The sequence below is a fragment of the Gossypium arboreum genome, chromosome 11, assembly GCF_025698485.1.
Source record: "Gossypium arboreum isolate Shixiya-1 chromosome 11, ASM2569848v2, whole genome shotgun sequence".
Lineage (NCBI taxonomy): Eukaryota > Viridiplantae > Streptophyta > Magnoliopsida > Malvales > Malvaceae > Gossypium > Gossypium arboreum.
Genome location: NC_069080.1, coordinates 8,972,815 through 9,024,901, shown reverse-complemented (window position 1 = coordinate 9,024,901; position 52,087 = coordinate 8,972,815). Strand labels below are relative to the sequence as shown.

Sequence of the window (52,087 nt, the reverse complement as noted above, 5' to 3'; positions counted from 1 at the left end):
TTAGATGATAGCCCAAGGGTAAGGTTAAGCTAACGATGCATTAACATAAAAAAATAATATAAGTGATCCTGCAACTAATTGACTAAGAACTAATATGGAGAGTTGGATGGATAAAAAGTGTCACGAGATGGATCTGGAAGAAGAAAATAACAGAGAAAGGAGAAGAGAAGAGATAGAATTCGAGAGAGAAAATGAAGAAGAAGATACTGAAAATTTCATAATGATTTTTTTGTCTATCTATTGGTACTTAAGGAAACCAAAAAACGGACTTGGACAACTGGCACTAACACACGCTCAAATCACATCGTTTCATTAAACGATGGTTCCATCAAAACGAATCATTTAAACGGGTGCTAATTCCCTTAACTAAAATGTACCATACAACCACAACAAAAATAGGAAATAATACGCAACATTTACAAACAAAAGAAATAACAACAACAGTAACAAAAATATCAATATATAGAAGTGTCGTTAAATCAAAACCCTTTGTTCATAACTCAACTTATAATAATAAGAGGAAACAACAAGGTTTTGGATTGAGTTTAAAAGTAGTAATTAATAAAATATTTTATATTTGATGATAAATACATTTTCAAACGAGATTTAAAACGATTAATTTTATTTTTAATGACGCAGCGTCATCCGATTTATTAATAATATTAATTCATAAATAAAAGATTAATATAGATATGAATACGTTTTACCATCTTATTACCATCAAATTGATGAATTTTACTTCTTTCGTTTGTTTTTAAGTTGAACACTGATATTTCGAAATAGATGAGGGTGGTTAAACTTAGAAAGGCCTTTATAGCCCAAAAAAGATGCCTGCCAACATGGGTCTCCAATCCATGAAGTGGTAGCTCTAGAAATTTAGAACGCGTTGAGCCGAAAGTGTTCAAACACCTAATCGAATTGAATTCGATTTTTATTTTTATTTTTTTAATTATTAATTAAATTAATTTTTTTAAAAAAATTAATCGAATCGAAATATTTTAATTAATTCGGTTAATTAAACGAATTAATCAAAATTGATATGTTTCTTTTTGTTAAAACAAATATAAAATATATAAAAATTAATAATGTTTATTTGATGAATTAATCGAATTAAAACTACATATAATTTGTATTATTGATTATTAAGTTCTGTTAATTCGATTAATTATCTAATTTCGAACTGAATTAATTGATAATCAAATTTTAAAAAAATCATTAACCAACCTCCTATCGAATTAAATCGATTAATTAACCGACTAACCGAATTAGATTGATTAAATCGATATTGAAGGCGGTAACCAATATCCCAAACCTAATCCTTCCCATTTTTAGGTACATCACATGGGCTAAACCCCTACAGTATCCGGTCCAATACTCGGATTTTTTGTTCCTTAGTTTCAAATTAAACAGGATCAAAGGTATTAGGCAAAAGATCTAGAAATTAGCTATTGAAAGCTGTTTTTTAAACAAATGATTTTATCCGCACATTGATTTCCTTCCTCATAAATGAAATTAGATATGAGTAGAACGGACGACGGATGAGGTTATTTGTTTAGGCTCGAAAGTTTATTTGAAAAGTGAAAAGGTTTGGATAAAAATATAGGTTCGAAAAATAGGTTTAAACAAAAAAAATTATTTTCTAAACGGGTTTAAGTCTGAGGTAGGATTTTTTTCGGGTCCTACCAAAATTAGTTTCAACTTTCTTTTTTTCTGCCATTTTGCTCTTATATTGCTACTATTTTATTGTTATTGTTTGAATATTGTACAACTCTTGTTTTTATTGTTAATTTTGTTGCTATTTAGAGGAATTTACTTGTTAAATTGTAATTATTTTAGTGTTATTTAAATATAAAGAGTTTTTTAAAAAGTATTTTTAATTTGATGGAAAATATTTATTTTAACATTTTTAGTACATATGATATATTATATTTTTAAATTTATTTTTATAAAATAATTAAAAAATAAATACAAACAGATAAGATCAGATCAAATTCAAAATTAACATTTTTAGTGTGGACGAATTAATTTTTTAAACAGATTTAAAATTTTGCATGAAGGGCAACCTACCATCATTACAATAGGTTAGTAGTAATCAATGACGTCACATTCTACTTCTTTATTTCATAATTCAAACCTGTTCTCTTTTTTACATTAAAATCATAAATTCTTTCATAGTTAATTAAATAGAAAGAATCAATGATTGATGGATTTGGGTTTGAATAAGATTCTTGTATGATATTACCATTTATAGTTGCTTAACTCCACACCATTCTAAATATAAATATTAAAGTTTTCTCAAATATGTTTTTATTTTTAGTTTTTTAAAATATATTATTTTTATTTAATATTTAATAAAATATCTATTTCTTTTACTTTCATTATATATTCTGTTAAAATTTTACTATATTTTTAATATTTACATTATAACATAATAATATATTTAATTTTATATGTTATTTAAATTACATAATATATAAATAAAAATATTATAAACTTAAAACTAATTAAATAGAGGTTCAAGCTTTAATTAATAAAACATGTGACAAAGTTAATATTTTTATCTATTTTTTTCGATCTTGTTATGGTATTCATTTCTACCCGATTCTCAAACCGATTCGGTTCCCATACCAACCTATAATTCGGTCAACATGTCCAACTTACTAATATATAGTTCGTTACTGTAACACTCCTAACCCGTATCCGTTGCCGAAACAGGATTACAGAGCATTACCAGAATTTTCAGAACAAACAAACAGATATTTCATATCATATTGCATTTATATCAGAAACCAGTCGTAATCAAGCATAATGTCCCTTATGTGAGCCATCGAGGTTCAAAATACACATTAGAAATAGGTCGGGACTAAATTGGGTACTCAAAGAATTTTTCGAAAAACATTAAAATTTTTTCAAAGGTGCAGGGGACATACGCCCGTGTGGCCAGGCCGTGTGGGCATTCGAAATAGGGACACACAGCCGTGTCCCAGCCCGTGTCCAAACTTATGAGCTCTCTGACTTAGGTCACACGGCCAATCCACACACCAGTGTGCTAGGCCGTGTAAGCATTCTGTTTTGTGCAAATTTAAGATACAGAGGACATACGGCCGTGTCACCTGGCCGTGTGTGACACACAGTTGAGACACATGCCTGTATCTCTACCCGTGTGGACAAAAATAGGCTATTTCCAAGCCACATTTGTCACCCTATTTATCATCAACCTAACACAACACTTTAGGACAATATCAAGCCATAACAAGGCATTCAAATCAAGCTAAAAACAAGTTTTATACATAACATATCACCACATATATCCAAGTATTCAAACTTACCAAATTGACCTAATACACATATGCGCATATTTCTACCAAATGTATATACTATCTCATACCAATTATCAATATGCTTATAAATTATCCCTCATTCAACCACATCAAGCACACATCAAACATGATAAGGCCACAAGTATATAGACATCAAAATATACCAAATACAAGCCATACAAATGGCTAATCTCAATAAAATGTTTACATGCCAACATTGGCCAAATTAGCCTATATGCCATTATAACCAAAATTAATTTACTATTTATACCAAAATGGGCCGCTGGATTGTGTGAATCTGCTCTGACCAGCTTCCAACCAAAATGAGCTTCCGATTTACTATAAAACATGGGAAATAAAACAGAATAAGCATTGAAGCTTAGTAAGTTCGTATAACATGGAAATTAACTTACCATTCAATTGCATTTAAGGTAAGCATACAAAACTTATCCAAATTATTTTGGCCAAAAGCCTAAACACATATTATCAACATGTTAGCCATGTAACACTTTCAATAACCAATAAACATTTATGCACATAATCACTAGGCAAGTTTCACATACATGTATCATCCCTGTCTTGTTTCAATATATCATGTAATATCATTTCCATATACTTTTAAGTATATATAGGTAATAGTTCGTTTCAAATTCATAATGTCTCATATCAGAACTTAGCCCGTTGAACTATTTAAACTATCGTTGGATACACGGGTAGTATACACGAGGTGTACAAACCTGTAATCAGTCAATTCATATATAAGTATGCCCATACGAGCATGTAAATAGGAAGCTCTTTCGAGCCATGTAACGAGAAGCTCAATCGAGCTGTATATCGAGAACCTCATAAGAGCCATAAATCAGAAAGCTCATGTAATCCAATTATTGGGAAGCTCGTAAGAGCCGAATAACGTGATGCTCATAAGAGCTGTGGTGTGTTTGCAACACATGCAAGACCACAACCAATCCAGGAACCCTAATGACATGTCAATTGTATCCATCAAATTTCTAAGGTTCAAACGGGATTCTGTACTTGTCGAATATATGATCAATAATATACATGACATTTTATACAAATCACACACACAAAAATATTCAATTCAAATCATACAAATATACAATTTAGTTATACGAACTTACCTTGACAAGTATACGTAGATTTGTAAGCTACTAATCTGATACTTTTTCTTTACCTTGATCCAAATCCAGATCTATACGAATGAATTTAGCTCAATTTAATAAAATTCATATTCAATTCAATCCAACACACATCTTTGGAAAAATTACTATTTTCCCCCTATACTATTTTCCCCCTATACTTTTAATTAATTATGATTTTGTTCCTAGGCTTAGAAAATGAAATTCATATAATTTAATCCTTATCTCAAGCCTAGCCGATTTTCATACATATCAATAGCAGCCCATATTTTTCACAAAATTTAGAATTTTCCATAATTTTTTTATCTTTTTAATTTAGTCCCTAAATCATAATTTCATCAAAATTCTCTTTACAAAAGTTGTTTATCTAACAACAACCTTTCATTTTCTACCATAAAACTTCAAAATTAAACTATACTCATCCATGGAAAAACCCTAATACTTTAATAATTTTGCAAATTAATCCCCAAAATAGCTAGATTAAGCATTACGATCTCGGAATCATAAAAATCATTAAAAACAGGACAAAAATACTCACCTAATTAAGCAAAATAAGCTTATCTATCTTCAAGCTTCCATGGTTAGGGTTTCCATATTTTATTTTAGGAAAGATGATGAAAATGATATTAATTTAATTATTTATTTCATTTATCATTATTATTTTATCATCTTTCCAAAATTAACCTTAATATTTCTTCAATTTCCAATGATGAATAATCATCCTTATTTACTAACTCCTCTAAATGGTCTATTTCCATATAAGGACATCAAATATTAAATTCCATAGCTATTTAATACCTCTAGCTACTAGATTTCAACTTTTATACTTTATGCAATTTGGTCCCTTTCATCAAATTAGACATGTAAATAATAAAATTTCTTAACGAAATTTTCATACGATATTTCTATAATACTATAGACCATAAAGTAATATTAAAATAAATTTTATTTCGACCTCGGATTTATGATCTCAAAGCTACTGTTTCAATTTCACTGAAAACGGGCTGTTACAGTTACCATGCAATTCGCTTACAGGAGTTCACATCACCATGTAGGCGAACCTCTACTCAGGAAACACATGTTCACTTTATAGTAGGATACGTGTTGACCAACATGGGGACCTATCTAATCCTAGTACATCAAATCATGAAATTGTGCCATATAAATAGGAAATTGACTTCGATGAAGAGGACATACACAAAAACACTCAACAGAACCCAACATTTTCTCTAATATATCTAGTATTGAAGTTAGGAGGAATATATCCCAACTTTATTTTGACAAATAACCAACTTTAGAAAATTGAAAAGGAAATTTGATAAAAATATTGATGAATATTTTTGTACGGTAAAGTAGAAAGAAAATTGAAAAGATGAAAAATTGATAGAGTAGAAAAATAGTATAATAGAAAATATAATTTTTCTTTCTAAATTAGCTTGGTAGGAAAGATGACAAATCAACTTTTTCTTCTTGATTTGAATTTTTTTTAGGGAGAAAAGGTTGAAAATCAGGAGTAAAATTTTGATTTGTTAGGATAGGAATGACGTGGAATTATAGTTTCATACAAATTTTTTCTTTTCAACTAATATACATCAATCTCTCTTTTTCTCTTCTCTTCTCGTTATAATTTAGAATGATTTGGTTTTATGATTTAGGATAGCAAATGATAATTTCTTAATTTCTTTTTCTCAATTTTATTTCTTATTATTACTAAGTGCACTTAAAATTTATTTATTTTCGTAATCTGTGTTTTTTTTTTAATTTTTCCATCAGCCAAAACATATGTATCCTATTAATACCAATTAATTAAATAAGTATATATAATTTAAAACAAATAAGACTATTCAAACAAAAATAATAATATACAAAATTAAACACCTAAACTATTCATATTTGAAGGTAAGTAATGAATAGAATAATTAGAAACGTCATCCCTGGGAATTATTTAGTGTAAACCCCTCATAGATGTAGTTGTGGATGTATCATTATATCTCTTTATCTAAAATCTTGATCAAGATATCAAGTACAAAGGTGAAGGGAAGAAGACAAAAATAATTGTATTTGAAATATAAAGCTAGTTTTTTTTTAGGCAAAATTGAAGGGGGAAAACAATAGAATATTCCAATGGGGTTAGTTATGTGGGTAGCTAAGTGCAGTTTCTCGGCAAACAAATGATGAATATCGATGCCTGCAAGCAAAGAAAAACATATATCATGCATCCATGTATATTATTTGGAATGAAGCAGTAGAAAATACAGAGGAAAGCAAGGGGAGAAAAGAGAAACGGAGCTCCCTTCACCCCAATACCTAAAAAATCAAGGTAATGACGTCTCCTAGTTCATGCAAACCCTTAGCTTGCGCATCCTCGGCCTGGCTTTCGATGTTTAATGCTGGCTAAAGTACGCATCCAGGGGCATCCATGAACTAGCAGCCGTATTTTACCATCCCTTCCTTTTAGGTTCGGAGTTCAGAGAGCCCCGTAATTGGTTCCCACTTTCCAACCCTTCAAACTCAAACCATATATGTTTTATGTTGTAGAGAACTTGTGAAGTTACATGGAAAATGGAATGTCCTTTTATAGGCCAAAACATGAGGATAAATAGAGGAAGGAGAGGAAATTTGGGTAGACGAGTTAGTGATTTAAGAGAATCAACGAAAAAGAATTTTTGTCTGCAAAATTGATTAAGCCAAGATTAGTGGTGATGAAAAAGCATATTTTTTTACCATGAGTAATCATTATTCGCTGAATAACATCTATTATTGTTCTCCATGATTAACAAATTAAAAGTGGGATATCTTTTAATTTCTTAACAATTGTTTAGGCCAACATATTTCTCAGTTTGTGCAGTGATGAAGTAGCTAATGAGGATTTGGTTTCTCTAATTGGGGCCGGGTACCTCCATTGTTGCTGCTTAAACTGTCGTTTTCATTAATACGAAGTGATTAAGATTTGAAAAAGATTCAAGCTTTAATGTGGGTCAATATTATATATTAGCTTGGCCTTCTCCAATGTTGTTCTCTTACATGCACTATTGATTAATTGAATGGCAGTTTAAACTTTTGAAACAACCAATATCCATTGCTCTATATGTTGAAAGAAGTAAAGATTATTCTTTAATAGCTGCTTGCTTTCCAGAGTGGTCCACTATATAAAAGCATACAAATATGTTTAAAATTCATAGCTCCCCCCCCCCCCCCCTTGCTTTTGTTTATTAGTGCCTATAAATTCAATGTTTAATGCCGTTTACGATTGCAACTTTTGGTCGGATTCAGAACTGCTTTTGCGTTGTTTAATGCCTAAAAGAAAGTATACTCTTATTCTCTCATGGTCAAAAGCAACAAATAAAGAACTATCAAATTTCAAAGTTCTGTTTTTTTTTTAAATTGATACTACTCACGATATATATCTTATACAGGCACAGATTATCAAATAAATTTTGAACTCTGTGTTAGAGGATTCTTTTGCTTCAGTGACAGGCATTATAAATTAAAAAATGGAGCATCTTAGAGGATGTAGGGATGCCCGAGAGAAAGATTAGAGTAGAACTTTAAGAACTAGTGTTGTGGTAGGTATAGTGATAAAACTAAAAGCAATATGGGAATGAAGTCTATTAAGGGACCAGCATTCTACTTGATCAATGCTCTCGTGGGATAACATTTAATTTCTCATTACATGTCTAATTCCAAGATTACAGGCCCAAAAAAAGAAGGTTAGTGTACAATCTTTTTTATAAACTAGCACGACAGCCCTCGATCCTGAGTGTCTCAACCAACCACATCTAACATCAAGCCTGGCTTCAGCTCTTTGCAGCTTTTGCACGAGATTGCTGCCCTTCTAGTCTTGCTTCTAGTAGTTTTGCTTTTAAGGTATTCTCCTTAAAGCCAGGAGGCAATTTCAGACAAGAATCCGACTTTTCGAAATCAGGAGATGTCAACTTCGATACCCACTGTCGAACTGGACTAGCTCGACCTTTGGATACACATTGGAATGATTCTTCCCTCAAGCTACACTCAGGATGAACTTTGTCACCTTCCGAGGATAAGGAATGATTTCTCATTAGCCTATCAAGCACATGACTCGAGCTCATTCCGTGGGATCCATTCCATTTGACTTTATTATCATGTACAGGCGCTCCGGTAGCCATTTGTTCATCAAACTGCCCTCGGAAACTATGGAATCTACTGCTCTTGATGGCATCTCGAGACCATGACTTTTTCCTAGATGAAATTCGGTTTCCTAATTCTTCACGATGACTTACCAAAGCATTGTCCCCGTGAAGTTTACAGCTCCCCTTGCTTTGGACTCTGTTGGCAGTTTTGTGCAGTTCATAACACTGTGAGTCGCTGCCACTGGAATATGCTTCATCAGCCGCACCTTGTGGGGCACTAACAGCTTCATTTAATGGAAAGGATTCTAAAGAATGTTGATGTGAGCAATTCCCTTTAAGATCACTTTTCCTTGACCCAGTGGAGCGTTTGGCTTCAAGAAAAGTTTCTATATCGAGGCTTAACTTGTCAACAATCGAATTCTTTTCTGCAAGATCAGTTCGACCTTCAGCAAGCTTCATTTGCATCCGCTCATCGAGCCATGCCTCTGAAATATGGAGAATTAGCCGCTCAGGGTTTTCCCCGTCAATGTGATCAATCTCGTACTTGTGCTTAAGGAACCGCAACTCCTGTTCGTATTCCCTTATTCCTCTAGCAAACTCATCGCACAAGTTCTCCAACAGAATTCGTGCTTTTCTCTCCCTCTCAAGTTCTTTGAAAGCATTAGCAAAAGAAGATCTTACCTCAGAAAGTTCTCGAGCTAGCTTTCGGTGCATACTTTCAGAGCGCTTCCTTAACCTCCTCTCATTTTCCAGCTCATCTCTCACTGGCTGAACAGCAGCTTTGATTCTATCTTGCTCTTTGTTCTTCCTAACAAGTTTATCCTCTGTGACTTGCTTCATGAAATTGTCCATCTCTTGCCTTTCTGTTTGCTTTTCTTGCAACAACTCTTTGATCCGACCCCGAGAATGATCTAGTTCCATTCTCAGGGCATTTACCAATGACATGTTTGATACATGCTGTTCTTCAAGAGCCCAGATTCGGTTGAGTACCTTGAGCAACTCCGTCGATGTCTTAAGGCTATAACCTGATCTTTCAGTCCTTCCCTGAAAATCCAAAGAACTCGATGGTGCGATTGCAGGGTTATAAGGTGCTATCTGCAAAGAACACAGTTAAGAATCCATTAAGTAATAGAGTTGCAGTAAAATGGCTTTATATGCCAATCTGTTACATGAGGAAGCATAACCAAAACAAAGAACTGTAAGGTTGATTGTAAACATCAACTTAATATGATTTTTCATTTTCCGATCTCCATTAAAAAGGTTATCTCTTGATGGAAGATTTGGTCTAGTAGTTGCATCTTGATGTGGCACTATTAACACGGTAGAAGATTTTCACACCCCATGGGGGTCTATGGAGGTTTCATGTACTTGGCAACTCAAGGAATATTGTCTGTTTCTACTGAAAAGAAAAGGTAGTGTCCTTTACGACCGAGGTTAAGGAGATAGCTACTAAGAGACACTCGACATTGCAAATGGTTGTTTTGTTAGTTTGAATTCAAAAACTAATATCAGTTTACCGAAAGCAAAGAAACCAATCTACAGATTACTGTGGATAGATGTTAACCTCCAGTGAGCTTCCACAACTTGCAGGAGATACAGTCTGTGGACCGCGGCCATTTTGTTCAACTGATCGACGGTGTTGCATCAGTGATGCTGCAATGTGCCTCCTCGAGCTACTTGCACTTGCTGGCTGACATTAGATTCAGGGAAAACATTAATTATATATAGAATTAAACAAAGGTGGGCATCTATTTGATTAAACAAGAGATATTTGGGAAACACATACTGTATGGAATAAGATCAACAAGCCAAATTGTAGAGAAGACAAACCAATTTTTAGTTTGCAACTAAAAGGCAAATGAATCTCAAACATAAATACCAAACAATAAAACCAGTAAAAGAACCAGTCAAGCAGCAAAGAAAGCAATTTTCACTGACACAACATTAAACTGTTTAATGATGTTTAAAGCTACACTAGACAGACTTTAACTATTACACAACCTGATACATGAAGAGACAGCATTAATCAAAAGTTATGGCTTTTCAGTTCACACAGGCCATAGATGAGCAGCAATAGAAATGGTGATTAAAGCAACTTGAAGTGAAATTTAAAGAGGAAAAAGAAGAAAAAGCAGGCATGTTATACCCTTAGAGCATATGTGTGCGCCCCACAGAAGCAACAGGAAAACCAGACATGAGACAGCTAAGAATCTCAACCATTAGTGTCAACAAGAGGCAAAAATGTTCAGCATTCACAGCAAAGAACAAGCAGAGTAAAGCAAAAGAAGGGTTATGACAGACAGAGGACAGTAACGAGAAACACAAGACAAGGGACAGCAAAGCAAGCAAACAATTAGAATCTAAAAAAGGCAAAACCTTTTTCTTTCTTTTAACAAAGAACATACATAAACAAATAAAAAATTGAACCCCACTTAAACGACCCAAAGAACCGCCAAAGCATTACACGAAAATTCAAACAAAAGCTCAAAACTTTAAAATTAAAAACATTTCCCTTTTTTTTTGTCTTAATCTTTACAGTTACTTGAAAGAAATCAAGGGAGTACCTGAGGAAGGGGAGTGGCAGGAGGATCAATAGCAGTATCAGAGGCCTTGTCATGGTGTATGCGAAGCTTAGAAGCTCCTTTGCGCGTACTGGGAAGTGGGTAGTGAGGATGAAGTTCCCAAAGGTTGGCACATAGTTTTCTAGCTGAAACAAAAGGTCCAGTGGGAAGTTGAAGGAACTCAGGGTTAGTAGCATTTTGAGAAGGGAACTCGAGTCTCCAAATAGGTGAAGGAGTTGAGGGGCCAGCCCTTTTCCCTACCAGGATCCCGCCTTTCAACTTTTTCACCATGAAATCTTGATTTTCTCCTTCACCCTCCACACCTTTTTCTTTTCTTTCCATCACTGTGTGCGTTCTTCTCACTCTCTCTTTCTCTCTTTTCAAAATTTCAAACAATGGGTTCTTTCTTCACTCATTCTCCTCGGTTTGTCACTCTTTTTAGTAATGGGTTCTAGGGTCATGGTTCTTCTCTTCTTTGCTTTGTCTCTCCTCGCAGTTTTGGTCAGCCTCCCAAGACTCGAATTTTCATCGCTACTTGTGGTTGTGGTCATGTGCGGTTCCCCCTTGCTTTGTTTCTCTCTCTCTCTCTCTCTCTCTCTCTCTCTTTTCTATTATTTTCCCCTTAATTGAATTTGCCCCTAATTGAGGACTTTTTTATTTTTGGCGTGACCTTAATTGAGGACTGACACTTGTAACTATCATTCATTGCCTTTGGATTACATTAATTCTAGGACATTCACCCATCGATATCCATGGGCGTTTTCATAGCTTTTTATTCATCTATGTTATACACTAGCAAAGAGTGGATAATAAAATTAATGTAAATTTTTTAGTTCATATTTAATTTTTGAAAATAATTTTTACCCTTTTTTTATGAAAAAAACGCTGCCAAAAGAAACCAATTATTGAACTCTTTTTGTTAACATGCTATATATAGATACGACACACTCGACAGAATAAAAGGAAACAGCATAACTTGACGTCTAAGTTTTACTTTTATACATTTAAAAGAAAAAAAAAAAGGAAACGCCCACAGTTGAGTTAGAATGCCATTTTCAAAGTCAAAACATAAAAGAGTGATGGATTTTATCTGTCTCCTCTTTATTAATTCATTATTTAAACACACACAGAAAAGGAAATGGTGTAGATAAGAGAAATACACCGTCATTTAATTAAAATTTTCTATAAGTAAAATCTCGTGTTTTAACTAAACTTATTAGTTAGAGTGTTTTGTAATATAGATTCAAGTCTCGGTTGCTGCTACTTGTGTTATTCAACCAAAAAAAATTCTATAAATAAATAGCGAAAATAAGAAGAAACGTAACCATGCCATTTGAGTGAAATGAAGGTAAAATGTGCAGGTGCAATGCAATGATGGCCAGAATACTCATAGGGAAGAATAAAAAGATGGTGAAAAGCCATGCGGCTCACGCACAGACAAAACACAAACATAGCATCATCTACCTAAAGCTATAAGCAAATATTATAGGCATAGATAGGGTCCAATAAACCCTGTGCTTCCTCTTCCTATACTCTGCTGCACACTCAACTGTACTAGATTCCTCTCCCAAACAAAGGGTTTTTTTATTATTAAAAAACAGCTTATCTGAAGCCAGAAACTTTGTTGTACGACCTATAATTGTCTTGCAAGCAATGCATATCTAATACCTGATCCTCCCAAATCCACCAAAATTTGTGGTCCCATATCTTCCTCTCTAACAAAAACTGTGTTTTTTTAACCTTGTACTCATTCATTTTTAATAAAGGGTTCTAATTGTAATAAAAAAATATTATAATGGTCGAGTTTCGACTGTCAAAATCTAATTTCATTAGTTAGGAGACTGAGAGTTTCTGATTTTGCCACCAACAAAAAATCATTTGTCCAACCCTTAGTTTATTCATTGAAGCATATAAAGTACTGTTAGGCGAATATCGAAATAAACGTGACATTACAGAAAACCTGCAAATGCTTGAACCAAGTTAAATGATGATTATGATCAGTCTAGTAAATTAAACAACGTCTTTATTTGTACTTGCTACTGCTAGCTCTGTGCATGTATTATATTCCAAATGGTTTAGAAACCTACATGCCAGAATTCGTTTTTTTACCAGTCAATTAACAAATCGAAGACTATAGTTTAATTTGTGGAATTAGAAGACGACAGCACATGGATTGATATACCAGAGATGGACCACTTAAAAAAAAAAAAAAGTTAGTTCTATCTTTTATCTTAATTGAATGTGGTCCTGATTATAAAGCTCATGCAGTTTTACATTATAATATAAGTTCACCACATTCCAGAATACAATTAATGTCATTCAAATATATATACACACCATTAATGCCCGACATGTAAATGATAAAACATCCCTCACCCTACTAAGTTGATGCCATCATTTATCACATACATAGCCAACCACATATGATGCCATCACGAACCAATGAACGTTCATCTAGTGAGTTAGGGTTTTCTGTTTTCATAGAGTGCATGATTTTTTGTCCTTACATTTATCAGAAGCTAACCCTAATATGATGCCATAAGGCACCATTCTTTCTTTTGTCCTTTACATGCTTAGGGTTGAGCGCAAGACATGCTGAACAAATGTTCATTATTCCCTTGCATGATCTCCATTTGCAACCTAAAACGTGCACACTCAGTTAGGTACAGCAAAATTTACTAAGATTATGGTCCAAGAAACTTGACAGGAGCCCCTCAACTCAAGCTTGCATTTTTGTGTCAGAGGAACCCAATGCAACACCACAAACACGATCTTTATGATAGAATGCTTGTGCTTTCGACTGGAGCTGGACCATTAGCAGTGGGAGAAGGAAAATTTCGCGTCCATTGGCGTCCGGTTGGCTCAGTTGGACTCAGTGTTACAGTTAAGTTGGTTTGGGTTATTGTCAGTTGATCCAAATTTATTTCCATTTGGACCACTTTCCCTTTCCTTGGGCCTTAAATTGTGCCACCTAACTCAACTCACTCAAGGCAAAGCAAAAGCAGTCAAATTAAGATGCGTTTGGTTGCTTTATTTGGCAAAGGCATGCCTGGGGCACGTTTAACAGTGTTGTGTCGAGTTGTTAAACCCTTGTATTATTTTATCTGACAGTCACACAGCCTAAAGCAAAAACCATGACTCTTGCAAAATTTAACCTTTCTTGGTTTCTAAGACCAAATTTTAATTAAAAGACAAAATATGAAACGGTGGGAATTACGGAATACGCTAGACAACAAAGTTGGAAGAAAATTCTCTTTTTTATGTTTTAAGGAAAGAGTACAAACCATCCGTTTGCGATAATAATAATAGTAATCGACGACAGAAGAATCAGAATATATGCAAATGCAAATAGCCAGCTCTGCTTCTGCACAAATCCACAAATCTCTATAATAAAATAATAACGATAATTATGATATGCAGTGGGGTTCCACACAAAAAACCATAACAAGAAAAATGCCTCACAGGGTAACCGATAGATTTCACCTCTTTTCCCTGTGGTTCGATTACCACTTCTTTAATGCAAAGTAAATGAAGGTTCGATGTTCTAATTTAATGGCATTCCCAGCTTAACTTAAACTGTAGGTGTGATGGGAGTGTAATAAAAGAGGCAGCAGCAGCAGGCAAACAGTAAATTCTCTACTCATCAATACTCCAAAAATGAATGAAAAATCCTTGTATCAGAGACAAAGTTATTAATCTGCAGATAAAAGATTTGGCAATGCAAAAGAATTACTAATATCTTCAATTTTCATAAATGACCACCTTTACCCGCTGTGTGATTTTCTTTTGGACAGTGATATAATTCATAATAACTCAAAATAAAAGCCAAAGGGAAAGAACCAAAAAAGGAAAAAGGAATGGTGGGAATTTGGGATGAATTACCCTCAAACCAATCAGAAATCAATTAAGGACCAAATTCGAGTCTAGGTTCAAAGCAAAAACCAGTGAAAAGCTGAAGAGGGAACTTCTTTGATACCGGACACTTCTGCGCCCATTTCCATAGTTTCTGATTCATGTCGAAAACAAGAAGAGCTGGAGCACCATAGCTCTGGATATATATGAGATCATCTGTACCGCTGCTAGCAAAAACATCATCCAATTCACCAAACCCTTGGAAATACTTATGGGGCATGCGAGCAACCTCATTCCAATTCCTCCCCTCAAGAACCCAGATTCCAATCCCCTTGATTATATCAGGCCGGTCTTGCTTCCCCATACCTCCAACCACAACCAGCTTTTCCTTTAGGTTCATCAGACGACCGCAAGTAAGAGGGCCAGGCACAGGAATAAAACTCCTCAACAACGGAGATGATCGACCAGAGAGACTATATGTAACTAGACCATGCCGGTTTTCTGGTGTGCCACCCCCAGTTGAGTATATCAGAAAGTATAAAATCCCATCACAGATCACACTTTCATCTCCACCCCTCCATCCTGTCAAAACCTCAGTCAAGGAGGTTGCCCACATCCTAGTTTCCGAATCATAAATATGAATTGAAAGGTCCCATTGGAAGAAATTCCCAGGAACTTGTTTAGACTTCACAACAGATACAGCATAATTGTGTGACGTCCTGTCCACTGAGATCGACAGCGCACTATAATCAGGGAATTTCAGACCAGGGGGATCCTCGAGCTTCTTGCAATGTTTAGTAACTGGATTGCAGACATGCAACTCGCTTCTACTGTCATTGTCCATGAAACAAACCAAGCCACATGATGAAGCAATAAACCAGTTAGGAGTCTGAATGCAAGGCAGTTCAATGCCGTACCACTTTCGAAGGATCGGGTCATAGGCATAACCAACCGGTTCATCAGAGCTAGTAAACATAAAATACCAAGGCTTTTGCGATAAAACATTCGAAAAGTTCCATAGGAACCTTTTGGAACTGACAATCTCATGCCACCTTCTACAAACAGAACCAGCTCGAAAAATGCTAGCGATGGGGAGAAAAGCCAAGATCCGTTCTAACAAGTCATCAGGTAGGATTAAGTCCACAGAAACCGCAGCTGTTTCTTTGTTACCTTCATCAATAAGTTCCGAAAACGAATCTAAGCCACCAATTTCTTTTGACATGTCATCAAAGCAATGGCTGATCCATGAAGTCTCTCCCTTCATGATGAAGAACAGCTAAAGAAACTTCCTGAGAATTCAACAAAAACAAAAACAAATTTCTTCACAAAATCAAACCAAGCAGGTAAAGAGAAAGTAAATGGAAATCTGTCACCACATAAAGCAAGAAATCATGAAGAACTAATTAAAAATCTTAGGCCATGTCCAAACACAAGGGACCTGAACATATATAACAGATTGATATAAGAAAGGCATGGCAAAAAATTTATTCATGCCTTAGTATGAAGCATACTACAAAATCGACGAGAAAGCAAAAAGTACTGGAAGCACATTGGGCTAATTTTAAAGAGGAAAGGATGAAAAGGACGATTAAAATGTGACATATTGTATGGAAACATGACTGCATAACCGTGTTAAGCTGCCAAGCATAAGAACATGAAAGAACAAAAAAACAAAACCCATAACTTGAAGCTTGAGGAAGGAAACAATTCAATAAAAAAAAAAGAGGGGGGGTTAAAACTATGGGATTACATGCATGCCAATAAAAGGATTTGGCACCAAGTTCACACAGCCAAAAAAACCTCAGATGAAGGGAGAAAAAAAGAAACATAAAAATTTAAGGCATCTAATCATCTGTATCATAGCTAAGACACATACTTAGAAGGAGATACAAACGATTAAGGGAACAAATCAACCAACATATTAAATTAATGTTACCTCAAAAGGAGGACAATGCCAGAATTCTGATCTCTAAGAGGGAGATAATATCAAACACAGGAGAATCAATCTAACTGCATCAATAAATTTTAAAAAAAGACCTTATCATTGGATATATACAGAAGCAAAAACAGAAAAATGTGAATCATTTGTTACTTGAAAAAAGGAGAAAAGCATTTACAGAGAGTAACATCAAAGTTATATAAAAAGGAAACACTTTTTTTAACCAGATTTCTTGCGAGTAAGAGAATTTAATCCAAAACAAATTATGTTCTTTTCAGCTAAATAAACAATCTTTCATGAATTTAGCACCCCCCCCCCAAAAAAAAAAAAAAGAAAAAGAAAAGAACAAAAACGTTTTAAGAATAAATAAATAATGTTAGGTAAAAAGAAAGAAGGATTAGGCCATCCTTACCTATCAATCAAACATCAAAGGTGAAAACCCCACATAACTAAAAGAATCAAGCAGCATCACCAACTAAACCAAAAATCATTAGATTAAAGATAGGGAAACGGATCAATAAAAAAAAGTGAAAATTTTTCTCCCAGAAAACATGCTCACGAACCTGTAGTGGAGCTGATTCCGGGATAACTGAAGAAATGGGTGTTGGTAGATTCAGATAAAGTTTCAAGATTTAACAAAAAACAAAGAAAAATCAAGCTCACATGAAAAAGGACAAAAAAAACTGATCATTGGCAGTGAAATATAACTTCAAAAATGAAATATTTAAAGAAGATTAACGGAGACAATATGTAATTTCTTTTTTATTCCCCCTTAAAACAACAGAGAACAGTGAAAGGGTTACTCCTGATTCGGCTCATAATAAATTCCTGCGCAAAACCCATTGTAGAGAAAAGAGATTTTGGTTTCGGTTTTCCTTAGCAGTGTTTTTAACAAACAATAGAAAAAAAAGGAAAACGATAGGCAAAGGAATGAAAGAGAGAAACCGGTTTATGTAAAGGATGCTATGTTCATGAATATTTTGAGTACTGACAGAGAAAGTAACAAATAAACGGAGAGTGGTAAGGGAGCGCGTGTAGCGCGTGGCTCTCTTTTTTTTTTCCTCTCTCTCTTTTTTGAATTTTCTCCTTTTCCTTTTAGTCTAAAAAAATGACAACAACGAAATAAGTGTGGGGTGAGAAGGTATGAAAGTTTGAGGTGTCTTCAAGCAAGATGTTGATTTTATTGATAGGATAGGAAAATTATTATATTATTTTAGAAAAAGTAAATAAAATATTATATTATTTTTATTCCTAAAATGACTTTATATAATTGTTTTAATTAAATATTTAAATAGTATTATTGAATTAATGTCGCATTAATATACTTATATAAAATTTTGTTCATATTTCTTCAAAAAAAATCACTTCAAAATTAATATAAATTAGTTAATATCGCAAATATTGGAGGGGGAGGTTAACAATGTGTTTGAATCGTATTCAAAACCACCTATCTTAATCAATATAAGTTGTTTTTTTTTTCTAATGAAGGCACTATTTTTAGAATAAATTTATTCTTAATAACTATTATTACCATATTTTATTTTCAAAATCGGTGTTCTTTTACATTATATGTAGATCCGTTTTTAGGATTGTTTGAGAATCTGATTACCTAAAGTTTAAGGTTGAGAGAGGCTTAAAAAATATTTTTCAACTTTTAATATCATAAAATAATTTTCAAACTAAAATAATTTAATTAAATAGTTAAGGCTTTTAAATTTTTATTATAAATATTTCATCTTTTAAGGTCCAAAATTTTTTACTTTTTATTATATTACATTTTATATATTTTTTAAATGGCCTAATTTATTATTTTGTTTATGACCTTAAAATGTCAAAAACCACGTGTAATTATATATATATATATATTTAAAGTAAGAATAAGATCATTTAATAATGAATTATTACATAAATAGATTAACGAACGGATAAGGAAAACAAAAGCAAAATCTCCTTCAAAAAGTAAAACTAAAATTTAATGCTTGCAAAAAAAAAAGTGTGAGCAGTGGTTTATATGGATAGTTTTCAGCAATATAATATATATTAAAAATCTTATCATATATGTATATTAGTATCCAAGTTAAAAGGGATTGGTAGGTGTCTCAGTTCTCTCTAACATTTTCATTAGATTTATTTGTAATTTATAAATTTTGAACTAATAATGATAATTTAATTTAATTCTTTAAAAATTATAAAGATATAAGCTATTAAAATTGTGAAAATATATTTTTATTATCGTAAAAATATGCAATTTAATTTCGCCTCTCAAAAAAATTTCTAACTTCTCCTTGATGTATGTGTGTATTAGAAATCTTATCACATACGTATATACAATATCAAAATGAAAAGAATAGATTAAATTGTGAGTAAAACTAAATTTAAATACAAAAAACGCATTGGATTAATAATAATAAATTAATACAATTGTTTTTCATTGATTCTGAGTTAGTGCCGCATTCATTTGTAACACTAACTCAATCAACATTATTCGTATACAAAAATATATAAAATTTAGAACACAAATATATTTATTAAAGTTTCAAATAAAAACTAAAATTACTTTAATTCATACGGTAAATAAAAAATTATATGCATGGTGTACTTGATTCAAATCCGTTGTGGATAAATTTGTATTGGTTATAAAATTACAAGAAAAAGACAAAAATACACACAAAATCATATAATTTAAAAGACTTTTTTGGTAATTTCCTAACTAAGCTGAGATTTGGTTGATGAGTGACACTAATAAATACTAAGTATAGAAATACAACCGTTGGAAATAACAAAATCCGCACTAAAGTAAAATTGTATAAAACACATTAAAATGGAGTTTTGGTTGAGCGATAAATTTAAAGTTTTACTAATTCAATCAGCGTAGATTTAAACCCCACAATATACATTTTTTATTGTTTTTTATTAAAATGAGAAGACAAAAATATCCTCAAATAATATGGCTTATTCTAATTACGGAATGACATTTCTATAATTTGTCTAACCAAGTTAGTGCCCAGTTGACTCATGACACCAACTTAATCAGGAACATAAATAATAAGTATAAATATATAATGATGAATATAATAAATTATGCATATTAAATTAAATATATAAAAGTACATTAAAATGAAGTTTTGTTTAATTGGTAAATTTAAAGTTTTATGAATTTAGTTGACGTAAGTTCAAATCTCATCATATGTATTTTTTGTAAAAATAAAAGACTAAAGCACCTTAAAATAATATGGCTTGTTTTAATTACGAATAACATTTTGTAATTTCCTAATTGAGTTTGTGGAGATTGATTCATGACGAAACACAATTAGGAGCTTAAATATTAGTATAGGTATTTATATATAAATGAACAAATAAAATGTGAAACCACATCAATACTTTTACTATTTTACTAAAAATTCAACCACTCACATGTGAATATTACGTTCTTAGAATACCATGTTGTATATACAATAAATAATGAAATATATAATTTGAAACTAATTAATAATCGGTATGCAATATATACGATATTAAAATAAAAAATAGATAAAATTGTGAATAAAATTAAATTTAAACACATAAATACATTAGATTAAGAATATTAAATGCACTACGCTTATTTATCATGTTATTGTAATAAATCTCGAGTTAATTTCATGTTAACTTGTGACACACACTCAATCAATGACATTATAATACAACTAAAGGAGGTAATAAAATATGCATAATAAAATTAGAATTTACAAAATATTTAAAGATAAAATATTGGTTGGATGGTAAAATTAAAGTTTTATCAATACAAATGTCACGGGCTCAAATTTCATATATAAAATTATATTTGGTTTTGGTTGAGTTGATGTCTGATTGATTCATGACACCAACTCAATCAGGGTTAAATAATAATATAAATATACAATTGATAGATATAATAAAGTGTGCATGATAAAATTATAAAATTTTAATTGGTTTTGGTTGAGTTGGTGTCCGATTGACTTGACACTAACTCAACTAATGATTAAATAATAATATTGATATATAATTGATGGAAGTAATAAAATATGCATAATAAAACTAAAATATAAATATCATATTAAAACAAAGCTTTGATTCAATGGTAAAATTAATGTTTTATTGATGTAAATAGCATGGGTTTAAATCACAGATTTGAACATTTTTATTGATTTTTTATAATAAAAAATTAAATTACATTCGAATAATATAACTTATTTTAATTGTAAAATAATATTTTTATATTTTTCTTAATAAAATTGGTATCATATTAACGAGTTACACCAACTCAATTAAGGCTTAAATAATAATACACATAATTTTTTTATTTTCTTTAATTTAATCAATATAATTTAACTCTCCACACCAACTTAATCATATTATAAAATTGGGATTTGCTCACCCCAAATATTGCTTTCCTGCTCATCAAGACGTTATTTTTATTTTAGTTGTGATTTAATGGTAAAATAATTTTATTTTTATTTTATCAAATCTTCATCAATAGTCTAGTTCTATACACTATCCTTTAAATTGTTCCAACAATACAAAATAAAACTCTGATTTTCACTCTTTAATTATTGATTAAAATAATAACAATCTTGTAAGAGAAAAAAAAACACATACTCAAAATTCAAGAAATACACTTATTTAAAAAATTATTTTTACAATAATAAAAAAACAAAAGCTGAAATTCCTTTTTTGTGGGTGTGCGTGTGTTTGGCCACAAATTTCCTTTTGGTTGATTGGTGCGGGTTGGTGGCACCATGCAGTGCAATGCATGTAAAATGAAACCCAGAATTGGTCGGTAATAAATCGAATAGCCGACGGATAGTGAACATTAACACTACTGAGTTGACTTTTAATGATATTTAGTGACATATTAATGTTTGTTTTTGCTTTGTATTAATGGGAAACTGAAAAAAGAAAAAAAAGTTGATAGTGGCATCACCACTAGTGGACCTCTTTCCAGCCAAGCATTTTTGTGCACATCAACTCATTTCTCACTTACAATATTATTAAAATGACGGGTTCATTTTTTATTTTTTTAATTTTTTTAATATGTTGCTCAACTTTTATAAACATATTTACCTATAACCTACTATTTCTTTTCGATATGGGTTTAATCATAAAACATTGTTACAATACCCACTCATTGTATCGGAAAATATATGTAGAATATAAAACATATTGCCTTATTTGTATATACTTATAATGTGAAAGTCAAAGACAGGACACTGAAAGGGGTATTAACCCGAACATTGAAAACGATATTTTTAGCAGCAAGGGTCAGAGGGCACGCTCAGTAGCAGTCGGTCTAATTATTAACAATATATAGTGTTCGTATCTATATAAATAATTACGACTACTTGAGATTTTATGGATTATTTGTTTCGATGTTGTTGTTACGGTAAGTAAAGTAGCTGTATTCAACCGATTTGCTTTCATTTTTCTTATAAAAGTGTGTTGCTATCTTTTCCTTTTTTCTTTTTTTTTCTCATACGCTCTTTTAATATTTTGGGTAAATTTTATAATTAGCCACTAAATTGTAGATAAGTTTTTATTTTAGTTAATTAAAAAAAGTTACAATTTGGTCACTTAACATTCGAAAGTTTTCATCTAAGTCATTAGATTGTTAAGGTTTTTTTTTTTTAAAGCTTCACCGGTGAGCTCCAAGTGATGATTCAATAATTTATACAATGAATCAATACTAATTAATGAGTAGAATAACATACCTTAGATCCAAGTTGATTTAACAGTCAGTGTTGAAGATCAGAGAAAAAATTATTTAAATTTTGGTTCCCAAATTTATGATGTCTAAAGTTATTTCATAAAAAAATTGAGTTATAGAAGAGAGATGAAAAGAGAACTTTCAATTGGTGCAGGTAGTGCAAATAAAGAAAGCCATATAACCTTTATTTTAATAGTCCTGTGACTTAAATGAAAACTTTTGAATTTTTCAGTTATCAATTTGTAACTTTTTTTAGGTTAAGTGATCTAAACAAAAACTAACTTATAGTTTAGTGACTAATGGTGTAGTCTACAATTTTTTTTTTATGATTTCAGTTAATTTTAAATATTATTTTACAATTTTATATATTTTAAAATATTCTTTTACAATTTTTAATAATTTTTTGGTCTAGTCAACACCCACATCACTGATCAACAGGGACACGTGGCATGTTCCATTTGGTTGCTGATTTTTTTAACACCGTTAACGATAAGGAGCAAAAAAATAATGAAACTATAGTTCAAGTACCAAAATATACTAATGTGAACAAATGAATATAATTTAATGATCAAATTGTAAATAAAACTTATTTTAAATTATAACAGTATTCTATTTCTTAAGAAATATTGAATAATCACTTTTCAGAAAAATTTGAAGATAAATAAAATAATAAACTTTAATATTTTAAGTAATCAATTTTTAATACCAAAAATAACATGCTATTTTTAAATATAATTTTAAAGTGAATGGTATATTGAAATTTTTGTACACACAGGCCATTTAATGATGAATAAAATAATAAAACTTTAATATTTTAAATAATCAAATTTTAATATTGAAAAAGATATTTCTAGTTTCTTTTCTACATTATTCGAGCGTGGTTTCAATCATTAAAGTTCATTATTTTATTCATCTTCAAATTTTTCTAGACGTGGTTATTCAATATTTTTTATTAAAACTTAAAGACTTCAACTAAAATTCTGTATTTTTATTATTAGTAAATATACCAATATTAAAACTACTTAAAAGTAACATATAGGTTTCAATTTAAAATTGTAACTATAATTTTTTAACTAAAAATTTTAATTTCTCATGTTTAAAACTAATTGTATTTCAAATATTTTAAATTTTTATAATAATTTGAAATATAAATTTTAATATTTTAATTTAAAAATAACATGCTATTTTAAAATAAAATTTATAAGCAGAGGGACCATGTAAAAATTGACGAGGAATTTAATCTATATCAAGTGTGGCTCCCCTTAGCTTACACACTTGACATAAATTGGATTCCTTATCAATCCAATCTAAAATCCAAATTTAATGTCCAAATTGATATCTCTCATTTCGATTTTCACCTCCTTTGACCCAATTTTTTTTTTTTAAATTTGAACCCATATTATTGTAATAATGATTTATTTTATTCATATTATTTTAGTGATTTTTCAATATTTATATAAGACAAAAATCCAAACACCAACTGTTCTAACTTTGACTCCAAGTTGAACATGATCAACCAACGTCCGATTAGGCTTCCAACACTATTAACCACTTCTATAATGTTTTTTTTTTTGTTTTTATTCATATCGAGAGAATAAGAGAGAGAAGGAATAGGATCGACGCAAACATGTATAAGCTTCACCAAATTATTATTATTATTGACTCGTTGTAATGCTAACTGGGAGTAGTTGTAATGCCTGGACTGGTCTTGGAATTTATTAAAACTAGTGGCGAATGACGAGGGGTGGAATGGAAAATGGAGGGCAACAGTATATGGAAAAAGGTCTAAAATGTGGAAAATATGGAGTGTGTTTAGCGGACTTTATAGCGGGGGCGTCCCGCGTGCAGCCACACCTAATGTCCACTACCTATTTGTTTGAGCAACTTGCGGGGTGTTCCTAAAAATATCCACATCGGTGAGGGTAAGTATTAAAGTTGTCCATGTACCCAGTCGGTCAAATAAAAAATTTAGATATATTTTTTTAGGTCTGGGTTTAGTTTGATTTAAAAATAGATTTGAAATTTTGTTAAGTTCGGTCTAAATAAAAAAATGTTAAAACTCGAATCCGGTCTAACCTGTCTATATTAAGTTTTTTTATATAAAAATAAATTTAAAAAATATAATACCTCAAATACATAAAAAAATCATTATAATAAATATTTCTCAATAAATAAAAAAATAAAAAAAATATTTAAATAATACTAAGATAATATCCGGGGCTAAAACCAAACATAAACATCACAAGAACAATACCTCTACCGTTGAGGGAGTAAGACTCTCCAAAGTAGATACTCGCCCTCAACACACATCTTTGATCTTTGATATTAGGGGTGATATCCACTTATACATATATAAAATAAAATGGTTTTATATTGTTTCAGTATATTTTTGTATGATTGATATTTTAATGAACCAATCATTGAATTTATGGATATAATTGTACTTTATTATATATGTAAATTTTGAACTAATCCAATATATCTATCACATCGATCTAAAATACTATATATATTAATATTTATTAAACAATTAAAAATTTTCTTATATAAAATAAATAGTTAGAAATTTTAAATATATGTCAAATTTGATATGAATGATATATATGAATTGAATATGAAATATGACGGTTGAATCATTAAAATTTTAATCGTACAAAAATATACTGAAAGGGTGTAAAATTACATTGATGTAAATGAATCTATCCCTATTACATTATATTATATTAAAGCACAAATTTACAGAAATTTTGAACTGACCAATATAACATTTGTTGTCCATTATATTACTATATTTAACGTTTTAAATTTTTTATTATTTATAAATAATTTTAAATTTACTAAAATAATTGGTTCATATTCATAAATAAGAAGGATCATTTTGGAGACGGAGAGTTTAGAAGCCGTGAACTTGATCACCAGGCAATCATTGGGGAGCTGGAATAATGCTGTGCTAAGGGATATTTGGAGGATGCTGAGGAGAGATTGGGAAGTGAAGGTCTGCCATGTTCATCGCGAGGGGAATCGGGCAGCAGATAGAATGGCAAACTTGGCCGGTCATCATGGTCTTGGTACCCATACGTATAGTCCGAAGTCGTTGGAGTTATACATGAAGATATTGAAGGATACATACTGGCTAGAGTAGTATCGATTTAAGTTTTAGTTATGTCATTTTATACAAAAAAAGAAAAAAGAAAAAAGAAGACTTTTATTAAAATGATTTTCTATAATAATAAATAAAAAATTAAATTTTATATTGAATTATTATATATTTACATTATTATGTTTCCATTAGTAAGAAAAGAAAAAAAGGAAAAATTATATTACCTTTTTAAATAATAAATTTTAATCACTTATATGATAAATAAACTTATATTTCACATATAACATTTTATAATATAATATAAAAATATTAATTATATATTATCTACAAAGATCAATTTACAGTTAAGAAAAAAATTGAGTGGTGAAAAGCTTAATTCACAATATATCAAATTTTTTCATAAAATTTTTATTAGTACTATATTTGAATTATCAAAATAATTGATATATTTTAGTTATGTTAATTACTTATTATTTTGAATAATTTTGTTTTACATTAATTACATGACTATATTGAGCATCAAAATATTAAAAATACTTTAATTATAATTATAATTTTTATTGAAATATTAAATAAATAAATATATTTTAATAGATTCAATAATTTGAATAAAAATATTATTTTATATTAATTATAGTAATTAAGAATATGATATTTTAAAAAAATTAATTAAAAATTAATCATATAAAATCACATTATAAAATTAAAAACTAGTGTATGATAAATATATAACCATACATATGATTATATGGATGAATATTTATACGAAATATATGGCTTTTGTTATATATTTGCCTTTATTTTTCTTTTTCTTATTACTATTTCTTTAAAGGGTTTTGTGTTGGGTCTGGTTGTAATCATGTAATGTGATTGTTGGGTCAGAATCGAAATAGGCAAGTATCTAGAAAAGAAATATAACAACAGTTGAACCATAGGGAAAAGTATTACATGTACTCATCAAATGCGCACCCGTTTTCCTTCGCTCTTAAGCCTACATATCCTTAATTGAATTTGAACGTTTGGGACAAATTGGGTCTCTTTCTCAGATATTCAGATTTAAAATAAACTTCTAACATAGATAAATATATTTGATATTTAATAAATCAATTCGTACATGTATATATGATTAATATCATTATACGTTCTTATTATTTACTTTTTTTATACAATATCTAAATATTCAAATTTACATCTTTCTGTACTAGTAATAATGTCAATGCTACTCGAACTAAGACTTAATCTGCGAGTCTATAATCTTTTTTGAGTGTAGAAAGATGTGTTTTTCTATAACAAGATGCTATTACCACACATTTAGTATTTACTTTTGAATTTATCAACTACTATTGAAAAAATCCGTACAGAAACTGGAAACCTGTATACTGTTAAACATATGTATAACCTCACTCAAGCACCACTCCAGTGGAATTTGCTTAAGAGTGTCGGTTTGTATCGGAGCAACAATATCATAACATTTCATAGCATACCAGCACCTTCAACATCACTACTCATTGTTTTAAGATAATTCATTTAGTATGTATATATACAAGACATATTCTTTCGTGCAATATTTTTATTCATAAAACTAACGAAAGCAAAGGGGGTTTAATTGAAACAATGGCAAAATGGTTTAAATAGAAAGCTAGAACTTAGATGGAAATTGTTAAAAAGTGGGAGAAATAGTTTAAGCGAAAGACGATATTGACAGAAAGGAGTCATCAATATTGAGCATTAAGCATGCCGTCAAGTCAAGAAAGATACGAAACACAGGAAAACCGAATGGTTGGCGCAAAATCCGGAGATTTGTAAGGGAAAGACAAGCAAAGCAGACCAGAGCCGTAGCTGTCAGCTTCCGTAGATCTGACACCATGGATAAGAGAAGAAAAAAAGAAAGTAAGAAATCAAATTTGCACAGATTGCCTCTCATAGTCCAATTAATTAAAAGTTTTTCGACCGTCAGAAAACTTCATTAATCGGCTTTTTTGCGACCTTGATAATGCCATTGCCAGCTTGCTCTGAGTCAAATAAAAACATGTGGTCTCCCTTCTCTTCTGCGTCGCTTGTGCTATTTACCACCTACACTGTCTCCCAATGCATTTAAGTTGATGCTTCTTCACCCAAGTTTATAAAACTTCATTCATTCATTTACTAGCCGCCAACAAATCGACAGTTGCCTTCTTACACTTCTTGTTATTGGTGAAAAGTGCAATGTACTTTCGCATCGGCAGTGTTGAGGGAGGGAGAAACCCAGATCCCCATCGATATACAGAATCAAGAAACTAGCTTTGGGAAACTTTATACTTTGTATCTTGATGACACGAGAAAGCCTTAATTAGACCCCTAAATAATTTGCTAATTTGTCCGATATTATCACATGTCAAATGAGCTACTAACTTGGACTCATTAGTTCTAGGCTACTACTGCTAAGCTATGGGCTTCTAGACATGGAAAATTCATATTTTTGTCAAACCCCAGCTTAAAATTTTCATTTAAGGCCATTGCCCCAAACCCAACTACAAAAAGACAAGTCACCTATTTAGTGAATTCACGGGCTGCTCTATAGAAATACCAAAACGCTGTATTGATAAAATTTCCTTTCGTTTTCCTGTTCTTAGTATAAAGCCAAAAGATTCCAGTTTTTTTTGGATCAAAAAGGGAAAAAAACCATTTTAGAACATGTTTCACGTAAATAATTGAGAAATTATGCACTTTTTCCAGTGGTCGTAATTGACAAATAACAATCAAGAAAATAATTTGAATACAAGTAAAAAAATTATTATCAATTTGAATACAAGAAAATAATTAGTCTTTGCTCTTGCAAACACGGGCGAGGACACTTCTGAAACATTGCAAATCAAACATGCAAAGATTGGGTCTTTGTTTCCTCAATCTTCTAAAGCTAATATTGATCGTACGTTCACCAATTTCCCTTCATTAAAGCTTTCCGCTCGATTGAAAATGAAGGGGCTGAGTCTATCGGCCTTACTAGGCGTCTCCATTTCGCAATACAACTTTCCACAGGAGGCTGAAGATTTCATGTGATTACTTTTCTTTACTCCCTGAATTATCCCATCCCACTCCCTCGAAGCCGTCGATGCTGGCGATAATGACGAAGTCGTCGAATCATTGTCTCCGATTTATCATCAGAACCACGAAACGAATTCTCATGATTAGAGAGTTTAGATTTTGAGGTGTCATTGGACGAACTTTCCCTCCTATAAGATCACGGAAACTGATGGCTGAGACGCCGTTGAAGGCTGGGACATCGGCACCGTCAAAAACCGCCATGTCAAAGTTGAGAACCCCCTGGATCCTACCAGAAGGTCGACGGATCATTACAGCATTGAAGGCAGAACCGGAGCGAAGAAAGTCACTGACTAGCAACCGAATGGTCCCAACAGGGTGTCGCGGAGGAAACCAACGGCAAAGATTTCAATAGAAACGCCGGAGGTTTCATGGGAAAGGAAATCCGATGAAACCTTAAAAGGGAATTGATCTTTCCAGGTTGGGTTTTCGTTGCCGTCACGGTCAATACAAGTGCGGAGCTTGAAGGAGGAATCGTTCCAAGCAAGGGCGTAAGTTTTCATTTGGTGACTCGTATTCGTACCCAGTCGTTCCTTAAGTCCTTGCGCAGAAATTAAGGTTATTTCCAGCACATAAATTTTCTCCATCTAAGCCTTCTTTCTTTCTTTCTTAACTTAGAAATTGATCGAGAAAAGAAAGAACGTGCGAGATTACCAAGAAAGGCACCTTTGAAGGGAAGGGTCTTGCCGGCAAAAAACTCCGACGAAGAAAAGATGAAAAGGAATTAGGACAAAGTTTGATGATTTGCAAGTGTGGGAGATTCTGATTCTTTTGAGTAAAATATGAAAAATGCATGCGAGAAAACTGGAGAAAACATTGACTTGTGCTGGTTGGTAGGGCTGGGCCACGTTGTGCAGTGCATGTTCCAAGCATTTTCAGTTTTAAATGATGAAACCACCAACAATTGTATAACCAATGTTGTACGCAAGTTACACTCTGCCTTGACACAAATGGCAAAAATGATGTTGTACATAAAAAAAAAAAAAAACCCTCAACCACGTAATTAATTATACACGCTAAATAGCAGACAATAATATTACAACATGTAACTCAAACTTACTCCAATGTAAAGTTATAAATCAATTATAATTCAATGTTGAACATTATTTATAAAATTTGATTCCGTGTAATTATATATATTAATTAAATAATTTAATTTAATAAAATAAATATCAATTTATTTTTTATTGAATAAATATAATTATTTGTGTTAATACTATGCAAACATAAAATGATACAACATAAAAATGATATTAGTAATTTTAAAAAATAATATAAATTATTTATAAAAATTAAATCAAATTAAGATATCATGTATAACATTACATATTGAAACAAAGTTCACGTGTAGTTTTAAATTTTATTCCTATTTATAAATAACTAAATTAAGCATATTTAAGCTTGTTCATATTATTTCTTAATTTTGTTAAAATTATATTATTTTTATTTAATATTTTTATAATAATTTTAAAAGAAATCTACTTAACATAATTTTTAATATTTTTAATATAGTATTATGTATAACCTTTATCTCATATAAACGAGATAATATATAAAATTAAAACCATATAATATGAAGGTGGAACTCAAATTCAATTTATATTTATTTAAAAGAATTTAAATATTGGATGGGAGTTTTGAGTTTTCAATTAACAATTAAAAAGAAATTTAATTACACCATCTAACAGAGATAGGACAGTTACGTGTAAAGTCCAAAAGAAATTGGGCTATTTTTTAGGCCTCACAGATTGAAGGTCGGTTAAAAAAAGCAAGACAGAGCGAGATAAACCCAAAACCCTCACTCACCTCTTTTTGCCATCTTCTACTCAGTTCTCATTCGCCTCTTTTGGCTGAGCATCTTATTGTTTCGAGGGGTTGCTCTTCAGTTTCAAGGTTTCTTGCTTTTTTTGTTTTTACAAGTTTCAGTCTGCAGCCATGGGAAAAGCAAAAAAGGCCCCCAAATTTGCTGGCATGAAGAAAATAATCACTCAAAAAGCTATTAAACAGTAAGTGTTTTTTCCCCGTTTTCCTAATCCTCTTTTTTAAAATTAAAAATAAAAAAAATCTTTTCCTTCTCTTTAATTTACTTTGTTTGATATAATCATCTGGATTGATTGTTGTTTATGTAAAATTTCAGTTACAAGGACCAAGTTTTGAACCCTAATAAGAAGGACCTCAGCAAGGAAAAACTCCCCAGAAACGTGTAAGCTTATCTATATTCTTGTATGCCATTTCTAGTTCTTCTTTACACCTTTTTTTTTTTAAATTTAAGATTTTATTGGTTCCTTTCCAATTTTGTTGATTGCTATATGGACCAGGCCGAACGTGTCTTCAGCTCTTTTCTTTACACACAACACCTCCTTGGGACCGCCTTATCGTGTTTTAGTTGATACCAATTTCATCAATTTCTCCATCCAGAACAAAGTAAGTGCTACATAGTTCTTGCCCTCTTGAATTCTGTTTTAGGGTTTAATTTGACTGTGATAATAGTAAAATTAGATCTGTTTAAAAATATTTATAATCCCCTCTTGCAAAGTAAAAAAATAAATTGTAATGTTAATTTTATCCACATGCCCTTTTCTTTTGATTCCTTTTCTCGTCATTGATAATTCTTGACATTTTTTCCCCTTTGGTAGTTGGATCTGGAGAAGGGAATGATGGACTGCTTATATGCAAAATGTGAGTTATGGAGTTGGTTTTCCTTTTAAACATTACTTTGAATACATTGTGCATTTTTCTTAATTGCTAAATCTGTCTTTTTTAGTTACAATCCTGGTCCTTTTTTGTTGCTGAATCTAATCTGTTCTTTTGCATTTGAAGGCACTCCTTGCATCACAGATTGTGTGATGGCAGAGCTCGAAAAATTGGGCCAAAAGTACCGTGTAGCTTTGAGGTAAAGCCTTCATTAACCTTTAATATGCAATATCTCTTTGCAGTGTCTTATCTGGCTAAATGCATCTAAATGTTAGTCTTTGTTTCTTAATTTGCCCTCAATCTATCTTTGGAACCTTGATTCATTTGTTGCAATACGACTTGGTTCAATGCTTCTAAATGTTAGTCTTTGTTTCTTAATTTGCCCCCAATCTATCTTTGGAACCTTGATTCATTTGTTGCAATACGACTTGGTTCAACAGCTATTTCTGAACTGGTATTTCATATTTAATTTTATTTCGATAGTGACAATGACAATCTCTTTGCAGTTCACTGGCCATATTTTTCCTTACATTAGCTAATAAGTGTTCTAACTCTCTGTCTCTTGCAGGATTGCTAAGGATCCTCGTTTTGAAAGATTGCCATGTGTCCATCAAGGAACCTATGCTGATGACTGTATTGTTGAGAGAGTTACACAGGTATGAACTTAGTATCTTATGTGCAATTATATGCTAGCATCATTCTATCCTTTCAATGGAAATTTGCTATGAAAATTTATTTAGGATTTATTTGATGTTTATTTACTTGATGTTTTGGCCTATAAACACATTATTTAAGGCATGTACTGCAGTTTTGCATTATGAATGATTAGAACAAACCAAGAGGAACCTCTTTCAACCATTTAAAAACAAAGAGCTTTGAAGTATCTCTCTCTCTCACTTTAGGGCTATTGACTTCTTAAGATGTAAACTTCTGGACTTGCATTGGTGTCCTCAAAGAATCTGCCTGAACTTTGTGGCTTGTCTAATTTGAAGAAAACTTCAGTGATAAGATGGATTAATAAGGATGATCTGCAATAACACCTCGGCACCTCTATTGTCTGTTAATTTGATTTTATGTGGGATGACTTCAAGCCTGCTCCATTTAGAGTTTGTCTTGGCTAAGCCTGTTATTATTTTGATTTTATAACTGCCTTCCCTTTTGTTTTTTCTGTTTATTTTCTTCAAACATGAAGTTTATTCATTCTGCAAATTATTACTTCTAATTAACTATGTGTTTCATTGGAAACAGCACAAATGCTTCATTGTTGCTACATGTGATCGGGACTTGAAGAGAAGGATTCGTAAGGTATGTATGATTAGTTAGTCGAGCAGGCATTGCATGTGAACTGAACTCTGATGGATAAAACTTATTTATTGGCAGGTTCCGGGTGTGCCAATTATGTATATCACTCAGCACAAGTACTCAATTGAACGACTTCCTGAAGCAACCATTGGTGGAGGTAAGCGACATAATATTGTTATTATTATTGTTTTCTTTGTTCTTTTCTTATCTGTTGCTCGTTTTAAATTATTTTATTTTATCTTATTTGCAGCTCCAAGATTTTGACATGCAAGTATTGATATTTCAGTAGAGTGATCTCTGGGTTCAATTTTGATACGACGAGATAAAGTAGTTGAGGTTGTAGATGGGCTATATATTATATATAGCTAAACATTTATTTGCCCAACCTATGTAATCAGCACCTTTCCCAGGGCTTTATTTACTCTTTTCCAGATTAACATAGTGCATGTCTTCGACAGGTGATCTTAATGGGTGATAATTTGACAGGCGAATACTATTTTAACAGTATAATACACTGTACTTGTTTATGACAATTGTAGTCATATCTCTTACTTCGATAATCTGAATTTGCTACTAATTGGATCCATACAAGACTTGTTTCTAACGTCATGGGGGTGAAGCTAGTTGTGGAACACAATTATTATTATCACCACAAGGAACTACACAATGGGAACATCATTCACATTAATTTAATAACCTTAAATCTTGGCGCAAACTATATCAATGAACAGAGATATTCTAACCCAACACCTACAACTCCATCCATAATCATTCCCCAACCATACAGCTTCATCTGCCACAAGGCTATCACTGTCATCGTTTATCCGATCGCAAAACAATATTCGTTAGAAAACTCCAAACTCCTGCTCTACGAGTCTTGAGATTTTTTTTTCTGATTGAATTCTTTTACTTACAACTACATGAACGAACTCTTTGTTCTAGATCTTTGATATTATTAGCAACAATGTCAGCATTCTTGCGTCAACGATCCGTCGTCTGATCCATTTTCAAATGCCTCCCCAGTCTCCCCACCTTCATCAAATTCTCAATGATCCATTTCGGTCTTCAGCCGCACAGGCGTAATTGTTCTCCTTTCTCTCATGGTCATCCTGGAAGTATTCGCACCCTGGTCAGGTATGTCCCAGTCCATGTTCTCTAACTCGAGAAAGGTATCATCTCTCTCCGAATGGCGAGACTACTCTATGGCTGAAGCCGCGTCGTTCGTCAACAAAAATGGTACCATAAATGTGTGCACCGTCAGCCAACCTTACTTGCCTTTTCTCAACAATTGGTTGATTAGTATTACCAGACAAAAGCACCAAGAGAAAGTCCTTGTGATAGTTGAGGATTATGCTACTCTTTATAAGGTTAATAAAAAATGGCCTGGCCATGCCGTGCTAGTCCCGCCCGCACTCGATTCACAATCTGCCCATAAATTTGGCTCTTAGGTTCAATTCCCGTTTTCCATATCTGGGTTTTGTTTACTGAAAGTTACTTTCTTATTGATGCTGATGGGCTGCTTGGTATGTAGGGGTTCTTCAATTTTACTTCTAGGAGGCTACGGCATTTGTTGCAAATTTTGGAGCTTGGCTATAGTGTGATGTATAATGATGTTGATATGGTGTGGTTCGGAGACCCCTTTTGCTATCTTGAAGGAAATCATGACGTTTACTTCTCTGATGACATGGCTGCGGTATGTATGCTAGCTTTGCTTTATCGTTGTTAATTTGTTTTGCTTTATATGTAGCTTAATTTCATATTTGGAAGCATGGAACAGAGGAATGGATAAACAGTGCTCGACATTTTTTATAACGTGTCATTCAGAATATTCATTAAGATTAAGCTAATATAAGCAGTTAATTAAAGTTATATTCTGTAATTAACCTAATGGGCACCCAAGACCTCAGACTCTAGGATACTGTAAAATGGACATAATGTGCTGCCTTGCTGCATTTATTATATACTTTTTTCATGCTTCTTCTCTTTGGTTGATCAGGTGAAGCCTCTGAACCGTCCCCATGATTTGCCACCTCCAGGAAAAAGGGGTCGCACTTATATATATGCAGTTGCGTGATTTTCCTGCGTCCGACGGATGGAGCAAAACTAGTTATGAAGAAATGGACTGAGGAGCTTCAAGCTCAGCCATGGTCCAAAGCAAAGAAAGCTAACGATCAACCTGCTTTTAACTGGGCACTAAACAAAACTGCTGGATTGGTATGTCTATGTATCTTATCGCCATTACCATTTTAGGGTTGTATTCTATCCTTTTATCCGTTCTACTTCTTTGTTATTCATTTCTGGATTTTCCTTAGTTACCTTGATAATTGCCTTTTAAATCTTGTGGCTAACTCATTATCCGTATTTGAAAAGTATTGCTATCAATGTGGTTCTTTTTTATTCAAATGAATCATCAATCGTGTAACTTAGACTGCATATGTTGGCAAGCCGGAAATTGGTTCATCGTAATGCTGACGGAACATGCATGGTTAAATCCACCTATAGGTTCTTTAGATATTTCATTTGCTTCTATGTACTACTTCCTTCTGTATGTCACAAAAACTGTCAGGTGTCTCATTCATCATAGGACCTTCATTACTGGTTCATTGCAAATTGTTGTTGGTCATTGCCTCTATGTAACGATTCCGGGGTGTGAGATCTGTGCTTCTACGAGCCTTCTCTCTCTCTCTCTCTCTCTGTGATATTCATAAATTGACGGTATGTGATCAATTATTAGATGTTTCGGGTCCTGAGACTCAATTTTCCCATAATCATGAATTGATGATACTTTGTGCAGATGGATTTATAACTGCCCCAGACAGAATTCCCAACGGGAGGATTATACTTCAAGAACCAGACATGGGTGCAGCAAAGAGCAAACCAAGGGGAGGCACGTTATAATTCATGATAATTATATCACAGGTTTTGAGAAGAAGATAAAGCCCGAGAGTATGGGCTATGGTTGGTCGATGATCATGCCCTCGAGTCCTCCACTAGGCAGATTATGAAAAAAGTTGGAGGATCTTATCATTCCTTCCTGCAGAAACCAATTACAACCTCAATGAACATTGTAAGAGGTGGAGGCTTTACTTATATCCCATGCTTCTATGGGCTTAGATGCACATGGTTCATTAGCAGCAAGCAATGCTTATTTATTTATTGTCAATCTGAGGATTTTCCCAGAGCTGATCAATCAAGTTTTTGTCACAATATTTGCTTGAGATTATGCAAGTAGAAATGAACGTCTTTTTGTTGTATAAAGCATTAGAATAGTATGGTTTGTTGGTTAACAAGTGACTAGCGTTTGTAATGTATGCTTTTACATAGACAGGGCAAAAACATGGACAGTGATGACGGAGTGTGTGGGCTGTCCTCCTCCAATTTTTTTTCTTAAATGAATTGCCTGGAAAATGGGTATTGCTTCCACTTACGTTTGTTGAGAACAGCAGAGCATTGAATTGAAGTGAGTCTTTTTTTCCTCTTTATTCTAACCTACTTAACACGGGATTACTAAATATATATATCATTACTCATCAACACATGATCTGATTGCTCTAGATTTCTTCAACACGTGATATGAGTGCTGTAAAAAGAAATCAGAATTCGAAAATGTATCGAATGCGTTTGCCGGGAGTCGAACCTGGGTCAATTGTTTTGAAGGCAATTATCTTGTTTGAGAGGATATATAGGAATTCAATAACTGTAGAAAATTGTCGGTCAACAGTAAATTAATATATTTATTCCTGGAAAATGAAAAAGGAGTATAGTCGAGATTAGAGATAGAGGCAGCACTATCAAAAAGACCATTTCCATCCCTTTTCCTATTTATAGTAAAATCAAAATTCTAATTTTTATTTTTATAATTACATATCTATTATTCTATTTTACTTAACACAACATTCTTTCTTTTTGTTCTTTTTATTAAAAGATACTAAATTAACGACTTCCAATGTAAAAGGAACCCATTTTAGTTCAATCTTTGGACTTTTTTTTTTTGACAAATCTGATTTGTTATAATGGTCTCAATAAATCTTATCTTATTTTTTATTTATAAATAAAATAATAGGATGGATTGGGCATTCCATTCCCTCCTACTAAATTACTTCTTTTTAATTTCTATTTATCAGTAAAAGAATAAGTCATTGTGATATATAATTATATAATATATTTACACTACAGTAAGAAAAATCTGAATTAAGCTAAAGACAGGGTTAACTAAAATAAAGGGGAATATTAGATTCTGGACCCAAAGTTGCAGCTGGGAGCCAGATTCCTATTTGTCTTTTAATCTTTACCCTTTTCTCTTCTCTTCAGTGTTTGTTTCACAGTTACCCTTTACTTCTTACGTTAACCCCTTTCCTTTTATCTCCAAATTTATCCCTTCTTTTGCTTTCATCCCTCGTACCAATCTGTTAAAATATGTATATATATATAAAAGACCCCAGCAAAGAAAATTCCCTTTCCATATGTCTATTGCTTTGTGATGTATATTTCACACTCTAATCTGTGTTCATCTTCGACAATTCATTGACCTTCCAAATCCATCTAAATGCCCATTATTATAGCCATATTTACTTACAGATCATAATACTACTAGTCACTAGCTTTTCTCTTTTCGTGATAAATAAACACTGAAGAAACACCCACTTCCAACCTTTACTTTTGCTTTTTGGGTCTTGAGTTCTTTTTTTCCTCTTTATCGAGCTGTTGTTTTGGATGAGAATGTAAATGGGTTCTTTAGAAAGTCCAATTTCATTGAAGAGAGCTGGTAGTAGGAACGAAAGGAACCCTTTTTTGAGCCGAACTAGATCGAGGTTTTCTCGTTTCTTGCTCTTCAACAAGCTAGATTACATCCAATGGATTTGCACAGTTGTTGTTTTCCTCTTCTTTGTGGTGTTCTTTCAGATGTTTTTGCCTGGTTCAGTAATGGACAAATCTCCAGATTCCTTGGATGATAAAGATTTGGTATTTCGTGAATTGGGATACTTGAAAGAGATGGGTGGGTTAGATTTTGGTGAAGATATCACTTTGGAACCCTGTAAGCTGTTACAGAAATTTCAGAGTCAAAATAAACAACTCAACTTGGAATCTTCATCTGCTCTCAACCGTAGCCAACACCGTTTCCAATATAGAAAGCCTCAGCTCGCATTGGTTAGTGATAATAATTCTCATAAAAAATTTTATACAATGGATTAATTATAAGGGGACATTTTGTATTATTGGATCTTTTTCTCCATGCTGCTACTTATGATTTATATATTTTCTAAATTCATACTGGAAGGTGTTTGCTGATCTATTGGTTGACCCACAACAATTGCTAATGGTGACCATTGCAAATGCATTGAGAGAGATTGGTTATGAAATTCAGGTAAATAACACTAAGTTCTGGGGACTTCACCATATGTGAGTTCGATTGTTTTCCTTTTCTTCTTCTTTTTTTTTTTTTTTCTTTTTTTTTTTTTTTTTGTTTTAATGGTATAATCCTGGTTGTTAAGTCTAGAGCATACTACACGTCCTTCGGTTGTTAACTTAGTGCTTATCTTAGAAAGTAAAGCAGTGACAATAACAGAATCTTAGAAAGTAAGTTAATCTTGTTTTTTAATTCTTTTTCCTTGGAAGGTCTACTCCATAGAAGATGGTCCTGCGTACAATGTCTGGCAAAACATTGGAGTTCCAGTCACCGTTCTTAAATTCAATCCCAGTGGGATTGGTGTTGATTGGCTCAAGTACGTGGATTTTGTTCATAATCTCTGTTGAATTCACTTTTGGAATCTAATTATGGTATACGGTGTATCAATCTGCAGCTATGATGGCATACTTGTTAGCTCCCTTGAGGCCAAGAGTGTTTTCTCAAGGTAAGATATGTTATTCTATTTCCTCTGCAAGAAAAACTTCCTAGTTCCAAATTCTTCTTATGTTTCCCCCTGTAGACACTTATTGGTTTTCCAAGTGAAGAAGATCGTATTGTTACAGCTATATAGATGAACCGCAGTTGTGTTTTAGTGAAGCTCGAGTTTTGGCTGCTGTAGAGATAAAAAAAAAAATAGCTGGCAACACCTTTTACCTATGGCTGTCTGACGTTTAAGATCAATTTAGCATAATACTGAAGACATTAATACACTTTATTTTATATTTTTACTACTTATGCTCAAGTCTGAGTCAATTAACATGAATGAGTGTACTTGTTATAGTTTTATGCAGGAGCCTTTTAAATCTCTTCCACTTATATGGACCATCCATGAAAGAGCTCTTGCTGTTCGTTCAAGACAATACACATCAGCAGGGCAGATTGAGCTTGTGAATGATTGGAAAAATGTTTTCAATCGTGCTACTGTTGTTGTCTTCCCAAACTATGCGCTTCCGGTAATAGTTATCAGATAATCTTTTGGTCATCAATTCATTGTCAGCAAATTACTAACTAATAATGGCTAAGGATATAGGTTTTATTTGGTCCCATTTAGGTCTGAAGAAGTGCTAAATTCTTGGATAATATTCTAGAAACTGGTTTATATTCTGAGCCAGTTTCTACTTCATTCCTGCTTCATGCAACTTTACTTCCCCTAATCTAAGAGTGGGGCTTTAACTTGAGATTAATTTCCAGTGATTTGGCTTCCTTCTGCAGATGATCTATTCTACATTTGATACTGGAAATTATTATGTTATTCCTGGTTCTCCTGCTGATGCATGGAAAGGAGAGAATGCAATGTATTTGTACAAAGATAATCAGCGTGCGAGTATGGGCTATGGACCTAATGAAGTGCTTATTGCAATTATTGGAAGTCAATTTATGTACAGAGGCTTGTGGTTGGAGCATGCACTTATTTTACAGGCTTTATTGCCGCTCTTTGCCGACTTTTCTTCTGATAATGATTCTATTTCCCACCCTAAAATCATTGTTTTAAGCAGTGATTCAGCAAGCAACTACAGCATGGCTGTTGAGGTATGATCATAATTACTTTATCCCATGACATGTGGTTTAAGTTTATAGGTGGACGTAGTTTTTGACCTTCTCATTAGTTTAATCCATTCCACATATATTTCGTGTTCCCCAGAAAATTGCTCTTAACTTAAGATATCCCAGTGGGGTGGTGAAGCATGTAGCTGTTCATGGAGATGTTGATGGTGTTCTGAGCATGACTGACCTTGTGATATATGGCTCGTTTCTTGAGGAGCCTTCATTTCCAGAAATTTTGATAAAAGCCATGAGCCATGGGAAACCAATCATAGCACCAGATCTCTCCAATATAAGGAAATATGTAAGCTTCTAATGCTCTTCCCAGTTCATCCATATTCTGGTTTATGAGGCAAATTACTGACTTTCTGTTGGAAATAACAATTAGGTAGATAACAGGGTAAACGGTTATCTTTTCCCTAAGGAGAATATTAGTGTTCTGACACAGATCATATTGCAAATGATATCCAAAGGAAAATTGTCACCATTGGCTCTAAATATTGCTTCGATTGGTAGAGCAACTGTTAAAAATATGATGGTTCAGGAAACTATTGAAGGATATGCGATGCTACTGGAAAATGTTCTCAAGTTTCCATCAGAAGTTGCACCTCCTAAGGCTGTTATAGAACTTCCTTCAAAGTTGAAGGAAGAATGGCAATGGAATCTATTTGTGAATCTTCAGAATTCTACACTTGAAGACAAGAGTTCCAAATTTTTAAACAATTTAGAGGAACAGTGGAACCATTCTCAAAGAAAGAAGTTTGGTTCGCCAGTTGCTATGAATGATTCATTTTCATATGAGATTTGGGAGGAAGAAAAAAAGATGCATATTTTTTATACTAAAAGGAGACGAGAGGAACAAGAGGTAAGAAGTTGTTCTGGGAAGTAATATGTTATCCACAAATTCAGTTGTAACAATATAAGGAGTCTTTGTTTAGTTTTTACTGAATGAAGTTTCGTGCTCTTTCTAATATATTGTAGTTGAAAGATAGAACTGATCAATCTCGTGGCACCTGGGAGGATGTATATCGAAATGCCAAGAGGGCTGATCATGCAAGGAATGACCTGCATGAAAGGGATGAGAGGGAACTTGAAAGGACTGGTCAACCATTGTGTATCTATGAACCTTACTTTGGTGAAGGAACATGGCCTTTCCTGCACCGAAGTTCTCTTTATCGTGGAATTGGACTGGTGAGTTATTGAAGCATCATATTGGGTTGGTCTTTTTGTTTTTATTCAATTTATTGATTTACTTGTAATAAATAAGAATTTGTATAAAAACTTAAAGCTGAAAAGACGGGCATTCATCTGCTGGAATCTCTAACTCTGAGGAATATGTATGCTCAATGGCTGTTGCAGTCCACCAAAGGTCGAAGACCCAGGATGGATGATGTTGATGGACCATCTCGTTTGGAGCTTCTTAGAAACTCCTACTACCGAGATATTCTTGGTGAATATGGAGCCTTTTTTGCAATTGCTAACCGGATTGACCACCTACACAGGAATGCCTGGATAGGGTTTCAGTCATGGAGAGCAACGGCTAGGAAGGTAGGCCATTGCCACACTCCCAGCCTTGTTTTATTTATTCCTCTTCAGAAAGCCCTTTTATCTCTGGATGCTGAACACATTTTAATATATTTTGTTCTTTTATTAAATACATTTTTCATATTTAATTGTGGGGCGTGAATCAGGCATCCTTGTCTGAAGTTGCTGAGACATCATTGTTAGGCGCCATTGAAAAGCGTAAGTATGGTGATGCTCTGTACTTTTGGGTTCGGATGGATAAGGATCCTAGAAACAGCTTGCAGCAGGACTTTTGGTCATTTTGTGATGCTATAAATGCTGGAAATTGCAAGTAAGAGCTTAATAGATCAATTATTTCAAATGCAGAAGCATGGAATTGTAGAAAATACACGTGTATCTACTGTACTAGCATATTTTCTTGTCTCATTTTCCATTCCATTGCAGGTTTGCATTCTCTGAGACTCTTAAAAAGATGTATGGCATAAGGACTGAATTGAATTCTTTGCCACCCATGCCTGAAGATGGAGGCACATGGTCTGTCATGCAGAGTTGGGCTTTGCCGACAAAGTCCTTTCTCGAGTTTGTCATGTTTTCAAGGTTATAGTTGTTACAGTCAATGGTTCTTTCATGACCCGTTTAAGCTATGTCAATTTTATAACTTGTCTCAATGGCAGGATGTTTGTGGATGCATTAGATGCACAGATGTATGATGAGCACCATCAAAGTGGTCACTGTTATCTAAGTTTCTCAAAGGTAACTTGCTTATTTGCATTGATCTTCTCTTTCAAACAAGGTATAAATAAAGTGCGTTGTTATTATTAAAATTAATCCTATATCACCTGGAAATAACTGTTCATTGGACCGTCTGAAGTCACTCCGAGCCCTACAAATAGTACTGACGTATAAGGGTCTATAACTTGAATTGCCTGTTCTATTATTGAATGGCATTCCTTTCAAAGTAGTAATTTTGTTCTACAGGACAAGCATTGCTACTCACGGATGCTCGAGCTACTTATAAACGTTTGGGCATACCACAGTGCACGACGGATGGTGTATGTGAATCCCGAGAGCGGTGTGATGCAAGAATACCACATATTCAAAGATCGAAGAGGTAAAATGTGGGTGAAATGGTTTGCCTTGAACACTTTAAAGGCGATGGATGAGGATTTGGCGGAGGAAGCAGATTCAGACCACTCAAAGAGAAGATGGATATGGCCATCGACAGGGGAGGTTGTGTGGCAAGGCGTACTGGATCGAGAGAGGAACATACGCAACCGTCAGAAAGAGAAAAGGAAGCAGAAAAGCAAGGATAAACAAGAGCGGATGAGGCATAAACACCGTCAAAAGGCCTTAGGTAAGTATGTGAAACCTCTTCCAGAAGAAGATATGGAAATTTCAAAGTCAACATTATTAACATCTAACTAGCTTCATCAGTGTGTGTTTTGCAGCCAATCCATGCTAGTAGAATCTTTAATTTTTATTTTTTGCTAGAAAGGATGTGCATTATTTGTGTACATGTTAGTGTTTTTTTTTTTTTTTTTATGTAAAGCTAACGGCATACCTCTGGTCATTGATGTTTATGAATGGCTCAAATTGTATACTAGTTTTATTTGGTGGAGATTATAGAAAAAAAACGTGTTCGAGATGCAAATTCAATGGTTAAAATTTATTATCTCTTGGAATTACACTTTTAAGAAGAATGAAGAGAAGGTTATAAAGATAAACATGGGATGGTCAATAATTATGTGGTGATATTCCAGATGGGATCGTATTGAGAACGTAATTTTGTTTCAAATTCATCCAGATATGATCGTAAGATATAGTGGATCTAGCATGTTTAAAACGATTGACCCCCAACTTTCAAGGTGTTTATGCTTAAGAATTATTATTTACTCTACTTGTGCTAGGACTCCACATAGAAGCACCAATAAATAAATATTACTATCTGTACATATAAGCAGAAAAAAAAATTATTATTTCCGCTCACTTTAGAAAACTGAGATTTTTTTTTGAAGAAAAAGGAAATCTTTGATACGAATGGCAGGCAGAAATCAGGAACATTATGACACCTTTGCTTTAGCGTCAAGCCAAAAACAAAATACACAAAAGGGGTACGTTTAAACGCCACCTTTGGCCTTTGCTCATTAATATTTTGAACAGAAAATACAAAATGAAGACATCTAAGGTAGATCTGTATTGTATTATTATAATAAGTTTATAAAACAAAAGCAGAGCAGATAAATAAATCTGGGTGATAAGTCTAAACAGCAGGGAAAAATACGCAAACAAAAGAAATTGAGTTCAGCTTGAGAAACATACGCCATGTTTGCCCCATCAACTCATCCTCAGCCATGTGTATTAACAGCTTCCCACAGCAAATTCTTTGGAGCTGTGTTGCTTACGTCCCTGGCCTGCATTGCTGCAATTCTCAGTGTCTTTATCGTTGATACATTGGCATCCCAAAAAGAAAGACTTCTGTAAGGTAGATTATGTTTCTTGCAAAGATCCTTCACCACCGGAGATACCTTCCTTAATTGGCATCGGGGCAACCTGGGGAACAAATGGTGCTCTAACTGGAACTGCAAACCACCAAAGAACCAATCCATCCAGGGTGAACACGCTATGTCCAATGTCCCGCTGGTCTGCTTCTCGAACCAGTCGTTGCCGTTTGGAGGTCCAACATATACATTTGCTGAGAAATGGTTCAAACAGAACTGGATATGTTGAATGGATGTAACAGCGAAGCTTGTTAGAACAAACATGAACCTTTCTGGCCAATTGGGTAGATAGGAAAGCAGGAGAGGGAACCAAGTCCAGAACACAAGGATCCCCATTATGTTAAATGCTCTATCTGGGACTTTCCGGTTTGAGAACAATAGCAGTAATGTCTGTAAATACAAGTTCACCCTAGCCACACACATAACAGGATAAAACGTCAAATGCTGGTAACTGATGAGAAACCTTGCAAGAGGGTCAAAATTCAACTTCCTCCCGTAAAAGCAAGACGTTAATGAATTGAAAAAACGTGAAGAGACTGCAAAAAAGGGGATATGCTGGAGGTCAGGGTCATAATCCAGGCTATTGCAGGCAATGTGGTGCGCATTGTGAGTCCATTTCCACCAGGCAATGCTGATGCCGGTTAAACAATTCCCAGTGATTATCTGAGCGAGTCTGTTGTAACCACGGCTACTCATTACCTGGTAATGTCCAGAATCATGACCGACGTATGTACTTTGTATCCAAAGCATTCCCAACACCATGGCTGCACCCAGATGAGCCCACACGCTATCGCATCTCAAGACACCGTAAAGAACAATGGCAAACATGACAGCTACAGATGCTAATGAACAAAAAGCCACATGCCCTTTCGTTTCGAACATACCCATTTTGGAGAACTCCGTGACAAGCCTTCTGTAATCCTTGGACACATCCGAGACCTGAAAATCATGGAGATAATACCCAGTGAAGAACTTATCAAGATATTTCCAAGCGGTTCCAGGGTGATAAGCTATAAAGGCATCGGTAACATCTTGGCCAGCCAGATTCAGAAGCGGGATTTCCCCACCAGGATGCTCCTTAGCCCAATCCGAAACATTGTAAACTTTACCCTGGATTGAGATCCACAAATCTCCTGGTTTGTTGTGTTTTTTCAGCTCCTCGGCGGTAATGTACTTCTTACCCTCCATTGATCCTCCCTCACCCAAAACACGAGAATAACAAGACGAAAGTATTCACAAAGGGGAGAAGATATAAATTAACCAGAGTCAAGAAAATCAAGCCAAGAAACCCCCGATTGGTCTTTTATCCGTAGAATGAATGTATACTTAAATGGGATAGAATTGATTGAACCAAATCATCCCATTACCAGCGATTCTAATTTGGCTTTGATCTTAAAAACCCCTCCTCCCAATGCTTAACCTCTTCTTGTTTGAGTTGCTTGAGGCATTAACGGGGTTATTTATAAAAAGAAAATGGTTTGAGGGGTTTTTTTGACAGCGAAAGCCGCGCGGTTAAACAAAAGCCAGCCAATGAATACGTTAAAGAAAGATTTGAATCCCTAGTCATTTACAGTTTTACCAGCATCGGGTTTTTTACTAAAATAAATTAAAAAAAATTATTTACCAAAATAGGTTGTCAGCCAGATTATTTACTAAAATAGGGTGTTTTTTTCATTCACGCCTATCTGACAGACGCGAATGATTATTTTATATTAAAAAAATATTTTCGGGTCAGTATGACTCGCGTATAAATACGAATACAGGTTGCGCCTACTTGAGAGGCGCGACTAATCGAGCCTTTCTCTGAGGCGCAAATGATTGTGCCTACCTCAGAGGCGCAAATGGTTGTGGTGGGGCCCACACGAGCTTACATTTTCTCTTATATATACCTCGATTATCAAATGAACACGTTAAATGATTTGGTGGATGCTGGTTTTTTCACTAAAATAAATTTAGAGGTTTTTAATTAGACGGGATATAAATGAAGTATTTGTTATGCTCCTATAATTGGTGAATACAATATCAATATTCTAAATTTTGGTGAATACAATATCAATATTCTAAATTTTGTAGCAGGTGAAAGTTACCAATCGTATTGTTTTTTTTATGGTCCCAATCATATTCTATGTATATGCTAAAGTTTAAAAAAATAGGTTTGTATAAATTTTAACTTGATTTTCAAATAAATAAAATAATAATCATTCTTTACGGGTTCGATATTTGTTTAAATATGTGAGTCGATATTATGCTTCTTCAATAATCGACTTAATTTTGATGGTTTATTTATCTACTTTTGATGTAATAAAGATGTGCCCTTATCTAGAAAAAAATAAAAGATTAGAAATATTGTTGACTATAATTACATGGTGGTAGACTTTGTAACTTGAACGCGAAAAATATGAAATAAGAATTTTGAACATAATTATTATTTTTATTGAATTTGAATAAGTTGGTTCGATTCCCATAAAGTAAAAATTTGAGAATAAATTTATAAATTACAGAGGTCGCAGGGAGGAATTGTTGGGGCGATAAGGTCGGTAGTAGGCGACATGCAAGAAATTGGAGGTGCAATCGTCGTCGTCCTATTTGCCTATCTACTAGTAGCGATTAATCGCGCCTATCCGATAGGCTCGATTCCTTTTTACCCGTATTTTGACCCGTTAAACCGTATTTTTACCTGTACATATATTTAAATATTTTTAATAAAAATAAAAAAATAATATTTTATTTAAAAAACAAAAAAAAAAGAAATTTAATATAAAATAATCATTTGCGCTGTCAGATAAGCGCGAATGAACAAAACATCCCATTTTCGTATATAATTAAGCTCACAACTTATTTTGATAAATAATTCTTTTTTTTAATTTATTTTGGTAAAAAAGCCACCAGCATCAGAATTCTAACAACTTGAAAATTTTTGTATGACACAGGACAAGATTTGTGGGCCATGTTAGCCAGTGAAGGGCTGTGATCCGCTTTGCGCTATGAAGATATTTTGGGGAAAGTGAGATGGAGCTTTGGACCTCTCATCGCATCATGTGGGCTTTGTGGAGAAAGCCGCCGCCCTTTTCCCTGTTATTGCTTCGCATTTGACAGACAATCTTTCTTTTCTTTTTTTAAAAGCCAAGCAATTTAGCATGCTATTAATACTATATTTTAACCCAAATAGCTTCGCTAATTAATACAGGAATTTTTGTGTTTAATGCGTAATAACTGGAAATAAATACAATGTATCTACTTATTAATTCGTCTAGGGTAAACATGTCATGTGAAAGCAATGTGTACAGACTAAAAAAGCATCTTCTGCCCATCAAGAAAGCAAAAAATTTTCAAACATTTTTATTGGGACTAATAATTATTTGTTGTTTTTAATGAATATGTCGAGAATTTCATTGATTTATGGTTTGAATCATCATTATGATTTCCAAATTTACGATAAGACAAGAGAATATTTACCCTTTTATCTTAGATATAGGTTAACTAGGATTATCAATAATTTCCATAAATATAAAAATAAGAATTTGTATAGCACAAGAAATTAATGCAATAAAAACATAAATCGAGAAGTATGCCGGGAAAAATATTTAGAGATACATAATATTTTAATTCTTTTAAAGAAAATTTAAATATTTTTAATGAGTTCTTTGTATTATTGGCAAAATATGAGGTTTTGTAATTTTGATGATTCAAGTTCAATTCTCGTTCTATATAAGTTATACATAAATTGTTTTTAATTTTATTTTAATTTAAATTTCATCGTGAGTATATTTTTTTAACTTAAATTTTATAATGTGTAAATATTTATAAATACTTTTTAAATTATTTTTAAAATATTTAAATATTTAATATGATTATATTTTGTAATAATTAATTTCAATTATAATTATTTGTAGGTATAATTATACTTGGTATAACTTTAAAAACATTTCTTTTTTAGCAATAAAGCTCGACTTAGGCTAAATTGGGAAGGAATGAAAGAAAAAAGGCATAGAATCTATAGATAATTGATTTGGTAGTGCCTACGACTAATTGTTTGTTTAAATCTGGATTTGAAGACAAATCTGAAAAGGGGAATAGTAGTGACAGTGTTGTCTTTTCTTTTAAATATGGAAAAAAAAATGGGTAAAATGAGGAAGTGATCGAACGTGAGGACCGTACATTGCTCAGAGTCGCGTCATGGCAGCCTTGATAACCGCGCTCACGCAACTCCACAACTAGGTAGGGAAGGATCTTTTAAAATTTTAGTCCCAATCAGCAACGCTAGATCTCTTCCTCAGCCGCACGATCTTCACCTACGAATTTCAGTTTTGACAGATAAAAATATCACAATACTTCTATTTCAATACTTATACTTCTACTTTCTTTACTCGAAAATATATAACTTAGGTTTTTATATTAAATTAAATAATAAATTAACCTTTATATTAATTTTTTTCATTTTACTGCTAAATACAGATATGATTAATTGAGCAATTAAATAATAATATTTGGTATGCTACATATATCTTGTACCAGTATAAAAAGATTAATTCAAGTAACCAGATAATAATACATCATCTCATAATGATAGAAAATTGATAATTTTTTTAACAAAAGAATCGACTTGCTCTTTGATTTAATATTCAATGACTAATTTACCAATTTTTTAGTAGAGGAGGCAAAATATGTAACATCCCTTAACCCTAGACTGCTGCCGGAATAAGGTTACGAGGCATTACAGAACATATTAGACAATTTACAATTAATTCAAAATAAATGACATACATATCTTGATTTAATCATAAAGTCCGTATAATGGACCCTCGAGGTTCAAATCACACGTTAGAATCGAATTGGACTTGTTCGGGTACTCCGGAAATATTTCGTAATTTTTTTTAAAAACTCAATATAACTTCTTTATAAATATCTAACCTTCCTTACAAGTTTCAAACTGATACCAATCCAAAACAAATCTTTCAACCAATACATTTGCACACTAAAAATACCTAAATTATGCCTATAACTTTGACTTAACCATATAATCAAATTACATTCATAAAATCATATAAAATTTTACTAACTAACTTTATTCATTTTTCTTCCCAAGTTTAATACCAAACTTACCAAATTTGGCAAACCATTTCATTTAACTTAGTACCAAAACACCAAATATCATTTATTACAACCAAAATCATAAAACATTTTAAAGTGACCATTACAATACCTATGTACATGCCACTTTCATTTAAGGAAGAAAACATCACCAAAATTTTTGCGCTGGAGTTGAGATCGTTCGGATGCTAGACCGGGACTCTGGACTGTAATACCCTGAAAATTTTTACAGTAAGATATTATCCTTGATATAGTAAAATAAGGAAATAAAGTGACAAAAAGGGAAATTTTGAGTTATGTCAATATTGAGAAGTATATTATGATATATTAATTCAAGAAAGGACTAAATTGTAAAAGTGAGAAAAGTTTTGTTGCACAAGAGTAAATATTCATAATTTGAGGGGTTAAAGTGTAAATATGAAAAAGTTGAAGGACCAATAGTATAAATAATTTAAGAGTGGAATGATCTAGAAACTAAGGAAAATGGATGAATTAGGACCAAATTGAATAGATGAACTATGAGGGACTAAATTGCAATTTTACCAAATTAAATGATGACTCAAGGATGGAATTTTAAAATATAATGAAGGGAAAAATGGTCAATTAGAAGAGAGAGAAATCTATAAAGTAATAATGATGCTAGAGATATTTTGATATTTTATAATTATTTAATTAGATAAATATTATTTTATTAATACTTTAATAATATATTTTATTATTATTTTATTAGTATATAAAGAAAGAAAGATGAGAAATTCTCATCCATATTTTCCCATGCACTAACGTGAGAGAAAGAGAGGAAGAAAAAAAGTTTTGCTTTCTTTACAATTTGGTCCTTTTACCAAAAATTCACCATTTTCACCCAAAAATTAAATGAATTTCCATAGCTACCAAGAGACAAAAATGTTAAGGAGAGCATGGGGAGTTAGAATATCAAGTTGGATTCAAGAAATAAAAGCTGGAGGAGAGAGAAAATCAAGTTAAAGATTAGTATAAATAGAATAAGGTAAGTATATCAAGATTTCAATATGTTTTTAAGTTTGTTATTATTGACAAAGCATGGAAATAATGTTATAGTAGAGTTTTCTTACATAAGGTCCTATGTTTTTGATATGTTAGTGAAGAGAAAATAAGAGAAAGTGATGAGAAATGGTGTAGAAAAAGAAAATAAGGGTGTTATAACATGGTAATTAATAGCTTGCACAAAAACAGTTTGGACAGCAGCAGTAGACTAACTTTGAAAAATCACTATAAATTGTAGAAATTGAATTAGAAGATGAAAAGAATATGGAATTAAAGATTATTGAGTATAGTTTCTCATAGAAGAAATAGTGTAAGCAATGGATTTGTAAATTTTGAGATATAATGAATTTTTTGAGACAAGGTCAGAATGAATTTGGGTTCCCCTGTTCTGACTTTGAAAAATCATAAAAAAAATTGAATAAAAATAATTATGGGCTTAAATTTATATTTATAAAATTATGAATGAGTCTATTTTTAATATAAAGAAACAAGAACATCATTTGAATCCTGTATGAGGAGATAATTAATTTTTGGTGAAGAGGGGTCAGAACTGTCAGACAGCAGAATAGGGGTAACTTTAAAGAATAAACTGTACTTATTGGCTAAACCAAAAATTCTTAAATTTTTATGGTAAGAATATATATGAGTCTAGATTCATGGAAAATTATCGGATATTAATTTGGAGTTCTATAGATTCAGATATAAATAATTTAGTGACTATGATGCAAATAGACAGCTTGAATATTCATAAAAGTAAATAATAAAAATTATGGATAATGTTACTTACAAGTGTGTTATCTACATTAAGGATGTGGAATGGAGAGGAGGAGGAGGAAAAATATGTATGAATATTCATCTGGCATGGCTAATTTGCATATTTTAGGCTCAGGGACTAAATTGAATAAAAGTAAAACTTTATGGGCAATTTTGTAAACATGTCAGAAATGACCAAATTGCATGAAATGGATTATTCTATTATTTAAATTACAAAATTGAATGAAATTATTAATTTAGTTCAAGATCGGGGGAAAACATGTTTTAGGGATTAAATTGAAAAGTGTTAAAATTATGAAAAATTCTGATATTTTATAGAATTCATGGATTGTTATCAATATATATGAGAATAATAGCTGGAAATAAGGATTAAATTGCAAGAATTTTATTTTCCTGACCCTAAAGATGAAATCGTCATTAATTAAAAGTTTAGGGGTAAAATGGTAATTTTGCCTAGAGCATTAATTAAATGCATTAGAATATGAAATGAATGAAAATGATGATCAAATTTATTTATAAAGATCCGGACGACTCAGATATGAGACTTGATCGTGGAAAAGAAAAGATATCAGATTAATGAAATTATAAACACAAACAAGCAATGAGGTAAGTTCGTGTAACTTGAATTATATTCTTAAATGCTTGAGATTGTATGTTATTTATGTGAATATGATTTGAATGTTCATTGTATGAAAATTTATGAAACATTGATAAATTTGATAAAAGGAGAAGAAATCTCGGTTGAATGAAAGCAAAATTCGATGGATCTCTGAAAAGGAATTGACGGTAAAAAGGATCTAGCCCGGACGGGTGATCCTATCCTGATATAGCCCTCCCAAAGAATATGTGTAAAACGGATTTAGCCCGAACGGGTAATCCGAATTAGGGTCTGAATTTAGCCTGGACTGGTAATTCAGATCCAAGCTCATTAGAGTAATTGTCGTTGCAGGGGATTTAGCCTGGACTGGCAATCCCGACAATACTTTATGAGTTTATATTACAGGGGATTTAGCCTGGACTGGTAATCCCACTATAAGGATGAGGTTCGCGGGAGTGTGCTCTCTGATATGAAATGTGTAAGACCATGGTTGAAAGATACCATGGCAACCTGTGTGTAAGACCATGGTTGAAAGATACCATGGCAACCTGATATGAAATGTGTAAGACCATGGTTGAAAGATACCATGGCAACCTGATACGAGATGTGTAAGACCATAGTTGAAAGATACCATGGCAACGTGACATGAAAATAATAAGACCATGGTTGAAAGATACCATGACAACATGACAGAAAATGAGTAAGACCATAGTTGAAAGACACTATGGCATCACGTCAAAGATAAATAAGACCGTGGATGGGAGACGCTATAACATCTGTTGAACAATTGATA

General features: G+C 32.7%; 7 protein-coding genes across 11 annotated transcripts; 3 read left to right on the top strand and 4 right to left on the bottom strand.

The window, feature by feature from the left end:
- Window positions 1–8,102: 8,102 nt before the first annotated feature.
- LOC108474245 (uncharacterized protein At5g41620-like) lies at window positions 8,103–11,918 on the bottom strand. 4 transcript variants are annotated; one of them, XM_017776190.2, is made up of 3 exons: window positions 11,151–11,918; window positions 10,151–10,276; window positions 8,103–9,681 (listed from the first exon to the last, which is right to left on the bottom strand). In XM_017776190.2, exons 1-3 carry the CDS (start codon window positions 11,487–11,489, stop codon window positions 8,275–8,277), a joined length of 1,872 nt encoding a protein of 623 aa, XP_017631679.1. In that variant the 5' UTR covers window positions 11,490–11,918; the 3' UTR covers window positions 8,103–8,274. The 4 variants fall into 4 exon arrangements, with proteins under 4 accessions (XP_017631679.1, XP_017631680.1, XP_052877961.1 ...); XM_017776191.2 differs by lacking the exon at window positions 11,151–11,918 and adding an exon at window positions 10,588–10,702; XM_053022001.1 differs by lacking the exon at window positions 11,151–11,918 and adding an exon at window positions 10,588–10,664 and having other exon boundaries at window positions 10,151–10,272.
- A 2,958-nt stretch (window positions 11,919–14,876) lies between these two features.
- Window positions 14,877–18,085, bottom strand: LOC108474017 (F-box/kelch-repeat protein At3g61590). Of its 2 annotated transcripts, XM_017775880.2 has the most exons (4): window positions 17,502–18,085; window positions 17,351–17,413; window positions 16,936–17,009; window positions 14,877–16,288 (listed from the first exon to the last, which is right to left on the bottom strand). In XM_017775880.2, the coding sequence occupies exon 4, from the start codon at window positions 16,261–16,263 to the stop codon at window positions 15,052–15,054; it is 1,212 nt and encodes a 403-aa protein (XP_017631369.1). In that variant the 5' UTR covers window positions 16,264–16,288; window positions 16,936–17,009; window positions 17,351–17,413; window positions 17,502–18,085; the 3' UTR covers window positions 14,877–15,051. The 2 variants fall into 2 exon arrangements, with proteins under 2 accessions (XP_017631369.1, XP_052878109.1); XM_053022149.1 differs by having other exon boundaries at window positions 17,351–18,085.
- A 10,366-nt stretch (window positions 18,086–28,451) lies between these two features.
- LOC108471355 (uncharacterized) lies at window positions 28,452–29,693 on the bottom strand. Its single transcript, XM_053022313.1, is given in 2 exon segments — window positions 28,452–29,164; window positions 29,167–29,693. Coding segments are annotated over 2 exon segments (546 nt in total). The 5' UTR covers window positions 29,429–29,693; the 3' UTR covers window positions 28,452–28,880.
- Window positions 29,694–30,579: 886 nt separating this feature from the next.
- On the top strand, window positions 30,580–33,428 carry LOC108470998 (uncharacterized). The gene is made up of 9 exons (XM_017772546.2): window positions 30,580–30,847; window positions 30,979–31,044; window positions 31,160–31,265; window positions 31,478–31,520; window positions 31,662–31,734; window positions 32,104–32,191; window positions 32,784–32,840; window positions 32,916–32,994; window positions 33,088–33,428. Exons 1-9 carry the CDS (start codon window positions 30,777–30,779, stop codon window positions 33,099–33,101), a joined length of 597 nt encoding a protein of 198 aa, XP_017628035.1. The 5' UTR covers window positions 30,580–30,776; the 3' UTR covers window positions 33,102–33,428.
- Window positions 33,429–33,885: 457 nt separating this feature from the next.
- LOC108470997 (UDP-D-xylose:L-fucose alpha-1,3-D-xylosyltransferase MGP4) lies at window positions 33,886–36,260 on the top strand. The gene is given in 8 exon segments (XM_053021219.1): window positions 33,886–33,971; window positions 34,147–34,204; window positions 34,369–34,530; window positions 34,834–34,890; window positions 34,893–35,051; window positions 35,632–35,706; window positions 35,708–35,774; window positions 35,777–36,260. Coding segments are annotated over 8 exon segments (957 nt in total). The 3' UTR covers window positions 36,070–36,260.
- A 799-nt stretch (window positions 36,261–37,059) lies between these two features.
- Window positions 37,060–42,982, top strand: LOC108473710 (uncharacterized). The gene is made up of 14 exons (XM_017775428.2): window positions 37,060–37,985; window positions 38,116–38,202; window positions 38,454–38,560; window positions 38,639–38,689; window positions 39,026–39,197; window positions 39,457–39,774; window positions 39,887–40,090; window positions 40,175–40,651; window positions 40,768–40,977; window positions 41,146–41,334; window positions 41,478–41,641; window positions 41,755–41,907; window positions 41,985–42,063; window positions 42,289–42,982. The coding sequence occupies exons 1-14, from the start codon at window positions 37,563–37,565 to the stop codon at window positions 42,733–42,735; spliced, it is 3,081 nt and encodes a 1,026-aa protein (XP_017630917.2). The 5' UTR covers window positions 37,060–37,562; the 3' UTR covers window positions 42,736–42,982.
- Window positions 42,983–43,409: 427 nt separating this feature from the next.
- LOC108473711 (delta(8)-fatty-acid desaturase 2-like) lies at window positions 43,410–45,274 on the bottom strand. Its single transcript, XM_017775429.2, has one exon. It carries the CDS (start codon window positions 44,994–44,996, stop codon window positions 43,656–43,658), a length of 1,341 nt encoding a protein of 446 aa, XP_017630918.1. The 5' UTR covers window positions 44,997–45,274; the 3' UTR covers window positions 43,410–43,655.
- Between the last annotated feature and the right edge of the window lie 6,813 nt (window positions 45,275–52,087).

What these genes read in the sequence shown, in the direction of transcription:
- LOC108473711 (XM_017775429.2), bottom strand. Translation starts at nt 44,996, where the DNA reads ATGGAGGGTAAGAAGTACATTACCGCCGAGGAGCTGAAAAAACACAAC.
- LOC108474017 (XM_053022149.1), bottom strand. Translation starts at nt 16,263, where the DNA reads ATGAAGGGAGAGACTTCATGGATCAGCCATTGCTTTGATGACATGTCA.
- LOC108474245 (XM_017776190.2), bottom strand. Translation starts at nt 11,489, where the DNA reads ATGGAAAGAAAAGAAAAAGGTGTGGAGGGTGAAGGAGAAAATCAAGAT. An exon ending in CTGCCACTCCCCTTCCTCAG is followed by an intron (nt 10,277 to 11,150) that starts GTACTCCCTTGA and finishes ATCTAATGTCAG; the next exon opens with CCAGCAAGTGCAAGTAGCTC. An exon ending in GTTGTGGAAGCTCACTGGAG is followed by an intron (nt 9,682 to 10,150) that starts GTTAACATCTAT and finishes TGTTCTTTGCAG; the next exon opens with ATAGCACCTTATAACCCTGC.
- LOC108473710 (XM_017775428.2), top strand. Translation starts at nt 37,563, where the DNA reads ATGGGTTCTTTAGAAAGTCCAATTTCATTGAAGAGAGCTGGTAGTAGG. An exon ending in TCCCAAACTATGCGCTTCCG is followed by an intron (nt 39,198 to 39,456) that starts GTAATAGTTATC and finishes TTCCTTCTGCAG; the next exon opens with ATGATCTATTCTACATTTGA. An exon ending in TTTATCGTGGAATTGGACTG is followed by an intron (nt 40,978 to 41,145) that starts GTGAGTTATTGA and finishes TGGCTGTTGCAG; the next exon opens with TCCACCAAAGGTCGAAGACC.
- LOC108470998 (XM_017772546.2), top strand. Translation starts at nt 30,777, where the DNA reads ATGGGAAAAGCAAAAAAGGCCCCCAAATTTGCTGGCATGAAGAAAATA. An exon ending in GGACTGCTTATATGCAAAAT is followed by an intron (nt 31,521 to 31,661) that starts GTGAGTTATGGA and finishes TTGCATTTGAAG; the next exon opens with GCACTCCTTGCATCACAGAT. An exon ending in TTGTTGAGAGAGTTACACAG is followed by an intron (nt 32,192 to 32,783) that starts GTATGAACTTAG and finishes CATTGGAAACAG; the next exon opens with CACAAATGCTTCATTGTTGC.